The sequence below is a fragment of the Malania oleifera genome, chromosome 6, assembly GCF_029873635.1.
Source record: "Malania oleifera isolate guangnan ecotype guangnan chromosome 6, ASM2987363v1, whole genome shotgun sequence".
Taxonomy (NCBI): domain Eukaryota; kingdom Viridiplantae; phylum Streptophyta; class Magnoliopsida; order Santalales; family Ximeniaceae; genus Malania; species Malania oleifera.
Window position 1 is genome coordinate 82,829,684 of NC_080422.1, and position 72,089 is coordinate 82,901,772.

General features: G+C 34.8%; 2 protein-coding genes across 2 annotated transcripts; one reads left to right on the plus strand and one right to left on the minus strand.

Moving 5' to 3' along the window:
• Positions 1-7,097: 7,097 nt before the first annotated feature.
• Positions 7,098-58,233, plus strand: LOC131157383 (uncharacterized). The gene is made up of 8 exons (XM_058111490.1): positions 7,098-7,227; positions 16,783-17,032; positions 38,800-38,923; positions 44,179-44,525; positions 44,643-46,419; positions 53,038-53,291; positions 56,152-56,243; positions 57,931-58,233. The coding sequence occupies exons 1-7, from the start codon at positions 7,172-7,174 to the stop codon at positions 56,221-56,223; spliced, it is 2,880 nt and encodes a 959-aa protein (XP_057967473.1). The 5' UTR covers positions 7,098-7,171; the 3' UTR covers positions 56,224-56,243; positions 57,931-58,233.
• A 3,131-nt stretch (positions 58,234-61,364) lies between these two features.
• On the minus strand, positions 61,365-64,854 carry LOC131157605 (cytokinin dehydrogenase 3). The gene is made up of 5 exons (XM_058111889.1): positions 63,924-64,854; positions 63,152-63,279; positions 62,688-62,975; positions 62,113-62,384; positions 61,365-61,844 (listed from the first exon to the last, which is right to left on the minus strand). The coding sequence occupies exons 1-5, from the start codon at positions 64,771-64,773 to the stop codon at positions 61,547-61,549; spliced, it is 1,836 nt and encodes a 611-aa protein (XP_057967872.1). The 5' UTR covers positions 64,774-64,854; the 3' UTR covers positions 61,365-61,546.
• Positions 64,855-72,089: the final 7,235 nt, after the last annotated feature.

Consider the following 72,089-nt stretch of genomic DNA (forward strand, 5'->3'; position numbering starts at 1 on the left):
AAAATATTTGTTTTACATTTGATCTTTGAAGCTTTCATTGCATGTTTCATATAACATCAAAGATCTTATATATTAGTTTTTGCAAAAATATTTTTAGAGCAAACCTTAGGTTCTCCAGTGTATTTGAAAAAAAATTTTAGCAGAATATTTTATTAGGATTCAAAGTTTTGAAGCATTTTATCATATAAATCATTATTCAAATATTAGAATTTTTATTTTGAAAAACACTCTTTCTCTACTGAGCATAAATCATATCATAAGAGAGTACATATATTTGAGCTTAAACGTGTACATCTTTGCTTGTATTTTCAGAAGTACTATTGTTGATTTAGATGTAATCCCAAGAGGGGGGGTGAATTGGGTATTTTAAAAATTCTTTTAAACTTATTCACCACTTAGTCCCAAATTTAACCAATTACTTATCAAGTTTGTGTGAGATTATTCAACAAACATACATGCAAAGTAACGAAATGTAGCGCGAAAAGTAAAGAGATAAGGGAAGAGAGAATGCAAACACAATTTTTACGAGATTCAACCAACCCGGCCTACATCTTCGCCTTGAGCAACCCACTCAAGGATTCCACTATAATCCTTGCTCCTTAAATTGGGACGGAACTTCCCTTACAATTCGCTGCTTACAAGAGGTACAACTTTCTCCTACTCTGCTGCTTACAAGAGATACAACTCTCTCCTCAAACCCGATTCACAACCCGAATCGTGAATACAATGAAATCTGTAAAACGCTCAAAGTTGCTTCTAACAAAGTTCGTGAGTACAATTCAAATTCCTAATACATAATCATATGATGAAACTTGAAGCTCATAATGTATAAAAACGATACAATCATTTATGAATGACATGCTTCAACATGCAAAATCTCTTTTATCAAATCCTCCAAAATATTTGTATAAGTAATAGCCTCGAAGACAAGATGCACAAATATCAAATATGATCTTGTTAAAAAATTTGTTTTGAATATTGTAAAGATCTAAATAAAAAATCTTTCTTTCAACTATTCAATTTCACCACGATCTTTGTAATATGCAAATATATATATATATATATACACACACACACACACACACACACACACACACACACGATATGTATTCCAAAGATCAAAAAACAATGTAATATCTTTCAGAAAATATCCCTAATTAAAATATATATTTATGACCACCAAGGATATTCAATCAAGTGTTTTAATATCTAAAATATAGATCCTTTAACAAAACACACTTGAATCAAATTTATTTAACCAATGATGAATCCCTTTATCGAGTAGGGAGATTATCTAAATAATCTATATATAAAGTATACTCACTATCTATCATTCAACCTATTTCAACAATAGATTTTGAAATGAGAAGTTCTTTGAAAAATATATATCAATGGCAAAATAAAACTTTCTCAAGTAACAAACTTGTCAAGAAAAATCTTTGTATGGTTAGGAACACTCAAGATCAAACTCTCTAATGATATTCAATAATAGATGATGATATAAGAAACTCTTGAAAAACACTAAATGAATTTAACAAACCTCAATACCAAGTTGAAATCAAGATGTGTTAATAGATTCCCTTTGATTTTCTGAGTTGATTTGCCCAAGCTTGATGATTGTAAGTTGGAGTGCAGACAATTGTATATCAAAACGTTCAAGTTTCTCAATTCTCTTTTCAACAAGATGTTCTCTTCTCTTCTCGTTTGTCTTATGCTTTCACACTAGGGTTTAGAAGTTCAATATATAGGTGTGTTACCCTTAGAATCAATCTTGACTGTTGGATTAAAAAATATATCGCGAGTTCTCTTAATAAAAATTAAATTTTTAAGTTTTCCCGCAAGTCTAGATGACTGAGGTCGAAGGCCCATGCGATTGAAGTTCCTTAAAACTTAAAAAAAAAATAACCTAGACACAGGGTCAGGCAACTAAAGTAGGGTTCAGGCTCTTGAATTGACGAGTTTAGGCGTCTGAAGTACCAAGTTTAGGCGACCGAAGTGCCTCGACCAGATTTTGTGTTTCGCTATTAATTCTTCAGGCAACTGAACTTAATTTTCTGTCTCCTAAAGAAATTCTTCTGGCGACTGAGGTTAACTTTGGGCTACTGAAGTTCCCATTTTCTGAATTTTCTCTTTCTAGTTTAAAAATCTGCTTTGCTCTCTTTCTTAACTCCTTTATAAAAATATTTTCTAAGGTTTTAAAAATATTTCTAAGTCCATAAATGTCCCCTAATGATGTTCATGAAATGCATGAGTCCTAAAGTCATTATAGGGTATATGCTGAGTCTCAAATTAAATCATATGAAAAATGTAAATATTTGAGTTCTAAGTACCCATTCCCATGACGTTCTTGAAGCTGGTGCTTGTATCTTCATTTTTGTACTCCTTGAGTTCTATGGATCTGCCAAGTTGTGTATACTTTATTCTTTATGGCTTCTATGACTTGTTATCTTTCCGTGCATGCTTAATATAGTTCTTGTTCAGAATCTCAATGCACTAATCAAATACCAAGTGATTTATCATTATCAAAACAGGATTGGACTCATTGAGTCAACAACTATTATATATAAAAATGATTTCTATTGCATCGGTTAGGTTCAACTCATAATTGAACTGGGGAGTCTTAGCCCCATAAGTGAGACAAGTTGGGCTCAACCTTGTAATTGAGTTGGGGTTTACCTCACCCTGTAAGGAGAGGTTGTAATGGCTTCTGCTTCACTCGTTTAAGTGAGCAAATTTAGTGGAATCCTTAGGAGGTATGCCCAAAGTGGGGACGTAGGCTAGTTTGACCGAACCTCGATAACAAATATCGTGTGTCGCTCTCTCCTTATCTCATTTAATTTATACCTTTTAAATTCAACATGTGTATGCTTGTTCATATTATTTGCATGCACACTTTTATTTAAATGAGATATGTTGCATGTGTATGTTCACACGTATAGTGTTGTGAAATGGATTGTATAATGAAGATGCACAGTGGAATAAACAACAACAAGTGAGTGTAAATAACACACACAACCAGAATAAGATCAACACAAACATTTACATGGTTCGACAAAGCCTACATCCACGGAAACAATGTCATACAAATTTTACTAAGGAAATCAAAATGTACACAATACACTTCAATAATGATCACTCTCTCTCTCTCTCTCTCTCTCTCAAAATATGCTTAGATGACATATATAAAGGTTTCTCGAAGGTCCCCCCCACCCTAATTGCTCGATCACTTGACGTTCAAAAATTCAAAATTCAGAAAAACTGTTGTAACCCAGGCACTTCTCATCGATGAATACAGGGTTTCATCGACGAGCCCAAGAAAAACCTTCGTCGAAGAATACGGGGCTCTCGTCGACAATACCAGAAGCCTAAAATTTCCTGTTTTCGGTAATTATTTGTCGAGGAGCTTCAGATGCTTTGTTGACGAACCTCTGTTGTTCCCTCGCTGATGAATACAGAGCTCTCGTTGACGAGTCCTGTTGTGCTGCCCCTTTCATATTTTTCTTTGCTTACCAAAATAGAAGTATAAGAGCCACAACTAATATATAGTTTAATAATTTTTCATACACGTTATTATATTTAATGAGATATGATATGTGGTGAATCAGCGTAAATGTTTAATTTAGCCAAAATATTTTTAAAACTCAATTCACTCCCTCTCTTAGGATCACGCTAATTCCAACATACGATATACAAAATTAAAGTTTATTTATTGTCTTTGTATATTTCATATATTCTTGTTAATTTTTTTTGTTACTAAATATAAAAAAGTAAAGCTTGTTTGGTTGTGGAAATTTTTATTTTCCACTTTAATTTTTCAAAAAGTAGCAATTTTTATTTTTTATTTTTTATTTTTACGACATTTGTATAAAATAGATAATAAATAATTTTGGTACTATTTTTTGGGGAAAATAATTTATTTTTTTATTTCTAGTTTTTCAAATAATAAAATGCTATATATATATATATATATTTCTAATTTTCCAAATTTATACAGAAAAGTTGGAAAACATATTTTCATTACTTTTATAAATTTATAACTCTTACTTTATATTTGATAAGAACTTGGATTTGAATTTTTGTGAATTTGGACAGTATGTAATATAATTGTATTGAATTTTGTCCACATCTACCCAAATTCAAAACTAAGACTAGAAATTCATGTTCTCAAACACAACTTGTAATGACCTGGAAAATGATAGTAATTAAATAAAGAGGAAAAAGAAAAATTTATAGGAGGTAAAGCAGGATTCGTTGACGAATGCCCTGACTTTGTTGATGAACTTCCTTATACGATTTGTGGAAGAGGTTCAGTGCCTCGTCGACGAAGAGATGCCGAGAGGGGGACATGTAGACCCTTTGGTTCGTCGACGAACTCATTATCCTTGTCGACGAACTTCCTTCCTCGACTCGTTGACGAGTCCACGTGTCTCGTCGATGAAGCCATGTGGCAGCAGTCAATATATATACGCAAAATCGGATTTTGGGCGAAAACTCAGCTAATTCTCTCTTTTTCTCTCTCTCTCTCACACACACACGCACCAGATTTCAATTTCTCTCACTTATCTCTAGGTTTTCGGCCCCAGTTCGATGATCAAAAGCTACCACGATGATCATGGGGAGATTCTCTACAACTTAACCGAAGCAGAATTTCAATTTGAGAAGTCTGGGAACCATCCCAAAATCAAGGTAAGGGGATTGTTTAAGGGTTGTTTAATTTGTAGGTTTTTCTAAACCCAAATTTAGTAGTAGATGTTGTTATACTTTGTGTTTGGGATGATTTATGTGGATGTTGTGAATTCAGGATTTTGGTGCTTATACTGCAGATAGGTTAGGGGACCTAGAGGGTGTTCCCAGGAACTCAGGTAAGATAATGAATAGTTTATAATTCAAGAAATATGAGTATGAAAATTTATTCTGGAGAATTCAGTTATTTGACAGGAGTGTGTATATATATGATATTTTCAGGATTATGGAATTACAAATGATAGGGGCGTAAGTTAGAACACTAGTGGACGAGCCTATTTTGTCAGGTAAGGGAAATATGCTATGTTAGTAATTTTAGAAATGTTATTAGAAAATATGTGTGTTACAGGGAAAATTTTACAGGATATAAATTACTTTTATTATCAGGAAACTCCATATTTCAGTAAATGGATTTAATATTTATTTAATTACGTGGCATGAGTAATTATCATATTCAGCTTGAAATTTACTCAGCTTATAGATATCATGTTTTACAGAATATATATACAGACATATATTTTTACAGTTTACATTCAGATAAATATTTTACAGTACTTTTAGATATATCATGATATTCAAATTACAAAATCATAACATTCAATTATTTAGTTATATAGTATTAAGTTATTCAGATTTTACAAATTATTCATATTATACAGCATATCCAAATCAGTTATTACAATGTTATGGTTATTTCAGATATATCAAAATCATGGTGAAACAACAAGATAATATGTATAATAGTATTATACACTATCAGACCCTAATGAATCATATCAGTTATCAGCAGAGCATGGTACCGTAACTATTTCAGATCAGAGTGCAACCACATATCTCAGATAATGTATGGATTTCCATCAACCGTGCTTATGGAGGGATTGCAAGCTCCTTAGAAGTCTGGGTTAAGGAGGCCGATTTGACGAGGTAGATACTAGTACCAAACCTTTGGAGGGATTGCAGTAAGGCTGGTCTGAGGATTGATAGAGTATCAGTTGACTTACCTGGAAGGGCAACCAGTGTTAAGTTCTACCTACGAGTCGCACAACCCTGTCATGAGGGATTAAATCATGACTCACAGTTTTTCAGGGTAATTATCACAATTATTTATATGTAAATAGATTTATAGAAAAATAGCAGATATACCATAATACTAGAAGTATGAATAAATAGAATGCTAAAATATTACAACTATATTTTAAACCACATAGGTGTGAGTTACATGGTATTATATTTTACATGATATTCCGATTTTAATTATTTATCAGCATATTATTTATGTAAATTCACACACTGGTAATAGCATATTTCGTCTTACTGAACGTTGTCTCATTACAGTGATTTAACATTTTTCAGGTGATCCAACTAGGCGAGCAGATCAGGCTCACAGGTAGAGAGAATGTCTACATTACCCTGTTTGAAGGGTAAGTGTTATCAGGGGATCGTATTTTGAGTAGCATTTAGGAGTGTTTAGGTAAATGATGCTGGGATGATGTGATCATGTATGTATGTTTTGTGAGAATATTGGATTTTGGTATTGTAAATATGGATGTATGACTTTACGTTTTCCACTGCATAGATATCTTATTTTGTGAACAAGAATTTTCTCAGTGCTCACCTGGGGCATGAGATGTTATAGCAGATAATATAGGGGTATTAGAATATTTTATTTTAAAGTATATTTTATAAAAAAGAAAAAAATGGTACGAATTTCAGGTCGTTACACAACTTTATTTTCATGTGGGAGCATAAAATTCATATGTTAAACTTTAATTTGTGTGGATTATGTATAGAGGTTTTTTTTTTTTTTTTTTTCATTTAAAATTCATGCTCATGCATATCCAAATTCAATATAAAAAAATTATAATTCTAAATATTAATTTATATAAAATTTTAAAAATTAGAAAGTAAATGTTTTTTTTTGTGATTATTTTGAGATGTAGAGATAAAAAATGGTAAAAAATTATTTTATACATTAAAAAAAATTTGGATTTTTTTTATTTTTAATATAAATTTTGAAAAGTTTTAAAATAAGTTAAATTTTTGTAATTATTTAAAAATTAAAACGTAATTTTTTTTTTTTTTTTGACGGAACTCTTAATTATGTCCATATTCGTTTTTTTTCCTCCCCTCTCCTAAGTCCTAATATAATAATAATATGCCAGTTGCAAACTACCATGAATAACATATGGGCAGCTACACCGGTATTCCCCTGTTTTCCCAAACCAAAACCCGACCCGATCCGACCCGACTCGTGTACGCGTCCCAAAAATGAGTGCGGGACCGTTACGCGCGAGGCCGCAGCCCAGCGTCCACTCGCTATAAAGGGACCGGTCCAAGGGCGCACTTTCATTCATTGTACCTCGGTTACATACTTCCATTTTCGAAGCCCATTTTTGTTTCCCGTGGAGAGAGAGAGAGAGAGAGAGAGATGAGAGAAGAGGTGATCAGCTCCGGCGGGAACATGGATCCCACTCCTGCTGCGAGGTACAATCTCACCCTCCCTTCCTCCCTCTCTCCTTCTCAGTCTCTGTAACTGCTTGGTTTGTGTTTCAGTCACTGTAATTTTGTGTGTTCAGATATCTAGGGTTTGGATTTTGGGTAATTCGAGGTGTTTGATTGTGGTTTTGATGGGGGTTATGTTTAGGGTTTTTGTTCTCCGCGCGTAGAATTATTTTCCGTGAGCTCCGTTTGGCTGCTAAGAGTGTCGAGTGAACGCTAACTTAAAACTCTTCCTCTATCTCTCCTTTTTGTTTTTTTCCATGATGTGGATAAAATTTTTAAATCTTATTCGTTCAAATTGTAATGTGGGGTTCGGATGAGCTGAATTATTTGATTATTCAAACTTCGAATGTAGAAATAGTGGCTTAGGCGCACGACGGTGAGAATTCTATTGAGCTCGTTGCAATGCACGTGGGTTATAATCGGGGTTCTAGAACAATTTGAGGAAATCAAAAACAAAATAAAGAACCTCCGAGTGGTACCGATGAGGGTGCCCCATCACAGCGGCACTACCAGTACTCTTTAATAAATAGTTACATTTTTTAGGAGTTTTTAATAAATTTTAACCTATTTCCCCAATATCCAAAATTGTTTTGGAAGATTGTCACTTGTCAGATGTTCCCCTACCATTCCACCTCTTCATCATTTTGTAGACCCAAAAACTTTCACTATCCTCGCTTTCTCTCTCTGCATGTATGAGTATTTTCTTTTTAAAAGCAAAGATTTGACAGGGAAAGTGCGGGAAGGTTTATTATGTGAATCTCAAATCTAGGGGACTGAGATTCTACCATGTGTCCTTTCCTTTTCAGAAAATTATGTTTATTTTTCTCCTTGAATGCCACTGTGGTTCAATGTAACAGTAAACATTAATTAATTGACTATGTAATGACAAAGTGGAGAGTATATTCATTGGATGGGGATAGCTGGTTGAGAGGTAGTTAATAGCTGAGGAAGTTGAGCAAACAAGTATGGTGGGAACATTGGACAGGTGCAACTTCATTAACTCTCCACACAAATGCTTACTGCAATTAATAAGCTATCATGTTGAAAATTTTAAAAAATCTTTTCATGATCAAAAATTATTTTTTGTTTATATTTTTGTCATAGACTATATCTGCTCTTGCCCCCAAAAAAGAAGGAAATTGAAAAAAAAATCGTGAATCTTGTGTTGATTTTTGTGTCGATGAGAAGTTTTGACCCTCTTGTATCGTGCACAGTTTCCTTCCTTCATATTATTCTAATATTTTCAGGAGTCATTGAAGTTCTTTCTCTGCCTTTTCAGGCTATATGAAAGGTGTTCATCCTCTCTCTCTTTTAAAAACAAAAAAGAAGTGTTGATCCTATTGTCTATTTCGTTGTACGTGAGTTTTTCCTCTTTTACGAAAATTTGTCAATTGATGGGAACAAAAAAAAATGTAAAAGAGAGATACTATTAAAAAAAGAATATCCTGCGAGTTCCATAAATGTATTTGGGGAAATAGTTAGGGATAGGTTTGTGATTTGAGCAAATCTAGAGCTAATGTGGGCAAGTTATCTTCATGCCCTGAACACACTGTTCCTTTAATGTCTTTTCTCGATAAACACCTTGGCTCGAATATTGCTCTGCTGAGCTTATACTTTCCATGAAGTTGCCCTGAATAAAAATAAATAAATGTGTATGTGTTTTTTAAAATGTCCTCAATTTCTTAATGCATGTCATTTTCATTTTCTGTTGTTCTACTACTTAGTTTGTTGACTATGTAATTTTAAACTTAGTTTGTTGACTATGTAATTTTAAAGTAAATCATTTACTCAAACAATATAATGACATAGGGATTTTTTTTTTTTTTTTTTTTTAATTTTGTGCATTTTCTTAATACATGGCAGGGTGGATTGGGATCTTTGGTAGCAGATTCCTTAGGCAGGGATAGGGAGTGCCTTGATGAAAAATTCAAGGTGGGAGATTGAAGAGATACAAAGAGAGAAGAAGAAGCTACATGAGGAATCACAAAGTTTTAAAACTCAAATTCACCAACTGTCCGTTTTACTCTACAATTACATTATAATTACATACTAAACACAAAGAAATTACAAACAAGTTCCTAAAACACACCTATTTGCAAACAAACTAATATAAACATAAGCCTGCTAATTATGAAAAATAAACGTGGTTAGGACTCAACAAGAAATTGGCTTCCAAATAGGATCAAAGTAGTACATCCAATGGCCAGCTTCTGGCCCTACATCGCACCTACCATGCCTTGAGGTGCTAGGCTGGGTGGATTTAGGCTATATTCTGTTCTGGATTCATCTCCTTTAGATCCCTAGTCATAGCCTTCTGTTGTTCCTCACATTTTGTCGTCCATAAATGGCATTTAGTCCATCCTAACCATATAATGATCAAAGTATGTTGGATAACTTAATAACTATTATAGTATATTGGATCTAATTCTTAACACTTTAGCTTTTGGGATAATTGGTAATCAAACATGTTAGGGCTATTGTTTAGGAGGAGGTCCTTGTGATGCAGGGGCAGCATTAAGGTTCTGCAGCCATGGAGAAATTAGAAGAGAGGGAGGAGAGGGAAAGGTGGAGAGAGGAGATACTTGGGGGGAAAACACTCACGTTCACTTCAATTCAAATTCATCGGCAACTAACTACATCATGACTTTCACACACTATTTATTAGAAAGTCTCTTTACATGATATTACACATAAACCCCTAAAACTACATTAATTACAAATATGCCCCTATTTTACACAAATATTACAAACAATCTCTAAATACACATAATCCTATACTAATTAATACTGAGCACACATAATAAACTACTACCTTAACCCCACAATTCCTTATCCGAAACTCTTCTTAATTATTTTCCAGCAAGGATCTGCCCAAGGTCTTATTTCTTGTCCTACATCAACCTTCCCCTAGTTAGAAAAAATTCGGCCTTGAATTTTGAAATGTTGGAGAATCCGAAGGGAGAAGGATACTTGGATTCTTTGAAAGCCAATGCTTGAGTCATACAAGAAACCACCATCCTTTGGCGGCATCATAGACTTGAATTGAGAGTTAGCATCAATAAGCACATTGGGAATGAAAAATTCAGGGGCCGTTTGGTATTACTGTCAAAAATTAGAGAAACGAAAATCAGAAACAAGGGCCAAAATCCAAAAATAAAAATAAAAAACTAAAAATCAATAACCTGTTTGGTTAACATTTATAAAATTAATACAAATTAAAAACTTTATTAAAAAATGCTCTTTTTTCATCTTTAAATCAAAATATTAAAAAAATATGATTAAAATAATAAAATTACAAATAATACACATTAAAAAAAATATTATAACAAAAAATAAAATTTATTGTAATTATTTTACTTAATTGTTCTACTTTCGAAATTTACTTTACAATAAAAATTTTATTAGATATGACAATTGAAAAAAGAGTTAAAGTATTTTGTAATTGGCTTTATTATTATTTTTTAACCTTTATGTATATTTTCCTTTTAATTATATTTAAATTTATTTGATCATTTAATTTTGATTTTAATTCAAAAGTGTATAAAATAAATAATTGAATCCAAAAAAAACTATTTCTAGATATTAAAATTTTTGGCAACAAGTTGCCAAAACAACTGAAAACCATAAAATCTTGTTTTCAATTTTTTGGCGAACAGCTGAAAACCAACAATAGAAATAGAAAATTGACAATAGAAACAAATGCGTTTTTATAATCTGTTTTTTCATTATGGAAATAGAAATAGAAAAGGAAACAACGACGATACCAAATAGACCCTCAACAATTGGAATGTTTGAAGGGCTTTGGATGTCTTCAAACACATTCATTTCCTTCCTTGTATTGTCTTTAAGCTGAGTAATTACGACTGATACTTTGTCTTGGTTCATTGGTAGAGTTGACTTAAAAATGATTTCTTCCCATTATTGTGAAAGACATGTATTCTTAAGCCCTTGAGTCACACCCGAATCATTCAACCGAGGGTACATGGCCAATCTTCATAGGTAGGATATCACACCAAACATTAGCCAAATATTTACACATTTGGATGGGAACCAAACATCTTTCATGAACATGTACAATAGAGTTATCAACCCAAGACATCTCATAAGGCTCTGGGTGAGGTTTTGGATGAAGTTGCATTCAAGTGACTCCATTTATGGAAACCACATTCATTAGACATCTTCCATCAATAATGATTTTTCAAACCTTTTCTCTGCATTTGAGAAAGGTGTTGAAGAGCTTGAAATTTTGCCCAAGGTATGATAAATGGCATTCCTTTGTCCTATAATTTGTCACCATGTTGCTGAATTTATGCATGTACATATGTATGCTGCAGCTTTATATCCCCAACAGCCTTCTAACAAAATTTCCCGCAAGACTTACTCCCAATTTCTCAAAAACTATCTTCAATTCACCTTGAATTTGGTTGTCCTGCTGAAATGAAACTAGTTCACAAAGAAAACTCACAAATTACAGCAGCAAAACCTGATTTTTGATGCTGGCAGCGATAATTTCTAGGGTTTCATGCCAAAATGATCATGCTTGCTTGCAATTTTCTGTGCCCACAAGCAAAATATCTCCTTGCAAATCAAAATTTTGTGGAGAAAACCCAAAGTATCATGGCTGAAGCACTTTTTTGCAACTGGAAATTGCAGAAAACTGTGAAAGTTTCCCAGTCTCAGTCGCCAGTGTGTGGGGCACGTTTGCTGCCAGTGAGGCACCTATGGTGGTGAAACTTGGGTCAAGTGGAGATCAGGGGATGAGGAGTTTATTGTTGGTGTTGGTGTTATGAGAAAAGCACAGGAGATGAGAGTTTTCAAAGTGCCGACGGCTGGAGAAGTTTTGGCCAGCGAGTGGGGGTCCTCTGGTGGTCGGACAGTGATGAAATTTTGAGGGAAGGGTTTTAAGGGGTAATGTTTTTGGTGGTCTGGTGGTGTTGCAGGATGGTCGCTGGTAAGTGGTGTTCAAGATTCAGCGACACGACTGGAATTTCTGAAAAGTTCAGAAGCTGCCTTTCAGTGGGATTTTTTTTTTTAATACTGAAATTCAGAGAGAGAGAGAAAATTAAGAAACTGAAGGAGAGAAAAGAAGAAGATGGGAGGTTGGAGGAGTTGCTGGACGGAAACTACCAGAAATTGCCAAGAGACAGCCACAGAGTTCAGAACTGAGAAAGTGGGTTGAGAGAGTTATGGGAGAGAATTAAAGAGAAGAGGAAGAAGAGAAGGAGAAGAGAAATAGAGAAGAAGCAAGAGGGCAGAAGTCTCCTGGGCAGCAAAGGATTAGGGACAGAGAAGGAGCTCAGAACAGGAAACCAGAGAACAAGAGGAGAAGAAAGAAGCAGCAGCAGCAGAGAGGGAGCAGAAGTTACAGAACAAAGGAGAGAAGGAAAGAAGAAAACAAGGAGAAGAAGCAACAGCAGGGAGGAAGCGAGGGAGAAGTTACAGCTGAGGGAGATAGAAGTGGCAGAACAGTGGGGAGAAAGGAAGAAGAGAAGAAGCGGGGGAGGGGGGGGGGGAAGAAGAAGATTGAAGAGAAAAGATGGGGGAATTGAAATGGAAGAAAAAGATCGTGGTTGGGCTTTGATACCAAATGATACAGGGGCAGCATCAAGGTTATGCAGCCATGGAGAAATTAGAAGTGAGGAAGGAAGGGGAAGGGATGAGAGAGGAGATACCAGGGGGAAAACTCATGTTCACTTCATTTCAAATTCATCAACAGCTAACTACAACATGACTTTCACACACTATTTATAAGAAAGCCTCTTTACATGAAGTTGCACATAAACCCCTAAAACTACATTACATTACAAATATACCCTCATTTTACACAAATATTACAACCCCCCCCCCCCCCCCCCCCAAAAAAAAAAAACCAAAATACACATAATCCTATACTAATTAATATTGAACATACATAATAAACTACAAACTTAACCCCACAATTCCTTAACCCAACTCTTCTTAATTATTTTCTAGCAAGGATCTTCCCAAGGTCTTACTTCTTGTCCTATTTCTCCTTGGTTCAAGTTTTATGAATTGTGCTTGTTCCCCCTGTCATCTTTCATATTGTACATGTAAGCTTGTTTCTAGTGTTTTTAGCACCATTGGTTCCCTGCATGTTATGCCTTTTCTCAATTTAGTTCTTATGCTTTTAAGTTTTATGCATCATTTCATCCTTTAATCTAACATAAATTCTCTATTGGTTCCATTTATCCATAATTTGACAATAGAAAATAAAAAACAATGGAGAATCATTCCATATTTTTTTGCTGCATTGCTGGCAACTGCAGGTTCCTTCTCTCTTTTTCCCTACTGGCATCACTAGGTCCCTTTTAGCTGCTGCACCATAATGCCATTTATTGTTTGACCAAACAATTAATAGGATCAATTGAATTAATAATTACAGTTTTTGAAGTTCTCATTGGTATTACTCAAACCTCAAATATGAATACATGAAGGCTGGTCATGAATTTGGCATTCTTCTAGATAGATCATCTTCTGATTAAGTGAAGATTAGGGTTGTAGAAACATTAGAAAGCCAAAAAGTGTACCAAAACTGAACTATGTCAAATTTCAGTTTGGTTTTTCATTTTCGACTTTCAATTTCTTAAGAGATTGGTTTTCAGTTTCAATTTGGCTTTGCAGGAAATCCAAACTGGATAATTGCAATTTATATATTAATCATTTTTATTTGTTATTTATGTTAATTATATATTTATATATATATATATATATGATATATTTATAGTTAATTTTTGTAATTTATAATATATTTTTCTGCAATACTCAGCAGGGATTACAGAAAATCAGGAAATTGAAGTGGGGAAGGAACCATTTTATAAGAAAGGGGAATCCACCCTCTGAGGGGGAAAAGCAAAGGGAGGGGACTTCCCCTTGCTCGCTATTGTGTGCTGCTGAGCACATATGTACATGTGGCATCGGTAGCACACAGCGGCGAAGGTGGAGAGGTTCCTCTGCCTTCCTATAATAGCTCTACCCTTCCCATTCCTCTTTCAGTTGGATCCTTCCTCAACCATGAGCTCTCCTAGTCAAGAAGTCTGTTTGGGCTTTGGTTCTTAGGTCATGCTATTGGCCTCACCCTTTCGGCCCTGGCCTTCACTAAAAAAGTTTTTTTTTGGGTCAAAAACTGAAAAAAAAAAGTTAAACCGAACTGATAAACAGGAAGTCAATTTTCCTGAGAACCATCAATTTGGTATCAGTTTTTTTCAAATTTAAAAACCATGACTGACCCCTAGTGAAGAGAGAGAGACTGCATGGTTTTAAATCGCGGTAGCGGGTAGCGTAACGTAACGGTAACAGGTGTAACGGGAAGCAGGAGTAGCGGATGTTACATAACGGGAAGCGGGTGTAACGGCCGTGAATTTTTTTTAAGCATGCACAACCTTGTGCATATTAGCGTACTTGCATGTTTTAAGCTTTTGGCCATTCTTAGAAAGGGTTTTAGTGTATTTTGGCCCCTTTAGTTCGAGTAACTAAGTTATTTGGTAAGGGCAACAAGTTTACATTTGTTTTAAACCATCATTGATAGAAAATTACGTGTGTGCGCGTATTTATACTTCTCATTGTTCTTATCTGTGAGAAATTCTTATGTGTGCTAAATGAATTAATAAAATAAAATACATTATACACTCCATTAATCTATTAGACACATAAGACATACGAATAATATAAATATAAAATAACTAGAAAAGAAAGAAGGTTGAAGTTGAAAAATAAAGAACATAAAAATCACATTACTAATATTATTAAAAAAAAAAATTCTTAACAAGTTAGTATTTTGAAATTGTTAATTAATGCATCTATTGTGAGTATTTAAAGAAAAAGTAAATTTTGTATAATTGTCATCCTCTTTATAATCTTTTCCACCTCTTGCCGCTTGGTATATTGAGAATGATATATGAAAGAGAGAGAAAAAGTGAGAAGAAAAAGTAAAAAATAAAATATTTTTTTGGTGTAACAGTCCTGTAGCGGTTACGTAACGGCCGTAGCAGCCTTTACGTAACAGTCGCAGTCCGTAACGGCCGCTACGGCTGTGATTTTTCTTCCCACCGATTTCGCGGTGTGTAACGGTATCGGTAACCCAAAAAACCTTTACGTAACGGCGTTACGTAACGGTCGTGGCCTTTATTTAAAACCATGAGAGAGAGAGAGAGATGGCCAAACGTTGGAAGAGGTACTTTAAAGTATTTTGGATACATGCATGCCACACACGTTAGAAAACAGTATTATATTTTAGCGAAAAAAGGCATTGACCATCCCTATGGTTTGGTAAAAAGACATGGATCTCCCTTGAGGTTTCAAAAATCCCATGAAGCTCCCCTAACATCTGATTTTTGAGACACTTATATCCCTAATAAAGTGTCTTTTTGCTAAATATAAGGGAAGTTCGTGCCTTTTTGGCAAACCTTAGGGGAGTTCCGTGTCTCTTTACTAAACCTTAGGGAAGGTCTTGTCTTACCCTATCTTTTATTTTCAGTCATAAACAGCTTTTAATAATTCTCAAAACAAAACATGTCTTGCTTAAAAAAGAACAAAGTCAATAGACAATTAACATGTTAGAAGGAAAGTTCACTTTTTTATTTTTTATTTTATTTTTAATTTCAAGGTAATTATTCTTTTCATGTAGGCCACACCTCAATTTAGTCCTTTAAAATATTATATACTTTTAATTGCATCAATTTCATTCTAGAACTTAACCTTTTGGTCCTTCCATTCATAATTTAATGATTAGAAATTAAAAAAAAATAAAAAAAAAATTAATATAGGATAAAGGAAAGATAGATTGCCTTTGATTTCTAAGGGCCACCAGGTTAAGTTTTCAAATACGATTTTTTGTTATTTGGAAACGCGAGATACAAAGAAAATTACACAAAATTTGTGTTTGGTTAATTGTTTTTAGAAAAATCATCTTTGAAAATGTGTTTGAAAACACCTCTAAAAAAGGTTTTCAAGAAATGAATTTAAGATGTTTCACATGTTTTCGGATACTATTTTATGATTACGATGAAAAAATACTAGCTACGGGATATAACTCATTCTTAGTATTGATGGTAATAACACTAATAATAATATTAATATTTACTATTTTTGTTATTATTATTTTTATTTTAACAATTGCCACTTAGACAATTTTAACCAAACGCTGTTCTACTGTTTTTGTTTCCGGGAATAATATAAAAATTTGTTAACCAGACGCGTTTTTGAGTATAAAAAATATATGATGCTATCCTTTGTTTTCATTTTCAAAAAATAACAATTTAGAAACTCATTTTTGAATCCTTAGCCAAACTAGACATTCCATACTTGGTAAGGTTTTTGGGGCTATGTGGCGAGTTAATAAACGGCCTGGCTTAGGGCTTATTTGGTGTATACTGGTATTGCTACAGGTATATTTTACTTCTCTATGCTAATTTGATTTTTACATGGAATGTTATTTTTATAATATTTCATAAAGTGATGGTAACACCCTGTTGTTCAGCAAGTTCAGCTGATTGTGCTTTTGGATGTTGTTTTTATCAGTTCTGCTGGTGCATCGTCACCTGCTATCCCGACAAATTTTGGCAGTGTAGACCGTTCCAGTCATGGACATGGTTCCAGAGCGGCGTCTTTATCCTATGCTGGTTCACAGCAGCCATGGACTTCCCTGAGCACAAGTGCTGGTGGTTCTGCTCTGGGATCATCTCGACCTTCATGCAGGCCATGGGAGAGAGGGGATTTATTGAGGCGCTTATCTACCTTTAAGCCTTCTAATTGGTTTGGGAAACCAAAGGTTAGAAATTTATCTGCTTTAGTTCAATGAGCTTATTTTACTTTAGATTATTGTTGCTAACCTATATTCCTGAGCACCAAGATTCTAGGGTCCTAGAAATGTGCTTTATTTTGTTGTAAATGATTAATCCTTGCTGTTTGAGAGTCTGTGACAGAGTCTGAGAACAACAGGTCCTTGCAAAGTAATAGAATTTTATTTTATTTATTTATTTTGTGAAGGATTAACCATAGTTGCCATAACCTAGTCTTAGTTTTCAATAAAGTTTGGAAGTAGGCTATGGAAAGAGTCAAAGGATAGTCCAAAATAATGGAAAGAATTAAGGTTTCTAAAGCTTTCAAAAAGCTATTATGATAGTAGATTTTTTATTTAAAAATATCATTCTAAAGAAAATAGATGTAATCTAGATATTATTCTATCCCAAATTTGAGTAGTTGCTAGCGATTATTATTTTGTATTTAGAAATGCCTCGTATGCCTGCAGGCACCTGATTCTTGCTCACAGCTTATGATGTAGAGCTGCAGATGGAAATAGTAAACTATCTTTTGCTCATATTATTTCACTAATAATAAATATTATTATTTATAATCAAAGAGAAGTTAATCATTAGGAGCACTTGCTACATTGAGTTGTTTTTTAGTTTATGCTGTGATCTTTGCAACTAGTTTCTTTCGATGTAAAGGGGGGGGGGTTTCTTACTGTCCCTGATTTTTCCTTTTTCTTTTGTTGCTTTTTTTATCTTTTTTATTTTTTATGTACATTCTTCTCTCTTCTAATACAATTCTTTGTTTATAAAAAGAAAAAAACCAAAAAATCATTAAGGGCACAAAGGAGTGTAACCCAAAGAGATGAGGAATTTTCAGTGAGATTAGATGAACAAAATCAATGGAAGCCTGACAATTGACGAAATGTGGGCCATTAAACTTGGCAGAACTAAAAATAAGAATTTATATAAAGTGCTTAAAAACTAACTTATTTTGAGTGGGTTTATATAAGTATGACTTATTTTGAGGGGGGAGTTTCATGGAATGAAAAGACAGGAATGTAATCAAGAAAGGAATAGACGTAAGAGTCTCAGAATGCCAGTACTGTGTTCGATAACTCACACAGAATGATGATTGGAATGGAATAAAAAAAAAGTCATTTTCCAAAAATACCCTTTTAAAATTTCTTTGTAGACATAGTTTTAAAAATTGGACCAGACTGCACTGCCTAGTCTGACCGGGTTGGACTGGAACCGGTCAACTCACTGGTCCGGATAGAGGGCTTGAGCTGGGAATTTAGTGAACTGTCATCAACCTGGTCAGACTTGGGTGACTCAATCCAACATGGCCAGACTTGATGAGTTGACTGGATTGAGCCATTTTTCATTAAAAAAAAAAAAAATAATGCTGCAGATTATAGTACCCAGGACCTGTCTTTTGTGCAAGGATCCCCTTTATCATAGCATGCAGACTAGCTTTGTTTAAACAATGACCACAATATATGTGTGTGTGTGTGTGTATCACCTGCATCTAAAATGCCCCAAATATATCAAAAATACAAAATTTATCAAATTTCTACCTTAACTGTTGTTTGAAACTTGAAAATATTAAATAAACAAATGAAGAAATCAAATATTTAAAAAGAAATTAAAGTTTTTATAATTGGTTATAGAAAGTGAAAAAGGAAACAAAATATGTTATAAATAAATTAACAAAATTTTGATTTTGTATATTATTAACATTTAATTTTTCTTAATTTTGAATCATACTAGAACAAATTTTATTTTTAACAGTATTTAATATAGAAAGGTAATATAATAGGAGATAATTTTCCTACTTATTTTCTTTTCATATACTTTGTCTAAATAAAGTTCTTGATCCAAACAAAATGTAAATAAATCTTTACTAAATAAAACTCTAAATTACTATTATTTAATATTTCTTAATTAATCTAAATTTTTTACTCTTTAAATAAATTCATTAAATTAATCCACTCTCACTTCTATTTAATATATATTAACTTATAATGATAATAATAATTATCAACATCAAAGTTATCATTAACCCACCATTTGGTTTGCGAAATGAAATTGAAGTAGGAAAGGAAACGAGGAAGGAACAGAATCAAGGTAGGAATGGAATGGAATTGCTTTTGGAATGTAAGTACTACGTTTTGTTAGTAACATGGAATGATTGTAGGAATTCAGTTTCTTTCCAACATTTGGTTTTCTTCAAAGGCTTCTATAGTGGAATGAAAAATAAGTCATTTTTTTAATTAAAAATTGCTAATAAATAATTATTTAATTTTATATTATTTTTTTAATTTTATAATAGTGATTTTTATTAGTTTTATTATTGGTTTCTTATTGTTATTATTATTTTTTATTTTTATACTGATTATTATCCTTAAAATAATAATAATTATTTTTTCCTTTTAATTATTGTTATTGTTATTTTTGTTGTTATTATTATTTTATAGTAATAATTATTATTGCTATTTTAATTATTATTAGTTGTTGTTATTATTTTTTATTATTTTTGTAATATATTGTCCATAAAATAGTAATAATTATTATTTTTGCATTTATTATTATTATTTTCCTTGTTATTATTATTTTAATTATAATAAATATGAGTTGTTGTTATTGTTATTATAATTATTATTAGTTGTTATTGTTTTTATAATATTAATAACAATTAGTATTATTATTATTATTATTTGTTGTTTTTGTTTGATCACTATTTTTTTTATTATTTTCATAAGTGATTATTATTGGTGTAATTACTATTTTTTTATTGATGTTATTACTATTTTTCATTAATTTATAATAATTATTATCCATAAAATAATAATAATAATAATTATTTTGGCCTTTTTTATTATTCTTGTTATTATTATTTTAAAATAATAAATATTATTTTAATTGTAGTTATTATAAGTTATTATTTTTATTATAATTATTTTCCTTAAAATAATAATAATTATTTTGTGCTTTTTAATTTGTAATATTATTCTTCTTGTTATTATCATTTTGATTATTATTTTTAGTAGTAATAAATATTATTATTAATTGTTATTATTTTTATTGTAATTATTTTTAGTTGTTATTGTTTGTATAATAATAATAACAATTAGTATTATTATTTGTTGTTGTTGTTGTTTTTTTGATTATTGTTTTTTCATTATTTTCATAATAGTGATTATTATTAGTGTAATTATTATTATTTTATTGTTGTTATTACTATTTTTATTGTTTTTATAATAATTATTATCCTTAAAATAATAATAATTATTATTGCCTTTTTTTAATTATTATTGATCTTGTTATTATTATTATTATTATTATTATTATTATTATTATAATAAAGGGAGAGGGTTAATAAGTTAGCACAAGAAACTAAGATAAGATTAGTAACTTGAAATATAGGGACTCTTATAGGAAAAAGTATGGAAATAGTGGAAATAATGTTTAGAAGGAAAATAAACTTAATCCGCCTTCAAGAGACAAAATGGGTAGGAGAGAAAATGGATGAGAAGGAGTAGCATAAATCGAGACAAGAGGACTAGATGGTGGAACTTTAAGGGAGATAATATAATAAAATTCAAAGATAAAATGAACAAAGAGTGTGATTGGATAGTAGGGGATAAGATTGATGCAAATACTTTTTGGAATAAAATGGTAAATTCTAAATTGTAGAAATATAGAAAATCTTGAAAAATGCAAAGAAGCGAGAAAATGCAAAGAAGACTATCAATGAAGCTAAACATAGAGCTTATGACACTTTATATACTAAACTAGATACAAAAGGAGGAGAAAAAGACATTTATAGTCTTGGTAAAGCTAGAAAAAGAAAATGCAAAGATTTAGCTGATGTAAAATGTATAAAGGACAAGAATGATAATGTCTTAATTAGAGATGAAGACATAAAAGAGAGATGATAGAGATACTTTGATAAGTTGTTTAATGAACACCAAAATGAAAGATTGAACTTGGGAGTGACAAATGAAGAGAATATTAAAAATAGGAGATTTATTCACAATATTAGAGTCCTTGAAGTTATGAAATTAAAAAAGATGAAAAGTGGGAAATCTATAGGACCAAATAAAATACCAATTGAAGTTTGGAAATGTTTAGGGGATAAATGAATTATTTGGTTAACTAATCTATTCAATAACATTATAAAAACTAAGACAATGTTAGATGAATGGAGGAAAAATATGTTAGTACCTTTGTATGAAAACAAAGGCGATACTCAAAATTGTAATAACTATCGTGGACTTAAGATTATGAGTCATACGATGAAATTATGGGAAAGGATAATTGAACATAGAATAAGATTAGAAACGAAGATTTTAGAAGATCAGTTTGGTTTTATGTGTGGGAGATCAACAATAGAAGCTAATTATCCTTTAAGAAGTTTAATGAAAAAGTTTAGGGAAAAGAAGAAGGGCTTGCATATGGTTTTTATTGATCTAGAGAAAACTTATGATAGAGTACCTAGGAAAGTGCTTTGGTGGGTATTAGAGAAGAAGCAAGCTTGTAGTAGATATACGGAGGTCATTAAGGATATGTATGATAGAGCAGTGACTAATGTCAGGGTCGTGGGAGGAGAGTTTAGAGAGTTCCCAATCTCTATAGGCGTTCATCAAGGTTCGACTTTGGATCCTTATCTTTTTACTTTAGTAATTGATGAAATTACTAGGAATATTCAGAATGAGATCCCTTGATGTATGTTGTTTGCAAATGATATTTTGTTAATTGATGATAGTAGGAGCGAGTGGAGTCTAAACTAGAACTTTGGAGAGCCACACTGGAGTCTAAATGGTTTAGGATAAGTATGAATAAGACAAAATATATGGAATGCAATTTTAGGAAGGTAAGGAGTAGCAACAGAGAGAAGATGAAATTGGGTGATCAAGAGATTAATAGCATTGATATATTTAGATATCTTGGATGTATTATGTAGGGTGAAGGGGAAGTTGAAGAAGATGTAGTACATAGAATTAAGACAGGTTTTGTAAAATGGAGGAGTACTTCAGGTGTGCTGTGTGATTGTAGAATGCCCTTAAAATTAAAAGGAAAGTTTTATAAGAAGACTATAAGGCCAGCTATGCTTTATGGTTCATAATGCTGGGCAACTAAGAAACAACATGTACAAAAAATGGAAGTTGCTGAGATGCGTATGTTGAGGTGGATGAGCGGTTTAACATTAAAAGATAAAGTAAGAAATGAACATATATAGAATAATTTAGGCATAACACCAGTTGAAAACAAGATAAGGGAGGGGCAACTTAGATGGTTTGGGCATTTGAAATGCATACCTAGTAGAGCACCTGTGCGGAGGAGTGAGTTAGTTATGGTTTGTGGCATGAAAAGGAGTAGGGGTAGACCTAAAATAACTTGGAATGAAGTAGTAAGGAAGGATTTAATAGCCCTTAATCTAATAGAGAAAAATGCTCTGAATCGGGTGAATTGGTGGAAAAGGATTCATGTAATCGACCCCACCTAGTGGGACTTAAGCCTTCTTGTTGTTGTTTATTGCCTTTATTATTATTATTATTATTATTGATCTTGTTGTTATTAGTGTAATTATTATTTTTTATTGTTATTACTATTTTTATTATTTTTATAATAATTATTATCCTGAAAATGATAATTATTGTTATTGCCTTTTTTTATTATTATTGATGTTGTTATTATTATTTTACAATAATAAAAATAATTATTACCTTTTTTTATTATTGTTGATCTTCTTCTTATTATTATTTTACAATAGTAAATATTATTTTTATTGTAGTTATTATTAGTTGCTATTATTTATTATTATTTTTATAATAACTGTTATCCTTAAAATGATAATAATAATTATTTTTGGCCTTTTTAATTATTAATATTGTTCCTGTTGTTATTATTATTTATAATAATTATTATTATTTTGGTCTTTTTTATTGTTAATATTGTTCTTGTTGTATTATTATTTTTATAATAATAAATATTATACCTTGTTATTGCAATTATCATTAGTTGTTATTTTTGTTATAATAGTAATAATAATTAGTGTATTCGCATTTATTGTTGTTTTCAGAATTTTTTTTATCATAGAATGAGTCTGATTCCATGGAATGAAGATCAATTCCGGCCTATCTAGATTGGAATTGTGATTTCCCCATTCACAGGAATCATATTCTTATCGGAATATGATTGCGTCCTTGATTCCACAAACCAAATGCAGGAATGCGATTCCAGTCCTAAAATTCGGTTCCATTCTTGGTTCCGCAAACCAAATGGGGGGTAAAAACCTTATTTGTAGACATACACCCCACATGCATAAATATATATTAACCAGTTAGACCACCAGTTTGACTGATTGAACTGACCCAGTGGCTTCACTTGGTTGGTCACGGGTCGGGTTTCAAAACCATGTTTATAGGAATCTTTCCATAAGAAACCCCGCTGGAGAACCTTATTTGTTCTGTTTAGTTGCTGAAATAATGTAGGTCATTAGAGAGGAAGCTGGTTGTAGGCCTACCAGTTCTCAACTGCTGATGGCGTCAAAGTAGTACTGTTAGATTTCTCAAAAAACGTATAGCTATGCCGATGTTCTTGAACTCAAGCCTCGAGCCCATAAACAAATTAGAGAGCCAAGAGAATTTTCCCACTAGTCAAGGGGGCTAGGCTAGGCTCTCCCATTTCTCAAGTCAAGCCATCACCCCTGCTTGCTAACATCCTAGTCCCTATCAATACCCTACACCCAATCCACCTTGGTAGACAGCCCAATTGAAATTGAGTTCCAAAAGATATCATCTTCATAGTTCATGGTTGAAAGTATTTGCTCAAAGGGTCTCTCTTTATGAGATGTCGAACAGCACCATCTCCAAATGTTAGCACCCCTGTAATCTGTTGAAATTCATGAAAATGCGACATGCTTTGTATAGTCGTGCCTAAGGGCACGTTGGTTGAAGTGGATTCTTCTTTTTGATCAATCAAAACCACTCAAACCTCTGTCCAGCCTAGGGACACTCCCTGACATTTGCGACTCTGAAGCTGAGCATGTATGTCTCATGAGAAGATGGCGTTAAGGTGAGAGACAATGGTGATTCTTGAGGAGTCCTCCTTGTTGGTTGTGAACTTGTGCCGATGGTTGAGGCTCAAGAAAACACTAACTAGTTCTTCCATTGCAATAGGTGAGGGTGGTGGGTTTGGGTGGGTGTATTATGGGAAATGGGAGAGAATTTGTGGAGTAAGGATTCCCACCCATGTGGGCGAGAATTGTGATTCTGCTGCTCTTAGGAATCACGATTCCATTTGAAATGAATTTGGAATTCTGTTCTGAAGCCAAATGTTAGAATGGGTATCAGGGCCTGAAATTTGAGTGCATTTCGATCCTGATTCCGCAAACCAATGAGGGTAGTGCAATTGTTACTGCATGATGGCAAATTTGAAATTTTGATCAACAGTGTTCACTTTTGGCAAATACTTGTATAATTCAATTTTCTAGATAACATATATATACTAAATTGTAATAATTATAAATTATATTAATAATTTAAGTATAATAATCCATATATTTTATAATCTACTTATTTTGATTCATATATATAGAGTTTATAAATAGAATTTAATATATTAAATATATAATGGCCCATGATAAGGAAGTTCTAATCAGTCATCACCTTCAAATTTCAGAGCATGAGATCTTCTAGATCATTTCCTTATTCAGAAACGTGGAAGATTGGGAGGTCCACCATCTCATTAACTTTTATAGCCACATCTACACTTTTCAACACCAAAACATACCCAATCAACCAAAGTGGATCATAGACAAACACGGGGTCTTCTCAGTCAGATCCTTCTACAGGAATCTCTCACCAATGGAAATGAACCCCAACAATCTCCCTTGTATTCACATTTGGGAAACAGCTGTTCCTACAAAGGTAGCTTTTCTTGCCTGGGTGGCAACACATAGAAAGATCTTAACTATGGACAATTTACAGAAAATGGGGCTGACTGTTTTTAGTAGGTTGCTCCCTTTGCATGGCTGATGCAGAATCAGTTGAGCATATCCTCCTTCAATGCCCCTGGACAAAGAAACTTTGTAATATGCCTCTAAACATGATCAGATGAAGGTGGCTGCTAGCTCAGTGGGAGGGGCGCTCTGGGCATGGAAAGGGATTCGAGCTACCAAGGAGAAGAGAAAGGCTTTGTCTCTCATCCCTTTCTATTTTCTGGTGTGCTTGGATATAAAGAAATAGTAGTGTGTTCAAAAACTCTCTCACACCATGTCAGACTGGTAAAGAGCAGTGGATTACTGCGGTTTCCAGCTGGCATAGTGGGATTGCTGTGAATGACCATAATGTAATTTTAGATTTTTGTGACATCCTCTTTTTCCAAAAAAGAATTTTTTTTTTTTTTTTTGCGACGTCCTACAAAAGAGCTGACTCTGTGTATGCTGGGTTGGTATCCCCTTGATGCCCTTTTACTAAATTCCTTTTACTGATAAATTTTTTTTAGATAAATATATTAAATTATTTTATTAAACTAAATATATAAATTGTGTAAATTTAAATTGAAAAATATTATATTATTTGATAACATAAAATTCATTGAATAAAAAACAGAAGAGATTGCAGAGAAAGAGGATGAGGCATCCTCCAAAAACAAAAACAAAAACAGAAGAAGAAAAATTGGGAATAAAGAATATCAAAGGGTTATTGCATCAGTGCTGCAAACCAGTCTACAGATATTGAACAGTGATAACCCTCAAAAACGCCAAAAGAATGTGCTGAAGCAGAAAAAAAGTAACTTTCTCCCAGATCAAGTTTGGAGAAGTCCTCTGGTCTATAAAAAATCCTAGCATTCCTTTCAAGCTAGAGTATCCCACAAAGTAGCAAAAACTGCACAGATCCAGAAATTTCTCCTCCTTTCCTCAAAACCCCAAAATTTTGCAGCTAAGAACTCGTGAAAAGATTGCAGAGCCACCCAATCCTCGCCAAACCGGAGAACAGATTGTTCTTCAAAGACCTTGCGACCCCACAATGTAGAACTAGATGACAGTTCGTTTCATTCTCCTCATAGCACATCACACATACATTGGGTCTAAGAACCTTCTGAAGTCTCCTAGCCTGAAGAAAGTCATTTGTATTAATCTGGTTAATAACTGTAAAGTCCAAATGAAAGCTTGAATCTTCAAAGGAAATTTAGCCTTCCACACAATTTCATCCAGGTGGAGGATTAGGATTCAAAAATTTTGTTCTATGAATGAAAAATGATTCAACAATTCAAGGATTTTTAAAAAAATTATTTTGGTAACTAGTTGATATATTTTTAATCAAATTAATATTATAAACTAAATTAAAATTTAAAATAATTTGTATGTAAATGTTATCTCTTTTAGGGTGAAAATTGAATTGGTAGCTGGTTTGGGAGAAGATTCATTATCTTGCTTCTTTATGGTGTGTTGGGTTCAGCTGCTTTAAGGGAGTTAGTTTTTGGGTATTCAGAGAGATGGGAGGAATCTTCTGCTCTGAATTTTATGTTTTTTTTTCCAGTTTTTGTTTTATTAGTTTGTTTTTTCTGTATTTTTCCAGAATTTTGATGGAAGTTTTTTTCTCCTGCTTGTAAATTCTCTTCTTATCAATGAAATTCTCTTCTGCTTGTGTAAGATTACCACAATGTTAGTAGTCTCATACATGAGTAAATTTGCATGGATAAAATATTTTTAAATTTATTGGAAAATTCACCAGTTATTACAAATGTAAGTAGCTAAATTTTACTTGTTTTACAAATATGTAGTAGTTATTATTTTCAGCAACGGCCAAATAGTACTTATGACTTCTCTAATTTATCCATTTCAGCACTTGTGCATTAATCAAATTTGGTACTTTTTCTAGTCTAGAAGTGGTTCCAGACGATGCCTAAACCCAAAAAAAAAAAAGGTTGAGCTAGGTATGCTTTATGGTATCACCATGGAGAGAACTATCCACACTTTCAAAAGCCCTATGATCCTCTCCCTCTATACCTACCAAAAAATAGTGTGAGGGATCAGCTTTATTGTCTTTTTCCTTTCTAAGCCCACAATTCCTCCAAGACAACTTGCTCCCACCCATTGAATCCCCATAGTCAAAACGCATTCCTAGATATGGTGATGGTGAATATGATTATTTATTATTATTAGGGCAAAAGACACTAACCTCCCTTCAATAGTGAGAAATGCAGACCTTCCCCTTGAGGTTTAAGATCTCCTCGAATACTTGATTTTTGGTACACTTATGAATCCTTCATTAATTTTTGGGACACTTCCTTTTTAGATTTGGGCTTTCATTTGGACTATAGCTTTCAATAGGATTAATAAGAATGACTTGTTTCAAATAAAGAGATGTCATACGTCCCTCAGCCCAGGTATATGTATGTCGTGCTGTGAGTCAAACAAGACTAATGGGATTGGCAAGTAGCATTATTTTATTTATTTAATTTGTGGAGGATGTCTTATCTTCCATCTCTTGTTTGTTTTAAGTCTTTAATGGAAAATTTTAATAATGCAAAAATTAGCCCAAATCCAGGGAAGAGGTATAAGTGCCTTGGAAATTTGATGTCTAGGTGGTTCATATGCCAATTCTTAGGTCTAGTATAGTTATAATAGAAGAATTTGATAAATTGTATTAAAAAAAAATATTTTATTGTCATAAAGCTACAAACAGTCAAAAATTTCTTATGAACTCATAACAAGGAATAGGCAAGGAATAACTTTCCCCAAATTTCATTGCTAATGAAGTCTTCCGCTATTGTATATTAGAATAATAATGAGTGGACATAAACACGGAATTACTGTTACCTCTATTTCCAAATTTATCATTGTATTTTATCTAATTCATAGCAATAACTATTCTGCAAGCCAAACGGGAGGTCAAGGATTTGTCGAAATTTTGGAACTTTGGGGGGAGGGGGGTCCTTCACCTTTTTTGCTGAGCTTGAGATGAATTTTTTTTTGCCTTTATTTGTATTATACAAAGAATAGATTCATGTAGGGAACACAACAACAAAGATTTGAAGTAGAAAGAATTAATGAAAACAATGGCAGCTTGAGTATATACAAAAAACTGCGGACTGATCGAAGAATACGAAGTTCATATGCAGCTATCATTTACTCTGCTGACTACCAATTCTGTGCCACTTAAGGTTCTATTGCTTTCCCTCTACACCAGTGCAATAATAGTTCGAAGGATTAGCGGTACAAATCTCTTTTTTGACCTATCTGTATTTATACATTTCCAAGCCCACAATTCACTCTTCATACAGCCTGCGGCTGCCCATTTGATTCCCAGCATAGCTGCTACAGAGTCCCACAAATTTCTGGTCCAATGACAGTTAATCTGTACATGATGAACTGATTTGGCTTCTTCTTTGCACAAAAGAACAGCTGTTTAATGACTGTAATGCCCCTTTTCTGTACTACCACATGATGACAACTTTGAGAGGAGCGTGAGTCTTCTAAACTTGCATTCCAGAGGAAGGCGCATCCTTCCCACTATCCTCATAAATACTGATCTGGTAGGAAGGTTTCACTTCTCAAATCTAGTGCCCGAACCTTTTCCATTTCTGCATCTTCCCTGCACTGGTTATTCTGTCTCTCATACAATGAGTCAAAGAAGTTTGATATGTCTAATGGACATCATATTCCATGCAATAATTTTGCCCAAGCTACAACAATTTAAACTAACCAAAGCTTGTTTGTTCCTGGACAAGTTGAACAGATCTGGAGACTGCACTTTGAGAGGGGCGGGCCTTCTGGAACTCACACCATTCTGCCAGAAAAGAACACAGTTCCCTTCTAGCCGTAATATAAGTGTTATTGAAGAGGCAATCCCATCCTTCTCTAATGTTTTTTCACACTTCCGTTGCCCCACTCCATCTGCACCCACCCCATGTGCACCTTTCTGCTCCTTTATGCTTGAAAACATATTCTACATGTTAACTTCATCCAAACCTGATCCTTCTTGATGCAAGACAAGTTTTCCAATGAGAAAATTAGGGAATTTGATTTATAATAAGTTTTGTGGAACAAGTTGGAAGTAAGCGAAATTATGCTAAAAATTAGGGATTCAAATCTGGTGGAAGCTATTAATTATAAATAACAGAGATAAAATAGCATAAAGCTATTTGCATGGGTTCCAAGACTCACTCCTAGGAGAAGTAAGTATCCTGCATTTTCTGCTTTAAGGTTTTGCTACAATTATAGAAAATTGTTCATTAATTATTTAGTGTTTTTTTTGATCAGTAAAGAGAAAAATATGTTAGCAAGACAACAATGGGATGCCATCCCATGGTACAAAATGTCAATCACTTTGTAGAGTGTTGCAAACATCAAGGACTACATTATGATCATTAACAATTTGCCCACTAAGCTAGCTAGAAATAACAGCAATCCACTGCTCTTTGCAAGGAAATCTGAAGCGGAGTAGTTGTATCTTTGGTGGCTCTCTTATTTCTTTCTTTCCAAGCACACCAAAAGATAGCAAGAGGGATGAGGTTCAAAGCCTTCACTTCTCCTTGGTGGCTTTGATGCCTTTCCAAGCCCAAATCTCCCCTCCAGCTGAATTTGCCGTAACCCACTGCTGTCCAATCAAGGATAGAACCATATTCCACAAGTTCATTTTCTAGTAATGAACCATCATAAACACGTCTTGAGGAGGGCTTTATTGAAAGTGAGAAGGGATTCCAGTCCCAAACCTCCCGAATATTTGGGTTGTTTAACCACTCCCCATCTAACAAGGTGATATTTAAACTCCTCTCCTAAGCTTCCCCATAGAAATTTTCTTTGAATTCCCTCGAATCTCCTAGTAACTGAGGCTAGTAAGGGAAGGAGGGACATGAAATAGACTGGAAGATTCGTCAAAGTGCTCTTGATGAGGGTGAGTCTACCTCCTTTCGATAAGAAATTTCTTTTCCATCCTACCCATATCCTTTCAAACTTCTCACAAGTAGGGTCCCAAACTCCTTTGTCTTTGAATTTGGCTCCGAGGGGGAGATCGAGGTAATTAATGGGAAAGGACCCCATCTTGTAGCCCAGAAGACTGGTAAGGAAGGTCTCGAAGAATAAGATTGCTTTTACCAAGGTTCACTTTCAAGCCTGAGATAGCCTCAAACCCTAATAGAATGCATCGGAGGTTAAGGATCTGAAGGGGACCATCTTAGCAAAAAATAGTAGTATCATATGTGAAAAAGAGATGAGAAGCTTATGTAAGCCTTCCATTTCTGCTCACTTGTTGATCTCTATAGATCCCTCCTTCAATAGCTTTCATCAGCATGAGGCTAAGCACCTCCGTAACCAAAATAAACAGAAAAGGGACAAGGAATATCCTTGTCTCAAGCCTCTTGAGGAGCAAAAAAAAAAAAAAAAAATCAGAAGGGCAGCCATTTATGATCGTTGAGAAGCTTGAAGCTTTGATGCATTGAGTAATCCTACAACATAGCTCCCCAAAGCCCATTTTCTTGAGGATAAAAAGGAAGTTCCAGTTGACATGATCAAATGCTTTCTCCATATCCAATTTGCGCACTATTCCCCTTTTCCCTCCATATAGGCATCCAACACCTCATGTGCAATGAGGGCAGCATCCATAATCTGTCTTCCAGCCACAAAAGCATGCTGATACTAACCAATGGCTTCCAGTATTGGTCTTTTGAACCTCTCGGCTAGGACTTTGGCTATGATTTTATAAATGTTTCCCACCAAGCTAATAGGGCGGACATGCTTGATGTTTATAGTCCCAACTTTCTTCGGAATAAAAGTGACAAAGGTGGTATTGATGCAACTGACTAATTTTCTTGATCTATGAAATTCCTCGAATGCGTTTAAAATGTCATGCTTGAGAAGGCTCTAGTTAGCCTGAAAGAAAGCCAAGGAGAAACCATCCAATCCAGGTGTTGTGAGTTAAGGTGTGATCCCAAGAGGGGGGTGAATTGGGTATTTAAAATTTTTGCAAAACCTTAATCATTTTTTACTATGATTTTCATAAGTGATCTAACTAAATAATCACAGACTCATAGTATTCACAACATATAAATATATCAATATAAGTGTGATTAACTATAAAAGAGTTTTTGCTATGATTCCAACAAGTAATCAAACTACACAATGAATATAATCTTTACAGCATTCACAGCAGATAAATACCAATATAAATGTGCTTAAAAAATAAAAGAGTTAAACAAGAGAGAGTGACATCATTTTTACAAGGTTTGGTGATCCGTGCTTACGTGCTTGCCTCAAGCAACCCTCTTAAGGATTCGACTATTCCCTCCTTCAATAGGTGGAGAAACCTCTCTCCTTCAATAGGCGGAGAAGCCTCTCAAGCGAAAATACCCCTTAGCTTGTCAATGATTCAATCCCAGGATCTTCAAGATACAAGAAGTAATCAAAGTAGAGTTGTACAAGAATAACTCTTTGAATAGAGTAGATATGTTCACAAATTAAAGCTCTAATACACTCCCAAAGAGAAGATTGAAATGAAGCTCAAAGAGTTAGCTAGGGTTTTTCTAGTTTTGAAAAGCAGTAAGCTTGAAAGAATGAACTCAAAAAAATTTCAGCAGCAAGCAGCGCTAATCTCAATTAATATTGTGTGTTTTTCATGTTTAGGGTTAGGTATTTATTTATAGGAATGAATTCTAGCCGTTGGCATGTTTGATTGCTTGATAAATTAGAATCTTAGAGATTTTATTGCCGTTGTGATAAGTATCGCGAAAACTTTGGTCGACTGGACTGAGTGTTCGGTCGTCTGAACCAATTAAATCAGGAATTTTCAAAAGTGGCAGTACTCTCTTGGTCGACTGAACTCTAAGGTTCGATTGCCCAAACCAACTAAGTCTGGAAATTTAAATTGGCATTAGCCATTCGGTCGACTGAATGTTGAGGTTCGGTCTCCCAAACCAACTGCGTTTGGAAATTAAAATGGCAGTAGCCACTCGGTCGAGGTTCGGTCGCCCGAACATCCTGATGCCAGACCAGTGTTCAGACGGTTCACAGTCGGTTGACTGAGCACTTTGCCTCAGACTGCCGAACATCCTGAAATACAAAATCCTTTATATTTTTCATTCCAAACATGATTTTAGCATTTTGAAATAACTTTTGAACTTGTAAGAATATTTTCCAAGAATTTTAAAGTACCTATGGTCCAACTAAGTCACCTAAGAGCTTCGTCACAATGATCAAGTAATGTGTACTTACATGAATCCTAATTTCAATATACATTATAAAAATTTTCTTGATTCTTCAAGCTTGGACTTAGATTCTTCAAGCTTGGACTTCATGAGTTCCATGATCATAGAAAAATGCCATCGTCTTGTATGCTTTATGACTTTCCATTTTGTTTCTTTTATTGTGTTTTAATACTTTAATACCTGTATACACACTTAATAGCACAAGTAGATGCCTTGGTTTGTCATTATCAAAACGGGAGCGCTTTATTCCCATTGCAATTGTCAATTGCTTGGAGGACTTTTGCTTCATCAAAGGGTCTCTCAAGCCTCCTTCCAATGAATGAACTGAGAGATCTAAAATTGATGTCATCCATTGTAGGTCTCCGAGTCTCAGGTTCAGTGTAAATGTCTTTATAAAAATCACAAATACCTGTTAAAATATCCACTTTCCTAGTCAAGTTGATTTCCCCAATTTCAATGCTGGTAGGTGTTACCTCTATGATGAGCGTTTGTTGTTCAATGAAAGAATTTTGTATTATGGTCCCTCCTTGAGCCGTAAAGCCTTGGATTTTTTGCTTCCAAGATATTTCTTCAAGATTAATAACCTCCTTCAATTCCTTCTTAAGCATAGTGTAGCAGTCTTGGGCCCAACTCCGATGAGGTATTGTCCACGTTGGCCCATTGGCCTCACGTGTTTGTCCTATAAGAGGCGCCTCACTTTGTTGGAGCCAAAACCCTCCTTATAAGCCCAAGATCTCCCTAGTACACATCCAATGTGGGATGTGACAGACTCTCTCGTTCAATTTTTGATGCCCTTGTCAACGTGATTTCCCTAGTACACGTCCAATATGAGACCGTGACAAGCTCTCCTATCCAATTTCTGACGTTCTCTTCAGTGTGATATCCCTAGTACACATCTGATGTGAGACCCCGACAGGCTCTCCTGTCCAATCTCTGACGTCCTCGTCAAAGTGGCTTACCCTTAATGTGTAGGATCCACTAACATGATAGTAACCCTAGGGCAGATCCGTCACATGATACTACCCTTAGGGTGGCTTTGAAACCAAATGTAACGGTCTTCGGCCCAACGCTGGTGATGTATTGCCTGCTTTTGCCCATTGGCCTCACGGATTTGTCTTATAAAAGATGCCTTATTTAGTTGGAGCCCATACCCTCCTTATAAGCCCAAGGTCTCCCTAGTTCACATATGATGTGGGACGGTGACACATAGCTCTTTTGGCTCTTTGTTCATCATCAAGACCCTAGATTATCTCCTATTGAGTCAAGTTCTTTGATGCCATTAAGGATAATAGTCTTCGTCGTTTGGACATTCCCAAAGATGTTTCTGTTCCATATCTTTAGCCTTTCTTTTATTATTTTCAATTTTGAGATAAGATCAAAACTAGCCTTCCCGGTGACTTGAATAGAGGACCACCAAGTTTTCACCAACTCCTCAACTCCATCATGCTTTAACCACATATTCTTGAAGTGAAAGGGGGTTGGCCCCCTTTTAACTCCTTTCGTGTCAAGGTTGATGAGGAAGTGATTTGAGATGGGCTTGGGAAGTAGACTCTAAATCACGTGAAGAAAGTGAAGCTACAAGTCTGAGAAATTAAAATCGATACTTGAAAAGGAAGGCTGCTCCCCGGAGTTAGACCAAGGGAGATCAATATTCATGCTGATAAAGTCAAGGAATTATCTCATGCTACTGGCCTCAAGGCTGCCCCACTTCTTTCTTGCGGATGAGCAATCTTGTTTGAATCATCTCTAGTGACCCAAGGAGCATCCCATCTTCTCCTAATCTCGAAGAGCTCATTTCAAAAAAGAGACTTGGCGGGTCCATCACCTAGGCTGTAAACACTTTTGAAAATCCACTAGACTGAGAAGCCCCACTTCTTTCATGCGGATAAGCAATCATGTTGAAATCATCTCCAATGATCCAAGGAGCATCCCATCGACTCCTAATCTCGAAGAGCTCATTTCAAAAAAGACTTGGAGGGTGCTTCACCTAGGCCGTAAACCCTTGCGAAAATCCACTAGAAGTTATCATTCATGGTTGTGAACAAATAGGAGACTGAGTAGGAATTAATGGAGTGATCCAACAATTCCACAACACTCTAGGCTTCCATAAAACAAGAATACGCCTTGTGTTGCCTATTGCCCCAAGGGATATCTAATCACAAGCATCTCAGCCCCAAAGGTCTTTGATGAAGAGGTGCTCCACTATCTCCACCTTAGTTTCTCGCAAGCACACCACATTTCCCCTCCAATCCTTAAGAAAGGAGTTAATTACACTCTTCTTGGATTTTTCGTTAAGACCCCTCACATTCTAGGAAATGATTTTCCTTAACATGATTTAACACAAGGGCTCTAGCTATTGCATGCCTCTGTCATTTCCTTGGAATCATTAAATATTGCAGGGGAAGAAGGATCTCCAACTTCCTAGAGATGGAAGAGTTCAAATGGTTTCTTGAGTCTTGGGAGGAATTATGGGCTTTGAGAAAAACCATACCCCAAGCAACTTCTTGGTTTCATCGGACAAGGAACAAGGATAGAACCCTTACTTTGCTACTAAAGTCGAACAAATTTGGGAACTACCTTGCCCTTATGGAGACCAACAATTGTGGTTGGATAACCCTTGCATTTCCAGAGGGGTATGAATCCAAGTGTTGGATGAGGATCTCCTCCTCAGTAGCCGAGTTGGGCTGTCGTCTTTTTCCTCCCACTTTAACATCTTTGGTTGTTTAGTAGGCGGAGAAGAAGCCTACGGGTTCCCTAGTGAATATGAACCCATTCCTCTACCGACGAGCTCCTTTATGCCCTTTGCCTTCATTGTGGTAAGTCTTTGGCTGTGAGCCTTCATTAATTATATAGTATATGTGCCTTTCTATAACTATACCCCAACAATAATCTATCCTTATTGTTGATATCAAACTAATGTTGTCTGTACAAATGAAGTCAATAGAATAAAGTAGAACTCCTGGGATAATTGAAAATAAAAATGCCCGAAACACACTTAAAGTTGGACCATAGTGAAAATAACTGCAAGCAGCATTGCTACAGTAATCGTGAACAGTGCTTGCACTACGGAACTTGCTGATGCAGTGTTTGTGAACAGTGCTTGGGTACTGTACTGAAGGGTAACTGAACACCATACTCAGTTTAACTTCCAAATCAATCCTCCACCATTAAGCTTCCAAATCAGTTCTCTTGGTTGATAAATTTTCCCTTTTAGTTTTGGCTTCTTTGCCCTGATTGCATTGCTTCTCCACCATGAAACACTAGCTCCCTTACCTAGAAAAGCCTCATTGACATTCGCAAGCTCTTTGCTTCCCACCCCCTTGATGAGGGATTGTTTCACTGCTCCCCTTTTCCCCAAATGGAATTTGAAAATATTCTTTGTGCTGCCCCAAAGAATCTTTTTTGGATGTTCTCTGGTCGTAGTGGTCAAACTGGGTAAAGGGAAAAAATATTGAAGTGCATAGGGAAATTGGAGAGAGTGCTCGTAATGAGGTTAAGCCCACTGCTCACCTCCCATAGACAAGAACTTCCTCTTCCAACATGCTGGCTTTTTCTCAACATCTCCTTCCCCGGTTCCAAAATACCTTTATCCTTTTTTTATTTTTTATTATTTTTATTTATATTTTATCTACAGGAATTCCCAATTACAGTATTGGTAGTTTTCCAACATTACACCCCATTGTATTCAAGGTTGTATTGGGATCTTAGATGGGATTGTTGATGGGGTCTGCTGGATCGAATCGTGGATGTAAGCGTCTACTTACAATGTAGAATAAATTAAAAATTTATGTATTTGGAATTTTATGAATACTTTCAATAAAATAAGCCTAAAATCTTGGAAGTTTAAGAAACTAAAACAAATTTGAGGAATGTAGCTTGGTAGCTAGCACCTAGCAGGTTTTACCTTCAACAATATTGATCCTTAAAAAGGTCTGAACAGGCTAAATTGCTAAGTGCTCCGCAAAGGGCAGACTGTCGCGAGCTTGTTTATTCTATAATTTTAATTACAAAGAAAAGCAAAAAGAATGAAGAGAAAAGGAAGAAGAAATTGTTAATCTTAATTCAATGAACTGATGTAAACTTCTTAGATTTTGTGGTTTTGTCATTAGGTCATAAGAAGAAGAGGAAGAAGGAGAAGAGGAAAGAGAGGAGGATGAGGAAGAAAAGAAGAAAAAGATAAGCTTTTTTTTGAAGGAAGAAGAACTTTTGTTAATCGAAAAGAAAACTAGAAGAAAAAGAATGCTATATGCTCTCTGCTTTGGGAAAAAAGATAAGTCTTGGGCTTGTTAGTAAGAGAAAAGAAGAGGAAGAAAGTGAAAAGCTACAAAGATAATGTATAACTGCCACAAGCTTGCACTTTAAGCTCGTAATTTGATTGTACAAGTCCATATTTGTTGAACTCTTTGCTGATCTCAAAGTTCTCATTCTTTGCTGTTGATGGAAGGAGGAAGAGTCCTAGCCTTGCCTACAAGAACTCTTAAGCCCTTAGAGAGCTTTTTTCGATTTCTAAGGAAGAAGCTTTCAAGAGATGCTTAGCTGCCCTCTTGACTTGGGATGAACAAATTGCAAGACATACTAGTTATTTTGCCCAATTTTTGATGCATTTGGGCCATCTAGACCAAATTTTGTGTCTATTGCAAAAGCAAAGTGTTTGGGCCCGTAAAAAATATAGAATGGACCTTTTCCTTTGAAATCATAAACAAGTAAAATACATATTTCATTGCACAAGTAGGATCGGTAGGATCCCAAGTAGAGTCGGAAGTAGGATTGCAATCCTAAGATCCTAAGGATCCATATAGGATCCTACTGGGATTCTAATTGATTAAGATTCTTGTTAAGATTTGAATTGATTAGGTAAGTCTGAATCATAGGATCAGAAGATTCAGATCGGGATTTTGATAACTATGATTATATTTACTAAAAGTTTTTGCATGGTGTTAGGAAAGTGCTCCTCCACTAGACCATGAAATGATCCAATTTGAATATGATAGGCGACTCCTTGAAATTGGACTAGATAGAATGCCCTCTCGATGGAGGCAAGTTCGTAAGTGCTTTCTCATTCACTTAGTCTTTGGATTCCTTTATTTGAACAGTCTCCTTCCTCATCCTTTTCTTTGAAAAGGTAAAAGGATAGGGTTGGGATTACCTCCTCAGAACCAAGGACATTCCTAGGGTCCTTTAGCCAATAACAATTTCTTCCCAAAGCTGTTTCTTGCTCCCCTTTTTTCTGGGCCCATAGTTTTCTTGTCCAAGTGCACATAACTATAGAAGATGATGCACTATTCTCGCCTTGTTTCTGCACAAGAAACATATGTAACCAGTAGTATTGAGCTGAGGAATAGGAAACAAATGGAGATTTTGTGGAAATATGAAAATAGATGTTTCAAAAAGTACAACTATGAGTAAAAATGGGATTGCAACAAGAAGTAAGGGAAATTAGCAAACTTTAACAATGGGGACTTCAAGCCAAAGGTCCCATTTCCTTTGATTGATTTCTAGTTGGTTGCCTTAAACTATTGATTGAGTGTTGTAGAAGAAAGTCTTACGAGGCTATGACTTTATCTAATAGAGCCAAGCACCATTCATAACCTATTGAACTTCATTCCTTCTAACCCTTGAGCTTCCTAAACTACATAGTGATTGAGAAATTGCCCTTTTATCACGTAGAGGCAAGCTTCTGCCTTCATTCTACCTGGTCAAAAGAGCACTTGAAAAATGTCTTCTTTTGCAGTTTCTTGAGCATCAAGAAATTGTTCCCACGAGCTTCCCAAGAAAATAAGCTACCTTTTTGGGACCATTAACTTCCATATGGCCATCCAAATTCCAAAAAAAAGAACAACCTTGTTTCTTCTTCATGATTTCCTTCATCCATGGTTCCGAAGAATGACTTTGTCAAAATAGTTGTTTTTTTGTGTTTTAACTTTCGTCCCACCTTCCTAACGTCTTGTTCAACAATCAAAGAAATTATAGCAATGTTTTCAATGGTTTAGTTGAGGCTTGCCTTGAGGCACAGTCTAAAATGCCAAATTCCAAAAAAGGCCAATGCATGATACTCTGATGCTTATCATTCATACAAAAGGGCACACCTTTTGTGTCTATGAGATGAGGCTTGCACATTTTGGATGTGAATCTTAAAGTAGATTTAGGTAGAAAAATTTTGAACCATGTGTTCATATGAATGGGATGTCATAATATTAGTTGATATGTAAAACTCTTGAACCTCAACCTTCCCAAAATACTCAAGGGTTGCATCTTAAGTCATGCAATGATTTGACCTTTGTAATCTTATCACTCTTAGCTTGGTTTACTTAATGAGTCGAAGTTAATATTTTACATTGGCCAACGTGTAGTTTACAAAATTATATTTATTTTTCAATTTTACTTGTAATTTTCTCAAAATTTTCTTTATTATGTAATCACATATTTTATCTGAAAAATGAAGTTTCAAATGGCTTACCTGTTGAAATATATTGCTCATATTCAACAAAGCTGCTTAATGATTTGCAATTTTTTTCATATAATTTGATGGCTGGTGTCTGAAGATCTTTGTTCTTTTTGTAATCTTTCGCAGGTTACTAGTTCTTTGGCTTGTGCTTTGAGAGGTTGGATGAATGTCGATGTTGATAAAATTGCTTGTGAATCATGTGGTGCTTACCTTAGTTTTGTTTTGCTGCCAACTTGGACACCTGCTGAAGGTGAGTGCTTATGATATAAATGCTTATTTATTTATTTGGACAAGACATACCTTTTTATTTCCTTTTAAAATTTCAAAATAATGGTGATACTAATATGGCTTAGAATTTTAGAGTTAAGAACTTCATTGCAAATGGTTGTCTAAACTAGTGTCTAGGAAGAGTTTTAGGTTTTGAGGGAATTGATAATGTAGAAAATGACCTACTTTTGTTATGATTCTAGTACAACGAGGAGCTAGAATAGAGAGAAGATGATTTTTGTGATCAAAGGGATCTTTTCAAGAAATAGAAAAAGAATGATTGTGTGTGTTCACCATATATAAAGATGGTTGAGTTGGTCCACATTATACTTGAGAGTTGAGAATTTGAGATACATAGAAATTGAAAGACCCTTGATGATTTGTCACACAGGCTATAGTCAGGCATAGATTCATACACACTCGTAATTTACTTGTTTCTTGTCCAAGGTATCCTAATTGCTTTGGATTTAGATTTTTATCACCAAAGGGATTTTTCAAGAAATAGAAAGAGAACAATTGTGTGTGTTGTGTTCACTATTATAAAGATGTTCGAGTTGGTCCACACTATACTTGAGAGTTGAGAACTTGAGATGCATAGAAATTGAAAAACCCTTGATAATTTGTCACACAAGCAATAGACATGCATATATTCATATGCACTTGTAGTTTACTTGTTTCCTGTTCAAGGTTACCTAATAGATTTTTCTCATCTAAGGGATATTTTCAAGAAATAGAAAGAGAATGATTTTGTGTGTTTTCTCTATATATTAAGATGGTTGGGTTGGACAACACTATGCTTGAGAGTCGAGAACTTGAGATACATAGAAATTGAAAAACCCTTGATAATTTGTCACACATGCAATATACATGCATAGATTCATACAGACTTGAAGTTTACTTGTTCCCTGTCCTAGGTTACCTAATTGATTTTGGATTTGGATTTAAGGTTACTTTTATGGAACACAATCAGATGTTTTTGGTTCAAAAAAGTTATTTTTTAGCCTCCAGTAAATAGGCCTTCTTGTTGGAAATGATTTTTTCCTACCATTCTGACTTATGAGATTATGGTCCTCCACCAACTTGATCGTCATTTAAATAGATGTTACATGATTGATGATGTTGTATTTGTTCTCGTTAAAGCATTTTTGCTGTTTGAAATCCTCATATACTCGCAGGCTTACTCCTGATCTCTCTCTCTCTCTCTCTCTCTGTGTCACATAAATCAAAAGAAAAAAATCTGTACGGTGTTGGATAAATAATGCAAGTGCAATACAAACACACACATGTATATATATATATTTTCTTATATGTTTTCTTTGTGTGTGTGTGTGTGTGTGTTTTTTTTTTTTTTTTTGCCTTTTATTAGGCAATATAAAGATTTTTCATAGTTTTGTTATTCTAAAATTTTGTCTTATGCTATTAATTTTTTACTTTTATGTAGATATGTTATCTATAACTTGAGGGCCTTGAGAACAATCTTGACAAGAAAAGATGGTGTTCAATTGCTAAAAAACTGATGTTCATGGTGTTCACCACATCAAGAATTATCGACGTTGACCCTTTTTCCCCTTCAAACAGAAGGGGGTAAAAAGGAGGAAGAAGAGGAAAATTACATTCTTCAGTAAAAGATTGCTTTGTTCTCTTGTATTGGCTTGACCCACAAGCCGCATGTTTAGTTATAGTTTCTCATGGAGTCTTACTGAACTATGCCTACTAATTCAGGCTGGCTGCTTACAATTTGACATTTTACAGCGAGCACAAAATGCTTCAGCAATGCCTTGGTTGCCTTTCTAAATAAGTTGTTTCTAATGATGGAAATTTCTACTCATTTTATTATGCATGCTATGTGTGTAGAGCTGGTCCCAAGTCCGAGTAAAGGAGGTGGGTTGCGTTAGGAAGCTGACAGCTTGTGTAAAACTTCTTAGGTCACTATGTTATGAATCCTTACCAATTATTTGATGAGGTGTCCTCTATGAGCGACAAGTTGCACTTATATCAACCGGGTGTAATGAAAAGTGGGTGAGGGGGTCATCGCCCTTAAGCAATTCACCATGTTGGCGCTTGGATACGGTGTTAAATATGTGACGGTTTCCACATCATTCTGGATGTGGGTGGGTAAAGAAGTTAGTTCAAGAAATTTGGATTAGATTAGCAACTTAGAATATAGGGACTTTTATAGATAAAAGCATGGAAATTGTGGATACAGTGATTACAACAAAAATTAATCTAATTTGCCTTCAAGAAGCTAAGTTGGGGTGGGGGGGGGGGGGGGGGGGGGGGGGGAGGAGAAACCAAGAAAAATTTAAAAATCAGGATTCAAACCTTGATACATTGGAAAAGAAAAAACGTGAGAATGGGTTAGGAATTATTGTTAACAAAAACTTAAAAAATAGCGTTGTAAATGTCAAAAGAGTAAGGGATAGAATTATAAAAATCTAGATGGTCTTAGGCCAAGAGATAATGAATGTCATTAGTGCTTATGCTCCTTAAGTAGGCTTAACAGAAAACCTTTAAATACAATTTTGGGAAGATATGGATAGTATTATACAAGGGATATCAGGGACTGAAAAAATATTTATAGGAGTAGATTTAAATGGACACATTGGAAGGGATAATAAAGGTTATGAGAGGACACATGGAGCATATGGATACATACACGAAAATGAATTTGGGGAGATGATCTTAGGCTTCACCATGTAATATGATTTTATTGCAATGAATACTTGCTTTAAGAATAGAGAACACTTAGTAACCTTCAAAAGTGGTTAAAATAAAAGTCACTTGGATTTTTTCTTTACTAGGAGGGTAGATCATTTATCGTGTAAGGATTTTAAAGTTATCCCTAGTGAAAGCTGCTTAACCACACAACATATAGTTTTAGTGTTAGATATATATGTATTAAAAAATAGAAAAGAAAGGATAAAATAAATCAGTGCAAGAGAACTAGCTGGTAGAACCTAAAAGGAGAGAATATAATAAAATTTAACGATAAAATGACCAAAGATGAGGATTGGACTATAGAGGATGGTGTAAACACAAACACTCTTTGGAGAAGGATAGCTAGCTCTATTAAAAAGGTGGTTGAAGAGATTTTAGGTGAGTCGAGAGAAAGATTCTCGAATAGAAAAGAAAGCTAGTGGTAGGATCAAGATGTCCAAAAAGAATTTAGTGTAAAACATGACAAAAATGTAGGATCATGGGAAACTTTGAAAAATTTAAAATAGGTGAGAAAAGATGCAAAGAAGGCCGCTAGTGAAGCTAAACATAGATTATTTAATAATTATTATGCTAGATTAGATAGAATAGAAGGGGAAAGAGACATAGTTAAACTTGCTAGAGTTAGAGAAAGGAAGAGTAAAGACTTGCGTAAATGTAAAATGTATAAAAAGTGAGGATGATATTGTCTTACTTAAGGAAGAAGATATAAAATAAAGATGGTGAAATTACTTTAGTAAGCTATTTAATGAAAACCAAGTGGAAGACTTAACCTTATAATTGACAAATAAGGAAAAGACTAAAAATATGAGATTTGTTTGTAAAATTAGAGTTAAAGAAGTTAAGTTTGCACTAAAAATGGGAAAAGCTATAGGACTAGATAACATCCCAATTGAAGTTTGGAAATGCATAGGTGATAATGGAATTATATGGTTAACTAAGTTATCTAACACAATTATAAAAACTAAGAAAATTCCAGAGAGATGGAGGAAAAACATTTTAATACCTATATACAAAAATAAAGGGGTTATTCAAAATTGTAATAACTATTGTGGAATTAAACTTGTGAGTCATACTATGAAACTGTGGGAAAGGGTAGTTGAACAAAGATTAATGTTAGAAATAAAGGTTTTAGAAAATCAATTTGGTTTTATGACATGGAGATCCACCACATAAGCTATATATCATTTAAGAAGATTAATGGAGAAGTTTAGGAAAAAGAAGAGGGAATTGCATATGGTATTTATCGACTTAGAGAAAGCATATGACAAGGTACTTAGGGAAGTTCTATGGTGGGTTTTAGAAAAAAAATGTGTATGTAGTAGTACACAAATGTCATTAAGGATATGTATAATGGAGTAATGACTAGTGTTAGGACTATAGTTGTAGCGACTAGAGAATTTCCAATCACAATAAGTGTGCATCAAGTATATGCTCAGAACCCTTATCATTTTGCTTTAGTGATAGATGAATTGACTGTGAGTATCCAAAATGAGGTTCCATGGTGTATGTTGTTTGTAGATGATGTTGTCTTGATTGATGAAACTAGGGTTGGAGTGGAATCTAAAATTAGAATTACGGAGAGAAGCTTTAGAATCTAGAATTTTTAGGGTAAGTAGAAATAAGGCAGAATATGTGAAATGTAATTTCAGTCATAGTAGGAGGAATATTGGAGACAAAATTAAACTTGATGATGAAGAAATCAATATCACTGGTAGATTTCGATATCTTGGATCTATTATGCGAGCTAAAGGAGAAATTGAAGAATGTATTGAGCTAAAGCTGGTTGGGTAAAATAGAGAAATGCTTTTATTGTGCTTTGTGATCGTAGAATGCCTTTAAAATTAAAAGGGAAGTTTTATAGGACGACTGTAAGGCCAGCTATGCTATATGGATCAGAATGTTGGGTGACCAAGAAACAACATATCCAAAATGTAAAAGTTGCCAAGATGAGAATGCTAAGATGGATGAGTAGTATTACGTTAAAAGATAATTTAAAAGAAGAACATATTTGCAGTAAGTTAGTTGTAGCTCTTGCCAAAGATAAGATAAGGGAGGGACGACTCAGATGGTTTGAGCACTTGCAATGTAGGTCACATAGTGCACCAGTTAGGAAGAGAGAGTGAGTTACTGTGAGGGGCATTAGCAGGGATAGGGATAGACCTAAGATGACTTGGAATGAGATAGTGAATAAGGATTTAATAGCCCTGAATTTTTCGAAGGAAATTATCCATGATTGCATAAATTGGTGGAAAAGGATTCATGTAGTCGACCCCACCTAGTGGGACTTGAGGCTTGGTTTATTATTGTTGTTGTTGTATGCTATGTGTATTGAGACAAAATCAATAGTTTGCTAAATTGTTCACATTTCTTTCTCGTAATTTGAAGCTACACTTTTTGATACAATTTTTGCGCATGTTCCCTTCCAATTTTTTGTGATTTAAATTTACATGGTATTTCTTTTTCACAATTACATTAGCTTGCCTGTTGCTGATACTAATCTCTTTATCTTCTTGGATGAAGTTGAACATGCTGGTGAAGCCTTTTCCAATCAGCTAGATGCCGGGCACAAAATGGCCTGTCCTTGGAGAGGGAATAGTTGCCCGGAAAGCTTGGTGCAGTTCCCTCCTACTCCTCAGTCTGCCCTTGTGGGGGGTTACAAAGATAGATGTGATGGGCTTTTGCAGTTCCAATCTCTTCCTATTGTAGCTGCATCTGCAGTTGAGCATATGCATGTTTCTCGGGGTGTGCAGCTTGAGCGCTTTCTTTCCCAACCACCAAACTTTACAGCAGGCGAGATAGATTTTAAGACAGAGAGTACACAAGAGCTTGAAAACTCACGAGACAGTGCTATTTGCTTATACTCTCGTGTAAGATATTTGTATGCTTGTTTTCCTGCTGGTTATTTGCTTATTAGTTCATTGTTTGTTACTAAAATATATCCTTGTGTTTTTTTTATATTCTTCCATTTCATATGTCTTTGGCAGGCTCAGAAGTTAATAAGCTTGTGTGGATGGGAACCAAGGTGGCTCCCCAATGTTCAAGACTGCGAAGAACATTCTGCTCAATCTGCAAGAAATGGATGTTCCTTTGGTCCTACCCGTATGCAGGGTCATACTTTCCAGGATCCTGGACCAAGCAAGAACGGGTTCTCTGCTTCAGCCAAAAAAGACGCTGGAAAGAATAAATTATTGGTTGTGGAGTCTAGATATGAATCTAGGTCACCTTTGTTGGATTGTGGCCTTTGTGGTGCTACTGTTAGAATATGGGACTTTCTCACTGTTCCTCGGCCTGCTCCTTTTACGCCTTCCAACCTTGATATTCCTGATGCTGGCAAAAAGATGGCATTGACTCGTGGGGCTAGTGCAGCTAGTGGAATAAATGGTTGGGCTGATGACATTGATAAAGAGCAGACTGAAGACCGTGATGAAGTTGCAACAACAAATGAGAGAATATTTTTGCCACATGCAGATGTAGATTTAAACCTAACAATGGCTGGGGGTTCATCTTATACTCAGTTGGGTAGAACTGGGATGTCTGGCAGTGTTCGGGAGGCAAGTATTGGAAGGGATCTGATGATTGGGCAACCTGCAGGCAGTGAGGTTGGTGATCGTGCAGCTTCGTATGAATCACGAGGCCCTAGTTCTCGCAAAAGGAGCTTGGAAAAGGGTGGCAGCTCAGATGAGAGGTTTCACTTAAGGATGCAACAGGCTGATAGTTTTGAAGGAACTGTTATTGATCGTGATAATGATGAAGTCACAGATGAAAGGCAATATTCTGCTGGACCTTCAAAACGTGCCCGGGACCTGGATATGTTTGATACGTATTGTTCATCATATCAGAAAGAGCCATTTGGTGCAGGTCCTAGCCATTCGAAGGGTCTTGAAATTTATGCAGATGCCAACAGAGTTTCGTCATATAGGCAAGAAAATGATCAGTATGTAGGAGCTGCATTCACCAGAGATTCAGCACGGGCATCATCTGTTATTGCAATGGATACGGTCTGTCATGGTGCTGATGACGACTCTATGGAAAGTGTTGAAAATTATCCTGGAGATGTTGATGACATTCATTTTCCTTCTTCTAGCATATATGGCAATCTGGACATGAATGATACATCAGAGTTGAATTATAGTAACCAAGCACAGCAGAGCATCTGTTTTCAACCAAGTGCTGAAGTAGCTCCTGGAGAGATGGGAGTGAGCAGTACAAATGATGGTGAAGAAATCTTCAATGCAGAAACTGCAACTCCTCATCCAAGGGATGGGTTTAGTTTTGGAATCAGTGGAGGGAGTGTTGGAATGTGTGCTAGTCATGAAGCTGAAATTCATGGGAATGATGCTTCTGTCCATAGAGCGGACAGTGTTGTTGGTGATGTGGAACCAAGAATTGAAGATGCTGAAAATCAGGGTCTGACTGGTGAATCAGCCCCTGATCCTGGACTAATGGATGAGATAGTACCTGAGGAAATAGTTAGGGCAGATGCTCGCGGTGATAGCCAGGAGATGTCTCAATCTGTAGGTAGGGCTGATAGTGGCTCAAAAATTGATGGTTCCACGAAGGCTGAATCTCTTGAAAGTGGCGAGAAGATAAGTCAAAGCCACAAGATAGTACAAGGGACTGGTGACCATCCTTCCCTTTCATGCAATGCTATTGTATACTCTGGTTATGCAACATCCAAAGAGGTTACTGGGGCTGGAAAAGCATCATCCGTGAAACATAGTGCATGCTTGGAGTCTGAGTATGTCGTTGCATATGGGATAGGTAAATCTGAACATTTCATTTATATCTTTCAAATCTTTCAGATATTTTCTATTTGCATCCCCTAAAACCTTTATATGTAGAATGGCGTGAGAAGTATTTGGGTAAGCATGTGGTGACTGGTGACTGATGCTATTAGCCTCATTATTTATTTACTCATCTTTTCAATTTTCTACCCTTATGGTAAGGGAAAGGCAGTTAAGATGGTTTTGGCGTTTGCAACATAGGCCAAAAGACGTACCAGTGAGAAGGGGTGAGTTTGTTGTTGTTAGTAGTATTAAGAGGGGGAGGGGTAGACCTAGAATAGCTTGTTCCGAGACAGTAAGGATTTAGTAGCACTATTAACTTTTGGAGGATATTGCCCTAGATTGTGCAGAGAGGAAAAAGGATTCACGTCGCTGACTGCGCTCGGCGGAATCTAAGGTTTCGTGATGGTGGTGGTTTGTTGTATGACCTCTTAGCAGACATATTATATCTGAATTAGAAATGTCTCTGATTATTTGTTTCAAATTTTATGTATATTTGACCATTATGACCTCTTGATTGGGCAAAAGGCCTTTATTCTTTTTATGAATTTGCTTTTTTGTAAGTAGGTAGATATAAAAATCAGTATAGTTTGGCTTCTTCTGGTTAAATTATTCTTCATTTTTAGTTCCTCTGTTTTCTTCTTTTTTTTGTTTTTTGGGGGGGGGGGGGGGTGTTGGGACATAGGATTAAGATATGACAGTGATGAACAGTGCTTAAGTGGGTTTTTAGGTTACATCTAGGTCATGGTAACATCTAGTTCCCTAGGAATAAGATGAACTAAAATGAGAATATAAGAATAATTGTATTAGGATGTAATAATTTAGAAAGAAGTCACTGTTGCAAATACTTATGTTTATTCACAACATGGAATGTTTATGGTAAAATTTGGGAACAGTTATTCCTTGTCTATTTTTCTTTTTATTGATTCATAAAAATTTTACGTTGTCATTTGCAGTATGACAAACAGTTTTTGTGCAAACAATCAAATTCTTCTATTTTTTTTTTTTTTTGGGGTAAAAATTACTTATTTGGAAAAGTATTGAGAAAAACCATAGAATTAGGAAAGTGCTGAAAGTCACAAGTATTGTGGTTGTCAGGTTGTGTATACAAAAGTGCTGATTATAAGCACTATTTGGATACTCACTTTTTTATTTTATGTATTGTGTGAATAGATATTATTATGTGAATAATATTATTATTTCAACAAAAAATTAATATATTATAATACATAAATGTAATATAATTATTAAATTATGTTAACATTTTTAATTATAAATTTTAATTTTTTAAATTAAAAAATTAATTTATATTTTGTTAATTACATTTTTAATTGACATGTTTAATTAACAAAGTAATTGGCATTTTCAGTAACATTTTTACTCTACAAATTTAATTAAAATTTTAAATACATTATGGTTATTGAATTGTGTAACAATTCAATTAATATTTTTAAGTAATAATTTAAATATTTTCTAAGTAAAAAATTAATTAATATCCTACCCTTAACCCCTTAACTCCTCCTTATAGGTGCTCTACTAGTTCTGTGTCTCAAATGCTCAAACCATCTAAGTTGTCTCTTTCTTATCTTGCCTTCAATCGGTTCTATGGCTAAATTATTGCGTATATGCTCATTTGTACTTTATCTTTTAATGTTATACCACTCATCTACCTTAACATTTGCATTTTAGCAACTTTTACTTTTTGTACCTATTGTTTCTTAGTTGTCCAACATTCTGAACTATAAAACATAGCTGGCCTTGTAGATGCTTTACAAAACTTTCCTTTTAATTTTAAGGGCATTCTACGGTCATACAACACCCCTGGTGCACTCCTCCATTTTACCATTTGTTTTAATTCTATGTACTACATCTTCTTTAATTTCCTTTTCCGCTTGCATAATAGATCCTAGATATCTAAATCTATTTGTGCAATTAATCTCTTGATTATCAAGTTTAACCTTCTCTCTGCTACTACTCTTTACATGATTGAAATTATATTTCATATATTTTGTCTTATTCCTACTTATTCCAAACCCTTTAGACTCTAATGTGCGGCTCTTCAAAATTCTAACTTAGATTCTATTATGCTTTTACTATCATCAATCAACACGATATCATTTGCAAATAACATACACCAAGGGATCTCATTTTGAATATTCCTAGTAAGTTCATCAATCACTCAAGTAAAAAAAATAAGGACTGAAAGCAGACACTTGACGTACACCTATTGTGATTGGAAAATCTCTAGATTCCCCTTCTATAATCGTAATGCTAGTCACTACTCTATCATACATATCCTTAATGACCTTAATATATCTACTCCAAACTCCCTTCTTTTCTAAGACTCACCAAAAAACTTCCCTAGATACTTTATCTTAAGTTTTCTCTAGGTCAATAAAAACCATATGTAAGTCCCTTTTCTTTTCCCTAAACTTTTTCATTAAGCTTCTTAAAAGATAAATAGCTTCTGTTGTTGATCTTCTAGGCATAATACTAAATTGATTTTCTGAAATTCTTGTTTCTAGTCTTATTCTATGTTCAATTACCCTTTCCCATAATCTCATTGTATGACTCGTAATCTTAATTCTACGATAGTTATTATAGTTTTGAATATCGCCTTTGTTTTTGTATAAAGGTATTAATGTACTTTTCCTCCATTTTTTTGGCATTTTCTTGGTTTTTATAATAATTTTGAATAAATTAGTTAATCAAATATTTTCTTTATCTCTTAAATATTTCCAAACTTCAATTGGTATTTTATCTAGTCTTATAGATTTCCTGCTTTTCATCTTTTTTAATGTTATCTTAACTTCAAGAACTTAAATTTTTGCGAATAAGTATACTATTTTTAGTTTTCTCCCCAATTGTCACTACTAAGTTCAATCGTTCATTTTGAGATTTCATTCAACAAATTATCAAAGTATCTTCGTCAATTCTCTTTCATGTCTTCTTCTCTAGTTAAGACATTACCATTCTCGTCCTTTATACATTTTACATCACCTAAATCTTTGCATTTTCTTTCTCTAACTCTAACAAGTTTATAAATATTTTTTTCTCCTTCTTTTGTATCTAGTCTAGTATATAAGCATAATAAGTTCTATGTTTAGCTTCACTAATAGTTTATTTTTTTCATCTCTTTATATTTTTCAAGATTTTCTCTTTTTCTACAATTTTTCATATTTTATACCAATTTCTTTTTTGTCTTAACGGGTTTTTGGACTTTTTGATCCCATCACCAACTTTCTTTATTACCTGAGTATCTTTCTTTGGACTCACTTAAAACCTCTTTGCTATCCTTACGATAGAATTAACCATTTTATTTCAAACAGTATTTGCACCTACCTTATCCCCTACAATCCAATCACAGTCTTTAATCATTTTATCTTCGAATTTTACTATATTATCTCCCTTCAAGCTCCGCCATCTAATCCTTTTGTGTTGATTTATAGTACCGTTTTTCTTCCATGTTTTAATATGTATATCTAATACTAGGACTTTGTGTTGTGTAGCCAAACTTTCACCTGAGATAACTTTATAATCCTTACAAGATAGACGATCTCCGCTCTTAGTTAAGAAGAAATCTATGACTTTTATTATATCTACTCTTGAAAGTTATTAAGTGTTCTTCTCATTTTATAAAGCAAGCGTTCAAAAAACCAAATCATAAGACATGGTAAAATCTAAGATTGTATCACGGACCTCATTTTTATCTCCATATCGATGGCCTCCATGTATCCACCCATAGCCTATATTATCCTTTCCAATGTATCCATTCAAATAAGCTCCTATGAATGTCTTTTCAGGCGTTGGTATCTCTTGTAAAACTATCCATATCTTCCCAAAATTGCCTTTTAAGATTTTCTTCTAAGCCTATTTGGAGAGCATACACACTAATGATGTTCACTGTTTCCAGGCCTAGGGTTATCTTGATTTTGATGATCCTATCCCCTATTCTTTTAACATCTACTGCATTATCTTTTAGGTCCTTGTCTACAATAATTTCGAGCTCATTTTTATGTTTCTCTTTTCAGTGTACCAAAGTTTAAATCTTGATTTTTTAAATTTCACTAGCTCTCTCCCACCCATTTCATCTCTTGAAGGCAGATTAAGTTTAATTTCCTAAACATTATTTCCACTATTTCCATACTTTTGCCTGTAAGAGTTCCTATATTCCAAGTTAATCTAATCTTAGTTTCTTGTTCTAACTTTTTAACCCCTCACTTCTATACTGGCCTAGTCTATTCCCTTGAATTAAGTGAATTTGGTAAGAATTCATGATAATAAGATTTGACAAAGTTTTACGTTGGCTAACAACTACATAACACAACTATTAAAAAAAAAATAGTTATAAAAAAAGAAATACAAGAGAGGAGAAGATCTCACTGGTGGTTGAAACTAAAAGGTAATGACACCAATTGAAAATACTGTAATAAGTACCCTTTGGAGCCAAAAATTTGATGCTGTTAACAAAAAATCAAAGAATATTGAAGCGACGAGAAATTGCAGGAATTCTTCAATTTTTAGTATTTTCTAATTAACAAATTAATTTGTTACCCTTTTGATATCATCTAATTAACTTATTAATTAAAATTTAAATATTATCTAATTGAAAAATTAATTAAATATTTTTAAGTAGAATTTATAATTAATATGAATATCTTTAATTTACATTTTAAGTATTTTCTAATTAAAAAATTAATTAATATTTATGTTAATTTAACACTTTTTAATTATCATTTTTAACATCTTATTATTGATATGCGTTTATAATATCTTTAGTTTAATAATATATTTTTACAATTTGTCATTAATTATTAATTAATAAATAAATATGATGCCGTAAACTGTTTTTAGATGTACAAGTTTGCCACTGTCTATGAACAGTAACTACTTATGAGTAGCTAGAAGTAATCCCTTGTTACTTGTCAAAGAGCACTTATTTTTGCTCAAGAAAAGGAGTTGTGAAAAAGTATTTTTTGCAGTAAGTATTTATCCTAGTGTAAGCCAAACAGTACTTTTTTACACAAGTACTTATTTTAAGTACTTTCTGCAATTAGTACTTATTTTTTAAGTAGTTCTAAATGGGGCCTTTAAATGGAAACTCAAACCAGTGTTATAAAAGGCGTTTTGGGGCCAAAACATATTGAGGCGCATTTCTAAAGGTGCGAGCCCTAAAAGGTGAATGCCTTTTTAGGGTAGGCGCACGCTCAAGAGAAAATGGCACACCTTTGACACCTTGCCAATGAAGGCATACACATAATGAGAACACATTTTTATATTTTCTTATCAGAAATATAGGAGGAAAATGGATTAGGATTTGAAGGGACTTAAATCATTTGTTCTGCAGCAGAATGTGAAGGGTCTGATCTCTCTTGCTTTTTTGACCCAAATTTGTTTTTACCCACTTTCTTTACTCTTTTGATTGATGGTTGCGTGCAGGCAGCTTTGACAAACTCTCTCAGCCTTTTCACTCAGACAAGCTTCTCCAATCGACGATTGCCCTCGACTGTATCTGTTCTCAAAATTTCCTTTGTATTTGATTTTCTTCTTGATGATGTATGTAAGAAGCGCAAAAGAGAGTAGAGGGAAGGGCTGAACTGCTGGAATTTGAGTCATGAGAAATTTATTTGGACCTCTTTGAGTCTCTCAAGTAACATGCTTTATTCTTATTGGCTGGAAGATAACCCATTAGCAATGTTATTTCCTTGGAAAGGCATGTGGCTGTCGCTTTGCCATTTATGGGCAAAGACAGCTGGAGTTATATGAAATTATTAGAATTTTATTTAAATAATTTCATAATTTATTTAATAAAATTTTATATTTATAATACATAAAATTTATTTTATATATTTTAAATAGAAATTAAATTTCCAAAAGGCTTATGTCTCACCTCATCAGAGGTAAATGGCCTCACACTTTTGCTTTTTAAAACATTGACTCGGACAGAGTTCAAAGACAATATTTTAATTTATTTTTTAATTATTATTATTATGATTATTGTTATTATTCTTAAATTTTTTTTTTCTTGGCACTTGGCTTTTGGCACAAAAGATGGCAGTAGAGCATTATGTGTGCTCCTTGCAAAATGATTTTGTTTAGTTAGCTATTAAAAACAGATACTTTATGGTGGATGGTAGTAGTAGGTTGACCATTACAAATTGGCGTCTGCACAGACACGGGAACTCTGTTTACCTTGTTTCTGATCTATTTGGTTCTTCTTTCCATGATTTTTGAACATCTTATCTGTTTGGTGGTGTGGAGGAAGGACTGAACTATGGCAGTTTAGTTCTTGTACAGCATCTCCATTTTTATATAGGCATGATATGCATGTTCTGGTGTGATGTTCTACAGTATTGTTTCTTTGAATTTCCCTCCCCCTTACACTGGTGAACCCAATTTTTTTGCATCTCGTTGTTTTCTCTCTCTCTCTCTCTCTGATGAAGTTGAGTAGCGTGAGAACAGCTGATTTCTGTGGGATGTTTTTTTAAAGAAATTATTATTACTTTTTATATTGATGAAGGTGCGACACATTTTTACTCAAGTCTAGTTTTGTTCATGAGACGTGATGGCAACTGCCTGATTGTTGCATCTACAGGTCCCCCAAAAGGGGAGAGCAATTATGAAGAACCTACAGAATTTGATCCCATAATTTATCACAACAAGTTCTGTCCCTGGGTTAATGGAAACGTTGCTGCTGCGGGCTCTAATAGTTGTGGCTCTGGCACCAGTGCTGATGCAATTGCACTGTGTGGATGGCAGCTGACATTAGATGCATTGGATGCCTTACGATCATTGGGGCATTTGCCAAGCCAAACAGTGCAGTCGGAATCAGCTGCATCTTTGCACAAGGTTAATCAGTCTCAGCTATCATGACATTTTTTTATTTTTATTTTACATAGATATCAACATATTCATTTTAATTGGATTTTAAATGTCAAGACTTACTGCTGTTTACCTGGTTTGTTGCATGAAGTGAATATCTTGTATAATTAGCATATTTTTAATGAAGTTTTCAATTTTGGATTAGGTATTAAGTGAAATGGGTAATTGCAGTGGCACTCGCTTCAGCTAGATAACAAAAATTTGGTGTCTGATTTCTCATTTACTGAGCATAGATTATGCAAGAAATAGGTGTTATTCTGAAGTCATTCACAATTGGTTTTGCACTCACTTTTCTCTGAGGTGATTCAAGTTGGTATTTTTTTCTGCCCTACTTGCTTCTCAGGGTGAAGCTATTAAGTGGATGGTAGCAATTTGACAGCAATGTGAAGCCTATATCCTGCATGAGAAACAATCATAATAAAGTGTATTTTAACTTCACCTCGTCACTCACTTTTTTTTATGACGATGATATGATGCTAGGAAGAAGAGCTAGAGGTTTAATTTGTTTGATTAGTAGGATTTTGCATGCTTTTAATAATATTAAATTCATATACTAATGTTACGATAAAGGTAGCTAGTGTTGATTATAGCATGTGACTATTCAAGCTTTCCTCGAGTGGACTTGTGGGTCTCTCAGGCACAGAATCTCCAGAAAAATAAAGAAATTATTCAAATTCAATCTACCTTTGATTTTACTATATTGTCTTGGTTAAGGACGACGATATTAAAGAAAGATGGTGAAGTTACTTTAGTAAGTTGTTTAACGAAAACCAAATAGAAGACTTAAACTTAGAGTTGTCAAATGAGGAAAAGACTAAAAATATAAGATTTATTCGTAAAATTAGAGTTAACGAAATTAAGTTTGCTCTAAAAAAGATGAAAAATGGGAAAGCTATGGGACTGGATAACATCCCAATTGAAGTTTGGAAATGCTTGGGTGATAATGGAATTATATGGTTAACGTAGGCCTTATAGTGCACCTGTGAGGAAGAGTGATTTAGTTACTGTGGGGGGCAGTAGAAGGAGTAGGGGTAGACCTAAAAAACTTGGGAGGAGATAGTAAGGATTTAATATCCTTGAATCTATCAAAAGAAATGATCCATGATCGCATAAATTGGCGGAAAAGGATTCATATAGCCGACCCCAAGTGGTTTTGTTGTTGTTGTTGTTGTAATGAGACAAAAGCAAGAACATTTTTAGCATAGTTTAGTTTTTATGGGTAACCATTGTTTACTACCTATCAATATTTCCATTTGGTGGCTTATTTTGAGTTATACTCCACTATTTGGAAGGCTAAGATTCCACCTAAAACAAAGGCTTTGACTTGGTTGTGCTTTTACCAATAGCTTGTTGCAAATTAGAAGACCTATAAAGGCTTTCTCTCACTCGATTATGTGTGCTTTGTTACAAGAAGTCTGAGACAACTTCTCACCTTCTTTTGCAATGTGAATTAAAGTAATATGCTTTTTTGGTATTATGGGCAAAAGCTGGATTTGCCCTCACTTGGTGGAAGACCTTTTAGTAATATCCTTCACAGGTTTTGGTAGAAGAAAGAACAGGGCAACTTAATGGAAGTGTGGCTTTTTCTCAGTATTATGGGGTTTATGGATGGAATGTAATACTCGGATATTTTCTTGGAAAAAATTAAATCAGATGTTGGTTTGGGAAAAAATAAGGTATTCGGCCTCTTTGTGGTGCATTGGGTATGGATTTTTTAAAGAGGCAAGTTTTCAGAAGCTGCAAAAAGATTGAAGGAACACGTTAGCTGGATGATTTTTTCTTGGGCATTTTTTAATTTTTTTATTTAGTCTTGGAGAGTCTTAGTCTTGGGAGATTTCTCATTCTCCCTCTTGTAAATTCTCTTTCCATTAAGGATATCTTCTTTTGTTATAAAAAAAAAAAAAAAAAAAAAAGAATTCTGTTGAGCAATTTCATTGTTGTACTTTGTTATGAACCTTTGGTGAGCATAGGTGACAAATCCATCACTAGTGGTGCCTGAAATGGTCTCTAGGGGCCTAACCAAATGAAGTGTTTCATGCAAGTTATACAGGCAACAACTTCCATAGCAGTTATTGAAATATCAATTCCCATTTCAATGCATTTTTCTTTTATGTGGTCATTCTCTTGTCTATTTGCACCCTAACATTTAGTGGCTTCGTTCATGGGCTCTAGTTAAGCAAAACATTTCCTTTGCAGTTCCTTAGGTGGTCAACTTTTAAACTAATATGAATGGATTTTTTTTTTTCCCATTATATTTTCCTTCTCCTTTTCATACAGTTATTATCTTGTGGCTTGACACCTATGATTGCTTGTTACTGAAATTTGACTTTTCCCTGACCCGCCTGCACCCTTCTTTTTTTTCTCTTTCTTTTAGTTCTTACTGCCATAGCCTATAGATTTTCTTTTACAACAAACAGTGTTATATTATAGTTAAAAATAATAGAAAATGACTTTGGTTGATGCTGCTAGGTGATGCAAATTGAAAGAGTGCTGATTTTTAGTTCAATCCACTTATCCACATTATATGTTGCTCATTTATCATTGTGGCTGTGTTAAAATTAAAGCTAAGAAAAAGGCTCTGCTATGCTAGATATATTTATTGAAACTTGTCATTGATATATTTATTATAATTTGTTTGTGACCAAAAGAGGTGATTCAATAGTCTTCTAGATTAACTAGCAACTCGCTGTGCAAATATAGGAATTAGCAGGGACCTTTTTTACCCCAGTGATGGGGATAAAAATGAGGGGTCAGTCTATTCTCTTCATTGATCTTTTGGCAGTTCATGTGTACTTTGTCTTCTAATGCATAGGAATCCTCATGGCAGGTTGATCATCAGACTCCGGGCAGAAAACTTCTGCAACACCATTCTGTGAGCAGAAGCCATGGCCAACATTGAGAATCAATCTCTGACTAAAGGTTGGTAAAGATCATGTTAGCTTTGCATATAATTTCTTGGTTCCCAATGGATCTATATTATATGTGTGTTTTTTCAACTCCTGATTGATGAGAAGAAAGCTGAGCATTGTACCCTTTATGAAACATTAGTGGCTTCCTAGTTGTCTGTTAGTCAATGGATCATTCTTGAATCGCTCTCTTTCAATCCTCGTGCAATTGCACCAACTCTTAGCGGCTGATTTGATGACCACAAAAATTGATGTGAAAAATACACAAATTACATGTGGGTCTGCTGATTGGTTGCAAAACATGCACACAGACACTGTACAATTGAATTGTGTTAGCTTTCTGGCTTCTTATTCTGGTTTTATATCTGCATGAATTTTATTCTGGCTTTGGATGCAATGGTGCATTTTTTATGTCTGCAAATTAGTCTTGCTTTTGAAGGCTTTGCAGTTACTGCATCCACATGTATCACAGATGTTTCAAATGTGCACATTTGTTTTGGTGTTTTGAGGTGAAGCAAACAAGGGGTTTGCATTCAGTAAGTGATTTCCGTACAATTTTTACACCGTTTCTAGAAATTTTGATTTTTTTTTTGTTTTTTATTCATGGTGGGCATCTGACTACATGTTTATCAGTCGCATAAATACTATGCTTCAACCCCAAATTTTATAGCTCTACTTAATCACACATAACCTACTTAAATACACCTATCTGGGAAAAACTTTGGTTCAGATGGTGCCATGCAGGTTGGCATATAAGGTGTATTAGAGTCTTGAGTTGAATCAATACAATGAGATACTCAAATTAGATTCAACTCGATAAGTTTAAGCTTTGAAGCTTGATTCGAACTTGATTAATCGTGAAATTGTTGAACTTGAGCTTGATTATATTAAGTTTGATCTAATTATAAAATAATATTAGATGTATGTACATAAAATATAGGAGGATAAAAGATATTGATTTTTATTGAAGTTTGAGGAAAAGACATGGATCTCTCCTGAGGATCTAGGGATTTCCTTGAAGTTCATGAAAAGACATACCTTCTAGGAGGTTTCAAAAATTTCGTAGACCTCCCTTGAGGTTTTCTATGAAGATGCATACTTCAACTTACAGTCGGAAAATGACCTGCACATGGAGGGATATAAGTGTCCAAAAAATCAAATTTCATGGGAGGTTTAGGAGAATTTTGAAACCTTATGGGAGGTCTGTCTTTTTGCCGAATCTCAGAAGTTTGTAAGATTTTGAAACCTTGGGGACGGGTAGGGAAATGGCTTTATGCCTTTTTGTGAAACCTAATTGAGATCTATGTTTTTTGTCCTAAGATATAATATATACTATTATATATATATATATATAAATAAAATGCTCTATAATCTCAATTGCATTTGTGAGGAGTATTAGAAAATTCAACTTGAGTCAGTGAAGCTACTCCACTAGTTTGTGCTCGACTTCAACTTTAGATTCAAGCTTAGTCAAATTATAGAGTTAGATTCAAGCTTAGTCGAATTATAGAGCGACTCAAGCATGAGTACACCTCACATTAGTAACTTGCACCGTAGGGGTTGGAAACTGAAACGGCATCCAGCCAAGGCCGATAGATAATTCTGCCCAGCAGAACCGATAGTTGTATTATATGGATTTCAGCACTAGTGGAATAGATGTGGTTCGTGTTACCTGTGTCTCTTACGTCAATGTGGTGCAGGAACCGATGCTATGGGTGAATGATGGAAGCTGCTTGGAAACTGGACTCTCGGTTATTGCACTGGAATTCAACTAAAATTTTAAATGCTTAACTTGTTACATACTTGGACTGGTTCTGCTCGTCTGGACCTATTAGTTTTTTTTATTCCTTTTTTTGTCTTTTGAGGGTTTATTTTGGGGTTCATTTTCTAGTCAAATAAGTGATGTAACCAATGGAGGTCTGGCCTTGACTGAATTTTCAAATGTGTTCAGTGAATTATTATTATTTTATTTCATATGGGATCCATTGTTTTCTGGAACTTAATTCATGCTTACCGCTATTAAATATGATGTGTATGTATGTGTTTTCCCTTTTATTTTTCTGCTGTGGGATCCATATAACAAAAGATAGTTTTTTTATTTAATATTTTTTTATGAGTCGTTTCCAAGTCTTGAAAATGTATTATCCCTAGTGTCAATTTCTCTTTGTAAATTTTTAAATTAAAAATTAATCAAATATTTGGAGCAATCTGCTGGTTTTTGGTAGCAAACTAGAAAAAGGAAAGCTAGAGAGGAAGTATAAGATGCTTGCTTGATGTGAGGCTGGCTTGCAAAATTAGAGGCCACTTTTGAAATCCTCTGAATTTAAATTTTCTGTCGTATTTGGTTTTGCAGAATGGTTTATTTCTAAGAATGGAACAATTGTAATGCATCGTCTTCATACATCAAATAAAAATGTAAAAAAGTTCTAGCATGGGAGGTATAACAGTGTAAGTGTGCAATTATGAAGTAGATGAGGTGCGTCTAATAATGAGTTATGAACATTTGCGTTGGACATAATTAAGAAGGAATTACCTAAAATTATAGCATGCGTAATTAACCACTTTCTGTATTGATGTTTTAAGGCAAAAATTGAGAGCATCAAAGAGGGAAATGTGTGTATGTAATGTAATATAAACAAGTAAATCCTGTAAATACTAATTGTAGGTAATTGCAAAAAAAATTTGCATACAAATTGATTTTTAAAAAAAGAAAAAAAGAAAAAACACTTCCATAGCCAGTTTTATCAAAACATATAAAAAATCACTGGCAAGCTAAGCTATTCATTAGTTTTGGACTGTTTCTTCCTTTGATTTTGTCCAAATGTATTTACATTTATATGAACCATTGAACCTCTCCATGCATACATGCAACCAACTTTAGGTCGAATAGGATATGCACGCTTTGTATATGTGGGAGCAGTCAGCAAAGAGGTAGCTAGCTGGGTAGGGTAGGGTAGGGTGGATGAAGGTGAAGGGCAGGCAGGGTTTCCCACTTCATGGGCGAGGATGACCAAGTTAAATTAAAGAACCGCAAGATGGCTACATCCTCTCGGCTACGTATGTATATAAATAACATGGAATATGGGAGCTGGCTTGGCTACTTCCTTCCGGTCATTATGGACTAACTCAAAGCCTTGTCTTTATATATATATATAATTAACACCCCAGTTCATATTATTTCTCCCTACGTCAACATGACGACTGCTCAACAGTACCAGTCCTCATTTTTGTTTACCTAGCTAGCTATATATCTATCTTTGAAAGGTTCTACTTTCAAAACCATTTATCCTTATTTTATATGGCAATATATATATATATATATATATATATATATATATATATATAGGCACACATGTGTGCTCACCCACACACACGTAAAATACATATTCCGATGCCCATTTAATTGTTTTTGTTTTTTTTTTTTTAATTTTATGTGATGCTTACCATCTTGATAATGTAATTAAAGAAACAAGGCTGGATACTTTATCCAAGTTAATTATTCCCTATTTTGAGTAATCAAACCGACAAACCTAACTTGCATAAGAAAAAGTTGAGCCTTCAATAACCACGCTTTGAATTTCTAAATTTAAAATTAACTTTTTGTTATTTCCAATATAATATCTTAGCCCTACCTACGGGCTAGGATTCCATTCATGTAACAATTGCATTTTAACTAGCTGTTTCTTTCATTTTCTTTTTTTTTTTTCCCTTTATTTTTTGATATCCAAACTAAATGAATAATTGAAAGGTGGGATCATTTTGCTAAATCATTTGTATCCCATGAAATACAATCACATGAAAGTTTCATATTAGATGTTTCAAGTACTAAATATTATGGAAGAGATATAAATGATTACAAAATAGGAGATGACTATTGTGCAATTTAGTTTCAATACACTTAAAAAAAAAAAATCATATTTCAGTTTGACTAAAACCTCTATCATTTAAGCAAGTATTTGGCTATTTGCTCCATCAATTTATCTATTACATAAGGCAAAATTTTTTTTTTAAAAAAACTTCCATTTAAATTTCTACACAAAAAACAAACCTCGATTTCATTTAAGTGAATGCATGCAAAAATTGGTGATTACAAGTTTTATATGCATCTTAATGATTATGCTTTTTAATATTTCATTTTTACATCTATAAAGATTTCTTTTAATAATTGACAGCCCTTTCGGAACAATGCTAAAGGATTGATCATTTTGAAGAATCTAATAAATTTTTATTTAAAATTTAAAATAATAATAATTTAAATTTCGTAGCTATGCGTTGTTAAAATTAACTTAAAAAATTTCATGATTTTTTATGCATAATTAATTGAGCTTAGCTCAATTAATTATGCATAATTAAATTTTCAAGGAAGCCGAGCTAGCTTTGACCTTCGGTCCACGCATTAATTAGCACAGTGAACTAGGTTTTGGCTCTACAAAATCAGAAGTCCTAAAAAATATTGCCATTAGCTTTTTATGACATAGGGCATTTGGCATCGGGCTAGGGGACAGCTGGGGCATTTCAATTGGGATATGGGCACCATCTGAATTTTCCATTAATTTTTAGCTGCCCAAACATAGGTTCCCTTTTATACATATAAACTTTTATTTTTCGTCTTTCATGGCTTTACAATTAATGAAGGCAATAAAGGTCTAATTAGGGACTTTTCAAAAATAAAAAGGATAAAAAATTAGGGCACAAGAGTACAACCCAATTACTATTATAGATTGTCCTATCAAATCATGTGCCCTTTGCCGGCTATAGCTCTTGGATCACGTGAACGATCATGATGTTGCCAATCACATTCATTATGATCCGAATAACACAAAAATCATGATACCTACTACACACACACATATATATATATATATATATATATATATATATATATATGTAAATGTCAGATTTTCTTAGATTTTTATACCAAACTCAAATCCCTATTTGGATGTTAACAAACCAAAAAAAAAAAAAAAAAAAAAAAAAAAAGCGCAAAGCGCAAAAACCACGAGGCTTATAAATTCCACATCATTAATATCAACTTGCATACCTACCTAGCTGAACATTTAATAACAAATCCTAAATATATAGTAAAGGTGATTCAAGACTAAATGAGTTAGAATAATACTAAAGAAAAACATAATTTGAACAAAGTTTTTAGGTGCATTTCGTACCGACTTGTAATAAAATATATCGTGTACATTTAAATAATATAGTATACTGTGATTTTATTGATAATTAGTATGAAATACACATAAATAACTATATATGATTTATTTTTTTGGATTTTCATCAGCTCAATTAATTCCACATCCATCTTGTCGTTCACTTAATTGAATTGAAAATCCTTTGGCCGGGTGATAATATCATTTTGGGATCAAATTTAGCTTTTCTTTCTTGAAAAGTAGTCCATTTCGATCCAAAATGATTCACCCAATCTTCCTTTCTGGTGTAGTGGGGGAGATATTGCTTGAACTCAATGCCAGCTTCGTCACAAAACCTCAAAATTTGCTTATTTTTCTCATCAAATACTTCCCAATTATTTGAACCTGCCGAATGCAAGAACCCTATGGTGTAAAAAACATCTTCGTCTGGTATAACTGCAGACATTCTATCATCCCATCTGCAATTTTATTACATTTTTCATCAAGGTTATGTATAATTAATTAATCAATTAAAGTACTTAAAAAGAAAATAAAAATAAATATAATGCATAATAAGATAAATCTTTAATAAACCCAAAAAAACATATGGAGTGTTATCCCAACTAGAAAAAAGATGGGTTTCAAGGTCACATGGATGCCATTCACTCTTGCGTCTAACGAGATACCACTCAGATTCTTTTTAGGGGTAGGTCAACAATTAAATAAAAATTATTAACATGTACTTACTTATTTCGGTTCATGGGATAAATGAGAGTGGGTCCAAGAACAATCTGGTTTTGATTAAGCATAATATCCTTGAAAACTCCCGAGTTGAAATCTGAAATGTGAGATTTTGGAACAAAGAGATTGAGCCATGGATGAGGAACATCCCACAACCCTTTTGATTGAAGCTCTAGCTCTCCCTTTCTTACCCTATTCAAAAAATTGACATAGGTCACATCCTTTGTGAACTTTAAGCCAGGTAGATAGCTTAATCCTTCAAGCAATTGCTGGAGTTCCTGCAATTATCAAGATACGCAAAAACAAATTTACTTTTTATTTTATTTTATTAGCAATAGATAATATATATATATATAGCCAAATAATATCCTTGGACCTCAAGATTCCATGCTTTGTAATAGTTGAAGAGGGTTGTCAGAGTTATATATATGCAACCTTTCACATAGAAGTTATTTTCTTGAATTCAATTGATGATAAAAGATTTCATGACTAATAAGTCATAAGGGAGTAATTTTAATGTTGATCAACCCTGCCCTCTAAAAAGTATATATATATATATATATTAGGTGTGGTAGTAGTACCTGATCAATGGTATGGGCAGTGAAATCATCATAATACTTGGCTACTTCTAGGGTATAGAGGAGACCATGGGTATTGACAAGGGAGTGAATGGTGGAGAGGTCAGAGTGGGAGAAAAAGGAGGATCTCCAGTTATTAATGGGGCTGTGGTGTGAAATGAGGGAGCCTTCCAAGTAATCCAGTCCTCTGTTATTATTGCTTCCTTTTCCACCATTATTGATTGAGATCAGATGCTCTTGATCTCTGGTAAATGCACTGAAATCATCATAAATCATTCTCACCCACTTCACCTGCAATACATTAATAATAACAAAATCAATTAGTACAGTACTAAACTCCATTGATATATATCATCAGAGAAAACAGTTTTACTGGTCAATAAAAAGAAAAGAGTGAGAAAAAAAGGAAACCCAGATGATGGAATTAATGTGCATATGTTTATATGCTTTAAATTGATGAGACATACCCTGGTTGGGGCAGGCTGTAAGGCAACTCTGGCTCTGGTAATAATCCCAAACTGACCTAAGCCTCCCAGAACAGCATAGAACAGCTCAGAGTTCATGTGTGAGGAGCAAGTCACAAACTCTCCTTTCCCTGTATGAGTAAGGTACCACTCCATAAGAAACACTCTCATATATAAGTAATATATATAATGTCATATCTCAAAAAATTTGAAATAGAGAAATATATAATATCGCATTAACCCCATAACAAGCCAAAAACTTAGCACGTGATCCGTCCATAACCTTATTCCATAGTAATTAATTAAAAAACAAAGCCGACATATATATAAATGATCTGAGCTCTGAAGCATTGCAACCCCAATATATATATATATATATATATATATATATATATATATTTGCACTGAGCTCTGTAACACTGCCATATATCCCAATAATCTCCCCATGTCAGTTCAAAACCTGCTCTTCAACCATATTCCAGTGTGTCAGTGTGCGCGTTACAAACAGTAGAACATACTATGTCCTATACTGGATCATAGAGCAACATGTGGGAGCAATATTACATATCAGGCTCCCAACATTAATTAATCTATGTGCTGAATTGAAAGTAACACACACACACACACACACACACACACATTTCTCTATATATCACAGCTTTTATGTCTTCAAGATCACCGGCCTACCTAGCCTGCAGCAGTTATATATTAAACCCTAAACCCTACTGATCATAAAAGAGAGAGAGAGCTGTGTAGATAAGTTAACTAAATATACCAGTAACAACGTCGAGTTCTTGAACATTGCTGATCTGAGGACCATAACGGAAAGTTTGGCCGCTGATTCCGGCGTTTGAGAGCGTGCCGCCGACGGTGAGGTACAAGTAATCAGTCCACGAGACCGGTGCAAGTCCGTGCTTGAGCGCGGCGTACAACACGTCGATCCAGAGCTGCTCCCCGCCGACGTCGGCGTGAAACCCGCCAGAGGACGAAGAAGGGTTTCGCGAAACCTTAATTCTAGTCCCATTGCCACTGTTATAATTCAAGGCCCTCATGTCCACCACAACCCCATTTTTGGCCATGGCCTGGCCCCGGACGGAGTGGCCGTGGCCTCGCGCGGCCACCCCGACCTGGACCGGGGAGTTGTATGAGGACTTCATGAGGAAGATGAGGTCCTCTACGGTGACCGGGGAGAGGACGGCGGCCGGGATCATTCGAACCAGCTTGCCAAAGTCACTGGAAGCCAGTGCAATGGCATCAATATCTGAAGTGAGCTTGGTGGCAACATCAAGGGGGAGAAGGCCTTGTGGGAGGAGGCTGGTGGATTTGGGCCGTAGATTCTGTATGATCACCATCAGACGGCTCAAAATGAACACCCAGAAGAAATGCGTGGGAATTGAGGGAGGAGACTTGGCCATGGGAGATAGAGAAGGTGTTTGGGAGGTGGGAATTTGAAGGGAAGAAGCAAATGGTGGTGGGGGCTCGTAGAAGGGGGACGGGGGGTACTTATATAGTGGAAAGGAAAGAAAGAAAGAAAAGAAATTGAGAAAAGGAAATGAAAGTTGAAGTTCTTCTGATAATAGTTTTTTTTTTGGATAATTTTTTTTATGGGGAGGAATGATATTCATGAAAACGAGGAAGAGATCTTGGTCTGGAGTGGAGAAATCTTGGGCATCTGGATTTTCAAAGACTAGCTAGCTTCGGTGTGTCCAAATACGTACATATATGCGTATGGATGGATGTTTGTATATATATAGGATTTCATCATCAACTCCATCATCTCATTATATATTGCTTGTTTTATTATTTGTCTCTGCAGGGATCGGAGTTGCTCTCCCTGTTTGCATATATTGGATGAGATTCCAGCTCTCAACTCTAGCCACCCACAGTTTTGTTCATTCTTGTGGGCCTGCGGCTGTAAAAATTTTAGATGGACTTCATAAAATTTTTTAATCATGTTTGGGTGATTTTCTCATATTCCATTAAATTTTTCAAAATATCCTTTCAAGCTTATGGGGGAGAAATGCTTAATCACAAGGAACAATAGTCCCTCCACATAACATTTGGATGTCACAATTAATTGTTTGAGGTTTATTTATACTTAAACTCTTTAAAATGATGTGAGATCCACCTCATTGAAAGTCAAATATCAAAGCATGGACCCGTGTCATAGGACCGCGTATGAAACATACTTATATTATTGGTTAAAGCGCTAGAATCATATTTTATAATTTATGGGCTCTCTTTTGTATTGGCCAAAATATTGACATCATATTTTATAATTCATAGGTTTCAAACCCTATGTAGAGGAGTCTCCACTCTTCCAGTCTTATTAGTGAATGTGCTTTTTTGTTTATTGAAAGTCATAGGTTGTATTATACAAAAAAAAGGGTATACGAGACCAAGATATAGTTTGAATAGTTTATCTCCTATTTCATATCTCTCCTCACCCTTCCATATTCGAACTTGAAGGTATAGTTGGTATAGTTTATCTCCCATTTCATACCACATTCAAACTTGAAATATATATATACACCCTTTCATATTCGAACTCAATTGAGATCTTCAACATGAAAGTGTCAAGCTTTATCAGTAGTACTATTGAAAACACTCTCAAAGAAAAACTTAACCAAACTACATGGATTAACTTTACCACTGATCGTGATCATGATGAAAATGTTTTGGTTATTTCCTTTTACTCAATAGTATAAATGGTCATCCTTTTTGTCTTTTTGTAATTGTCTTTTTTTTGGATTTTTGAGGGTGGCTTTGGACAGAAATGGGAATATATGTGTAAAAGTATCTTTAGTTATTTGAATGGGCTTTTCTTAATTAAGAGGGGCGTTGAGGCGTGGGGAGGATTCTCTTGTTTGGATGAAGCTAGCTAGGAATTGCTTTTAATTGGAAATGAGAAGGAAGGATGCAAGGTGGAGACATCAACCGGATTTTTTCTTCATTGCAAGATTTTGTGTGTACCAATCCATGCCTACATGTAAATCTAGCTGTAAAGTCAAGCTAGCTGAACCCATAATTGCTCTTGTCCTTCTTGTCTTATGAACCCACCCTTTTAAAATTTCCTCTTTAATTAATATATACATACATAATCCCTCCCCCTTATTCTTTCCACTTTGTATATAGTAATTGCAGTATTTGATTTGCTCTCTAGCATGCAACTTTTATTAGGCAATTACCATACCAAATATAAAATAAGCATTCCTAATGTGTTTCTTGTGTTTATATTCATACTCATGAGAAGAGAAAGACAAAAAAAGAGGGAAAATATTTGAGATCTTTGTTTTTTTTTTTTTTTTTTTTTTTTTGAGAGAGAGAGAGAGAGGCACACTAGTAATCGTCTTTTAATAATTAATTACCTATAGAATGCTTTTGATAAAAATATATTCATTTAAAAGAATATAAAATGGGTTGCTACTGTAAATAATTATGTAGTAGATGAATTATGGGTTATATATTAATTGTTTGATTTTTTTTTAATTAATATACAAGTTAAGCTAACACATCTATTCTCAGGTCCTTCTCTTTTAAGGGAAAAAAAAATCTTCTGGTCAACAAGTCATATTTGACCATAAGATTTCACAGGTACATAAGATTTTGATTGGCATTGGGTGGTCCTGCGCCATGCATGAACCATGCATAACATGATCAATCAGTACCATACATATGTCCTGTACCATGGGTAACATGCTCAGTAATTTATTTATTTATTTTTTATTTTTTTGGGTCAATTGAAAGCCAATATTGGACTTGTGTTACACAAGAGGAAGGTAGCCTATTTCCCATATCATTCCTACCCTTCAAAAAGTCAAATCCAAGGCCGAGAACTCCGACAAGAATGTGTCAAGTTTTTAGTATTGAGATGTCTCATAGGAGACTCGATCAATTAAGTAGTGTGCGCACACATACACACATATGCATACCATTTTACAATAAGGTCAATGTATGATTTTATTTTTAATGTTAGAGAATAAATTCACTTAATTTTTTTTTTTTTGCAAAATCTTAGGTGTAACAACAAAAATCATTTTTTACTATTTTTAATTAATAGCATGTGTAGATGATTATACATGCGAAAGCTAGCTCATAAGTTATGGAGAAAGCAGGTGTTACTGTATTTTATACTGAATTCTTATTTCAATTAGGGTCGGATTAAGGATTTTACTTGAGAAAATGAAAAGAAAATAGGAAGGAAATTCATTTTCGACTATATGTTCTCTCTATATCAAATACCATTTAAAATAAAAAATTGTTCTAATATAATTAAAAATTAAGAAAAACCAAATGTTAAGGATGTGTAAAATTAATTTTTTTTTATTGATTTGGTATATTTTGTATCTTCTTTCTTACTTTACTTGATAATCAAACATGAAAAAGTGGAATCCTTCTTATTTCCTTTTCCTTTCCCTAATATTTTCTAAGTTCCAAATAGGCCATCAGTATAAGACAATGAGAATAGAACTTTGTATCTTTCGGTCAAAACGTTAAGATATTTTTTTGGTTAACTGGAGTCACATACTGCACTTGAACTACACAACGAGATATATAGTCTATATCCTATTGTATATGTTCCCCTTCTAATTCTTAGATTCAAACATGAGACCTCTGATGGGTGGAGAGGAACACTCAGTCATTGGATGTGACTGAAACTCAGTGAGGATAAATACCAAACAAATATATTTCAATTTGGAAAATAATACAGAGGAATTCAAAAACATAATCTCTCGCTCACTCACTGGCTTTCCACTCTCAACACACCACACTATCACAACACATACACACACCTATTTATAGTAAAACATACAACAATATAATCAACAATGGTGGGAATTAGATTTCAACAATTGTGACTAGTTTGGTAAGGTTGGTGGTCAAATCTTGCTCAATTTCAATGGTGGTGGGTTGCCAGTTGATGAAACTGCTGCAGTCAAATTTTTGCTGCCACCGTCCCACTGTTCAAGTTTAATTTTCAACATCCCCCCTTAAACTTGACTCTCCTAACTTTGTCATTTTGAGCATTGTCTTCAGTCTTACAAAAATATCATGTCTGAGTGGCTTTGTGAAAATATTAGTCATCCGATCATACGTTCTGCAAGATATTAATTCCACTTCTTTCTTCTTGTAACCCTTGGCGACATGTTTTACTTTGTATCTCTGAACTTCTCCTTGAGCATTCTTTTTGGTCTTATAGACCCATTTCACACCAATGGTTTTGTGGCCCTTCGGGAGATTTGTCAACTCCTAAGTTTTGTTCTTCTCGATGGATTGAATCTCCTCATCCATCGCTTTTCTCCATTTGTCTTCTTCGTTAGCTTCCTCAAAGCTAACTGGGTCATTGGTTAACAATAGATAGTAAAGAGTAACATACTCTTCAATTGGTTCTGTATTTTCATACAGATCGGCTAGATTTCGAACTCCTCTAGGTCTCATGTCTGAGATTTCACGCTTTATTGGTGATAGAGCTTCATTCCTCTGTGATGAAACTTGTGGAGGTGTCTGCAGCTCGAGAACTTGTGGTTCGATAGCCACTTCTCTTGTCTGTGTAGGTTCTTCTCCTTCAAGTGTCAATTCTACATCTTTGGAACATTCAGCTTGGTCCCATTTCCAGGATTCATTTTCTTCAAAGATGACATCCCGGCTGTGAAAGACTTTCTTATTGATGGGATTATAGAGTCGATATCCCATGGTGCTATCACCGTATCCAACAAGGATACACTTCTCTCCTTTATCTTCTAGCTTTGTCCTTCTTGCTTTTGGGATCTTGGCATAGGTTATGGAGCCAAACATCCTAAGATGACTCACACTGGGCTTGTGAGTACTCCAGACTTCATATGGTGTCTTTGTGTCAAGGCTCTTCGTAGGACACCTATTGAGCAGATAGACTGCACATAACACTGCTTTTGCCCAAAAACTCTTGGGCATATTTTTATCCTTTAACATGCTTCTGGCCATGTTAAGGATTGTGCGGTTCTTCATTTCAGCTACACCATTCAACTGGGGAGTGTATGATGGTGTGAACTGTTTCTGAATCCCTTATTGTCTAAGGAATTCCAAGAAAGCTTCATCTTTGTACTCTCCTCCTTGATCTGACTAGAGTGACTTGATGCGGAAGCCACTCTGTTTCTCCACAAGAGTTTTGAACTCTTTGAACTTGTCGAACACCTCTGACTTCCTTTTCAGGAAGTAGACCCAGGTCTTCCTGCTGTAGTCGTCGATGAAGGTGAGGAAGTATCGATTCTGTTCATTCGAAAATGGTCTTAGTGGACCACACACATCTGTGTGTATTACCTGGAGCGGCATGGTTGATCTCCAGTCGGCTTGCTTTCTAAAGCTGTTTCTATGTTGCTTGTTCAAAATACAGCTTTCACATATCACATTTGGATAATGGATATTGGGTAAGCCCTTCACCATCTTCTTGCTTCCCAATTGTTTCAAACTTTCAAAGTTTAGATGCCCATACCTTAGATGTCATAGCCAGTCTTTGTCGCTAATGATAGCGCTCAAACACCTTGGCGTATCATGTTGGATGGCGAGCAGAAACATTCGATTCTTTGCCATTTGAACTCGAGTAACAAGCTTTCCTCGAGCATCTATTATCACCATCTGCTTATCACTGAGGCTAATTCGATAGCCTCTCTCCACGAGCTGTTTGAGACTAAGTATATTAGTCTTCATGGCTGACACATAGTAGACGTTGGAGATGTAAGCATGATCTCCAGACTTCTGTTTGATCAAAACATCTCCTCTCCCTTGGACTGGGATTTTAGAATTATCGCCGAAAGATATCTCCCCCTGAACTTTCTCATCAAGTTCAAAGAATAGGTTCTTTCTGCTGGTCATATGGTTGCTGGCTCTAGAATCAAGGTACCAAACTCTCTGGTCCTGAGGAGTTGCATTGTGTGCCAACAGCATCAACGACTCTTCATCTGCATGATCAGTTTCGGTAAGGTTGGCCTCCTCGCTAACCTTTTCTTGTTGTCGCCCCCAACACTCATTGTTATAGTGTCCATACTTATGACAATTGTAGCATTGAATGTTTCTTTTGTCTACATTCGAGCGGTTATTGTATCCTCCTCTTCTTCCTTGTCCTCTGCCTCGTGGGACATAGTTCTGTTGATTTCGTCCTCCTCTAGTGGGACCTCTTCTGCCTCTTGCACCTTCTCTGGAGTTAAAATTTCTAGAATTTCTTCCACGAGATCCTCGGTCTCGTCCTCTTCCTTGTTGTGACGTCCCCCCTTTGTCGTATCTATCTGTAGTGGGACAACTTCGTTTGGAGAGCTTGCTCCAGTGCTTTATCATCACTTCTTCTATTGACTTTTTGCTCATGGGCTTGGAGTGAGCCCACAAGTTCTTCTACAGACATTGTTTCCAAGTCTTTTGTTTCTTCTAGGGTCACAGCTATATAATCATATTTTGGATCTAAAGATCACAAAATTTTTTCACAAATTCTCTCGTCATTGAGAATCTCTCAATTTCTTCTCATTTGATTTGATACTACCATTACTCGTGTATAGTAGTCTGCAATGGATTCAGTAAACTTCATTTTTAGAGATTCGAACTCACCTCGCAATATCTGAAGACGAATCTTTTTTACTTTATCTGCACCTTTGTGTGTTCGATGGAGAGAGTCCCAGACTTCTTTGGATGTCTTCGCGGAGGCGATGATTTTGAACGTGGCCTCATCAAGGCCTTGGTAGATTATGGATTTTGCCTTGCAATCTTTCTTTCGATTGGCTCGCAAGGTCGTTCTTTGAGCATCGGGCATAGCTGCTTCGACTTCTTTTGATGGGCTTTCTCTGTACCCATGTTCAACGATGTCCATGACATCCTGAGTACCTAGAAGGGCTCTTATTTGAATCGACCAGTTGTCATAATTTTCTCGGGTCAATTTTGGAATGACCGATTGGGTAGTACCGTTAGCCATCGAATTCAATATATAAAAACAGAGAGATAGGAGCTGATTTTGGTAAATCTAATGCCACCAATAAATTCAGAAGATTGAAAAACCTTAGGAACCGGTTTTGGTTTGCAAAGAACCGGTCTAAAAATCAATGAACTGGCTATAGGAAATTCTGGTGAATTTTTAAACTAACCGGTTTAACTTAACGGCGTTAATGATCCCATTACGCCACGTGGCGTTCTCTATGCGTGCCACATGTCCGCTGCTTGGAGGCGGGTCGGACGCGGGTCAAAGCTCGGGTACGGATTCGGCTTGTGGGTTGCGGATCTGGGTCGCCAATCGGGCGAAGAAGACACGTGCGGGCGCATGCGGCAGTCTGCCGGAGTCTTCGTCGGCGCGTACGGCGCGTGGGAGGAGCGCTGTCTTCGTAGGAGGCGCGTGGGAGCACGTGCGGAGTCTCGCGGTGTCCTTTTGAAACGTGGTTTTCACCGTTAGAATCGTCTCGAAGCGAATTGCACAATGGCAGGATCAATTTAAGATTTGGAACAACTTCAAAACTGGGAAGAAAATTGAATTTCTCCTCTGTTTGACTCTGTTTGGCGAATTCCGGCGTACCTGGACGCTCTGATACCACTGATGGGTGGAGAGGAATACTCAGTCACTGGATGTGACTGAAACTCAGTGAGGATAAATACCAAACAAATATATTTCAATCTGGAAAATAATACAAAGGAATTCAAAAACAAAATCTCTCGCTCACTCACTGGCTTTCCACTCTCAACACACCACACTATCACAACACATACACACACCTATTTATAGTAAAACATACAACAATATAATCAACAATGGTGGGAATTAGATTTCAACAATTGTGGCTAGTTTGGTAAGGTTGGTGGCCGAATCTTGCTCAACTTCAATGGTGGTGGGTTGCCAGTTGATGAAGCTGCTGCAGTCAAATTTTTGCTGCCACCGTCCCACTGTTTAAGTTTAATCTTCAACAACCTCCAATATAAATCTTGAACTTTAATT

What these genes read in the sequence shown, in the direction of transcription:
- LOC131157383 (XM_058111490.1), top strand. Translation starts at nt 7,172, where the DNA reads ATGAGAGAAGAGGTGATCAGCTCCGGCGGGAACATGGATCCCACTCCT. An exon ending in CTATTTGCTTATACTCTCGT is followed by an intron (nt 44,526 to 44,642) that starts GTAAGATATTTG and finishes TGTCTTTGGCAG; the next exon opens with GCTCAGAAGTTAATAAGCTT. An exon ending in TGTCGTTGCATATGGGATAG is followed by an intron (nt 46,420 to 53,037) that starts GTAAATCTGAAC and finishes TTGCATCTACAG; the next exon opens with GTCCCCCAAAAGGGGAGAGC.
- LOC131157605 (XM_058111889.1), bottom strand. Translation starts at nt 64,773, where the DNA reads ATGAATATCATTCCTCCCCATAAAAAAAATTATCCAAAAAAAAAACTA. An exon ending in AGAACTCGACGTTGTTACTG is followed by an intron (nt 63,280 to 63,923) that starts GTATATTTAGTT and finishes TTACTCATACAG; the next exon opens with GGAAAGGAGAGTTTGTGACT. An exon ending in TATCCCATGAACCGAAATAA is followed by an intron (nt 61,845 to 62,112) that starts GTAAGTACATGT and finishes ATAAAATTGCAG; the next exon opens with ATGGGATGATAGAATGTCTG.